Here is a 63,544-nt window from a genome sequence, read left to right on the forward strand (position 1 = left end):
AGAAGGTGTTGGAGACAATGACACTATCTGAATTCAAGAAAGCGGGGGATCTCTTTAAGAGAGATGAAGAGAGAATTTTTACTGTTTAAGGGCAGTAAAGAATGACAGGAGTTCTTTTCTTGTCCCTGCCCCATTCCTGCAAGCTCTGTCCTCATTTGCACAAGTCTCAAACACTTTAAAATCATAAATGTATGTGGCTTGTGCAGTTAAGGCAGAGCTTACAGGGATGGGGACAGGACAGGGAAACTGAATTCTTTTAGGGAAAGGGACAAATTTTGTCTCTGTATCATTTTAATGTGCAGATTTGGTGGGCCATTAGCCCTTTATCTGCCAACATGTTTCTATGCAAGGTTCCCACTCTAGTGTTTTGTAGTGGAGGGACGATGTTGGCCTTACTGAGGTAACATCAAAACTTTAATGCAGTTGGAGTTTGTCGAGACATTTTCTCCTGTGGTTCGTTAAATACTGTTAAATTGTTTTCATAGATTTTTGCCGATGGGTAAGTGGGATGTGTAAGAGAGGAGAGAGGCAGACTGGCTGTACAAGTATGAAGTTTTTCTAGCCGCTTTAATTCCAGAAGCCTACGCAGCCTATACAGATTACCTGCACCGATTCTGCTGCCCTTTCTTTGTGAACTACCAGTCGCTTACACTACAGCCTCGTGCTCTGCCTCCTCATCCATTTTATGGTCCCCCAAACAAACAGCTGAGCCACCAACTGCTTTTGACTTTAATTCTGCGATATTATGCTTTAAAAAAAAAAAAGGAAAGCTTTAGATGACTAAGCACGCTAATGCTGCGTAGCTCACTGAAAATCTTGAAAGCATTTCGTCTGAGTCCCAGGTAGCCCCGCCACGCTTATGGTGCTTAAAGAAGCGGGTACGGGCAGCTGAAGCGTCAGCGGCGCCACCCCTTTCTTCCAACCAGTAGGAGTGCGAGGAGGAGCGGGTCGGGGGCTGTGATTGGTCGGTCGACGGAGGCCACTGTGAGCTGTGCTGAAGGTGAAGTGCTGGGTTCAGCGAGTGCGAGGAGGAGCGGGTCGGGGGTTGTGATTGGTTGGTCGCTGTAAAACTGCGCTGAAGGTGAAGGGCTGGTATCATGGCGCTCTCTGGTCGAGCTCAGCAACTGTTGGTAAGCTGTAATTTGTGTGTAGTTGAAGTTTTTTTCCACTTGTCTGTTCAAGTCTGTGGAAGGGGAAGGCAGGCTCCCGGTTTATGGAGGTCCCGAGCTTGTTCAGTTGCGTGGAAGAGGGTTGAGCTCTTGTCCAGTGGTGCAGCGGAGTTTCCAGATGCTTGCCAGCATGCTGTGCAGAGTTAGTAGCTTGGCCTCGGTGGCTGCTGCTCGGGTGTTCAGACGTTGTATCCGACGACGATCCGGGGCAGAGGCATCTCCTTGAGCTTCCTCAAAAACACATAGGGCCCCTTTTGCAAAGCCGCGGTAGCGGTTCCCCCGCGGCAAATTCGCCGAAGCCATGAGGGGAGGGGAGGGGCTGGGCTTGGGCGCATTTGCCGCGGGAGAATCGCCACCGCGGCTTTGTAAAAGGGACCCATGGTGCGGTATTACCAAGGGGGAGGGGGATATGCGGCTGGCGAAGATATTAGGAACATCTGCTAGATGGTCAAGGGGAATCCTAGCTGGCTTTCGCGCATTGTTTGTTCTAGGCCTAGTCAATAATGAATCGTGTCAAAAATCGTGCTCCTCCCCGGTGTTATCTTTGAGTTGACGTAAAATGCGCGGTTATTGTCTGTTGTGTAAAAAAAACAAAACATTGCAGTGAAAGGAATTTACTGTGTTGAACGTAAGTTAAAAAGTTCCGGGATAACTAGTATCCTGCTTTTTTTTTTTTTTAAACAACCTCTCCGCTTGATTTGAACTAAATTGTATATGGGTTCTTTCTTAATAGTGTATTTTTTTAAGCCGATTCAATAATGAGTGGTGTTCTCCTATCACTTGCTTTTTGCACTCGGTGATTAATGATAGTGCTGAGAAAATGTACTATTTACCATAGATTAGATTTAAAAACACGGGGGGGGGGAGGAGCATAGAGGGAGAGGAGAGATATCGGTGGGGGGCTTCAGAGCGAACACACTTGTAGGTCACAAGAAGAGTTTAAACTATTTGGAAATGGATGAGGAGCCTTATTATGTAGTTCCTGGTGGCTGAGCTGCTAGAATGAAATGGTTAAATAGGCAGTTTAAACTGCACAATACAGGGTGGGCCACAGTATTTATTTATTTTTAAATTTACAGGTTTTGAATAGGTATAATACGGTACTGAATGATAACTAAAAGTGAAACAATATAACTGATACAAAAACTTCACACAAATGTTGTTCATGACACCTGTACAATTAAAAAGAAATAACGAAAAAATGTATACCTACTGTTGGCCCACCCTAGAATTAAAACAAGAGAACTAACAAATTGAAAACAAATTGTATAAAGTTGTTGTTTTATTTTTTTCATTCCATGCATAATTAAGCTATGGAATTTTTCTGGAGGACTGGTCAAGGTGATGAACATAGCAGGATTCAATAAAGGCTTGTACAAGTTCCTGGAGAAGACATTCATAAATTATTAGCCAGGTAGATTTAGACATGCCATAGCTTATACTTACAGATATTAAATATATATAAATAATGTGTGGGATCTGGGTACTTGTGACTCAAGACTGGCTACTCTCTGAGACAGGTGGCTGGCTTTTCTCATGATTTGCATGTATCAAGCTTTAAAATAATGTGAAAAGGTGTTCTGGCAGTAAGTGACAAATTCTGATTCCTCTCTCTTCCTTTCTGGGAAGGTTAGACACTTGCCCAGGATGGGAGTTCACAGTAGCAGGTCAGCACTACTTGTGTTAAACTTCTGCCATGCAGTGAAAGCTGTAAATCTGGCAGGCAGGCCGATGCTGCCAGTAACTTCCCAAGATTATTTGGAGCTGCACAACCTTCACTGAAACTTTTAAGTGTGCAGTGGGTCAGCAGTAACACACTCTGCACTGCAGGCTTTGACATTTTAATACCCAAGGCATTAAAGCTATTGTAATTTTTATTTTTTAAACTTAAATCTTATTTTATCTACCCTTTCTAATATTCCTGTCCTTTATAATTATGGTGTTCCTTTTTTGCCTGTTTTGAATAATTTTATATTTTACTGCTCTATTGTATGTTGTATTAAGAGCGGTATATTAAATGCTAATTAAACCTTAAATCATAGGTTTAATAGGTCTGTATAGAAATCTGGGCATGCTGGCAAAAATCCCTGTGTCTTCAGCACTGACCTGGATATGAAGAAGAGGAGGACTAGGATTCAGCTGCTGGATAATAGCCAAAATGGATGAAATACTACTTGGGCTCTTCTGACAATTGAGATTTTATGTGTTAAGAACGTTTGTATATGGTTATGGTCTCTCTTGATTTCTTTATGCCATATCTTAAGTTTCTGAATGCAAGTGGATGCTTGTAATATTTTTCATAAACGTTAATAAATATATATAAAGTTGGTATCTGATAACTTTTGATAGTTGCTTGAAGAGACTGATCGATGGGACACTGCATTTGTAAATAAACTGAGATTTAAGTTGAAATAACCTGGGATTCAATGTGGAATAACATCTACTTTTTCAAGATAAGTGTGAATCTCTTTCTAATAGATTTTTCAATGTTATACATGGAAGGGCATTTTTATAACTGCCAAGTCAGAATTGGGATGGCCATCTCGCAGCCATTTTTGAACAGGAAATCATTGGTGTTTTCTGTTCAAAATACATGAGAGTGTGCAAAATAAAACATCCAAATTGTGAACGTCAGAAACAGACATCTGTGTCTAACAGCATTTGTATGAAAATGGCCACACAGATGTCCCTGCAGAGCAGAGAGGCAGTTTAGTGGTTAGTGCAGTGGACTTTAATCCAGGTTGATAATAGAGAATTTGCACAGGTACATAAATTTCACCCATGCCTGCCCTTCCCCAATGGCATGTAACCCATACCCACTTAAATTCATTCTATCCCTACAATTAATCTCCTCCATCCTCACTTGTACTTACAGGAGTCAATACTATTATTTACTTGCTTGCAAGCCCTCTGTTTCTTTCCAGACTCCCAACCCCAACTGCCTCCTGTGTGGGTTGTTGTTGTTTGGTTGTTGTTGTTTTTTTTATAATGGTATTCATTATTCAACCAGTGAGGTTCCAACTGCTCTCTGGGCACTTTCAGCCTCTTTCTGATGCTCCAACTGTCTTTCTTTTGGTGTATTCCAAGCCTCATTCTGGAGCACAGAAGATTTTAACTACAGTCCTGTGGGAATCCCACAATAGCTTTTTCTATCCCCTTGGGAATCCCCATTCCTGTGCAGCTCTCTATTCCACTGCAACTCTGTTTTAAACTGTGAGCCCTCCAGAGTCGGGGAAATACCTACTGTACCTAAATGTTCACCACCTTGATAGCTTTCAGATTTGCAGGTGTCTAATATTTAGGCACAATAGATATGTTTCTGGTTCTTGAAGGCTTAAAATTTAAAGGTAAAAATGAGTGAAGTAGGATTTGAACCTTACTTCCCTGGTTTATAGTCCATTGCATTGACCAGTAGGTTGCCTTTTAAACCTGACTGTTGCTGTGTTCAAAATGCCCATAATACCTGATGTCAGGGAGCCTAGTCTCTCTTTGTGGTGTTGCTTTAAGGGGTGAGGGAGGGGGATGTAACCACTGGAGGGGGGGGGGATTAAGGAGGATGTCCTGCCTTAATCAGAACACCTTTTTGTACCCTAGTTGTGACTGAAACAGGTCTAAATAAAAATGTCTTTCTTTTTAGACTTGGATGTTTCTTCCTGTTCAGTTATTGCTGTTGCATGTCTTAATTTTGGGCCTTCCCTAGTCCTACCTACAACATGCCTCCTTGCTGTTTGGAAGCACGGCAGTGTAGGATGTTCAAATTCTGCAGTTCCAAAATTGCGATTTGAACTTTTTGGGCAGGTGGATATTTTTTTCTTTGAAAATGGGTGTTGTAGATTTTTATTTGTAAGAATTTGTGAATTTTTTTCGTACTGGAAGTGCTGACTCCTTTTTTTTTTTTCTGGGTGTATCAGGGAACTTACTGTATATTGTAGTGGTCTTTATTCATTTTTAAGCAGGGGCCACTTTGGAGTCTAATGAGCTGAAGGAGAGCCACCGAATATCTTCTCTTGTGGGGCCAAGACCCTGCTGACTAGTATGTGTCGATGGTTTCTGTCCCAACCAGCCCATCTTCAAATCTCATTACAGGGTATCCTCAAGTTTGAGATAATTTCCAAATGTGTTCTCTTTTGCCTGTTGAAAACTGCCTTGTATTTCAAACCTATGTCTCTCTCTCCCCTAAATCATATTCAATTCCCTTCCCTCTTTCTGTCCTGAGCCTGGGTAGAGAGGCAGCATAGCAGAAAAAAAAGCTAGAAATACAATGGGGGCCACCCCAGAGGTTTTGTTTTTGGGTTGTTTTTTTTTTTTTTTTGGGGGGGGGGTGTAACCATTAGCCCCTGGGCCTTACATTGAAGAACACTGGTATATTCCCTGAGGTCTTTTTCTTGGGGTTGCTTTCCCCCTTCCTATACTAACGCGTATTGTGGGTTTTAGCGCCAGCAGCGGTGGTCACTGCTCCAATGCTCATAGAATTCCTATGAGCAGCGGAGCAGTTGTTGCCAGCGCTAAAACCTACACTATGTGTTAGTAAAGGAGAGGGTTAATTTTGAATTGCTGCTAAAGATTTTAATGGTAATTTGAGTGGTGTTTTTATCTACCATATTCTATTACACAGCTCTGCTTTATCCTACTCATTGCAAAAATTATGCTGAAAAAAATGCAGCTATTTCTAGTGAGCCAAAGTCCCAAGAACTGATGGATTTTTCATTAACCAAATGTATAGCTTGCATAATAGGAGCAAGGTAAATGCTATTCAAATATTTGACTTTATACAGATCAAGATTGCTTCTGATGTTTTTTTGTAGGTCTGTTTTCTACCTTGATTTAAACAGTTGAGTATTTAAAAATAGTCTGCTTGTAAGAAGTTTTTACTTTATCAATCCTATACCTTGCAAGGGGGAGTATCCATTGGCCCCTGGGCCTTGCATTGAAGAACACCGGTATATTCCCTGAGGTCTTTTTCTTGGGGTTGCTTTACCCCTTCCTATACTAACGCGTAGCGTGGGTTTTAGCATCAGCAGTGGTGGTCGCTGCTCCAATGCTCATAGAATTCCTATGAGCGGCAGAGCAGTTGCTACCGCTGCCAGCGCTAAAATCCACACTATGGGCCTGATTCTCTAAAAGTGCGTCCCGATTTTAGGCAGGTGTAGGCGTCCTACAGCTGTCTAATCAGCCAATCAGGATGCACGTTATTTTAAAAAATGCTCCCCAGGCAGGCCGCCTATATTGAAGGCGAGGCCCGCAAGACACCTAGGCCCTGATTCTGAATAGGACGCCCGGGAGAGGCGTCCTATTCAAAATCGGCCTAAACTAAACCCCGATTCTGTAACCGGCGTCCATGTTACAGACGCGGGTTAGAGAATCGGGTTAGATTAGACACGGCCCGCTACACTTATCGCGGCAAGGGATCTCTCTGCCGCTATAAGTATAGCGGGCCGTGGCCCCCTGACCGATCACTGGCAGGAGGGTGCCCAAACCCTCCTGCCCGAAGACGCACCCCCCCCCCGACACTACCGATCGCCCCCCCCCGACAATATCGGTCGCTGGCAGGAGGGTGCCCAATCCCTCCTGCCCGAAGACGCACCCCCCCCCCGGCGCTAACAACCCCCACTCCACCAAACCTGTTCTTACAGATGGGTCTTGCACGTCGAGCAAGCAGGCACGCCTCGTCGAAATGAGGCGGGCCCGCCCCTTCCCGGCCCATCCCGCCGAAGCCTAAGGCCTGATTGGCCCAGGCTCTAGAAGCCTGGACCAATCAGGCCTTAGGCATAGCGGGTCCGCCCATCCCCACTTAATCTAAGGCCTGATTGGCCAATCAGACCTTAGACTTAGTGGGGATGGGCGGACCCGCTATGCCTAAGGCCTGATTGGTCCAGGCTTCTAGAGCCTGGGCCAATCAGGCCTTAGGCTTCGGCGGGATGGGCCGGGAAGGGGCGGGCCCGCCTCATTTCGACGAGGCGTGCCTGCTTGCTCGACGTGCAAGACCCATCTGTAAGAACAGGTTTGGTGGAGTGGGGGTTGTTAGCGCCGGGGGGGGGGGTGCGTCTTCGGGCAGGAGGGATTGGGCACCCTCCTGCCAGCGACCGGTAGTGTCGGGGGGGGCGATCGGTAGTGTCGGGGGGGGGGGGTGCGTCTTCGGGATGGGCCGGGAAGGGGCGGGCCCGCTTCATTTCGACCAGGCGTGCCTGCCGGCTCAAGACGTGCAAGACCCTTCTAAGAACAGGTTTGGTGGAGTGGAAGTTTGGGGGGGGTTAGCGCCGGGGGGGGGTGCGTCTTCGGGCAGGAGGGATTGGGCACCCTCCTGCCAGCTATCGATATTGTCGGAGGGGGAGGGGGGATCGGTAATGTCGGGGGGTGCAGTCGGTAGTGTCGGGGGGGGGGGGCGTCTCCGGGCAGAGGGTTTGGGCACCCTCCTGGTCAGGGGGCCGCGGCCCACTATACTTATAGCGGCAGAGAGATCCCTTGCCGTGATAAGTATAGCGGCTGCGTCTACTTACAATATAGGCCAGCATTTTGCTGGCCTACATTTTAAGCTTCTCCTCTACTAGGGAGACGCGTAGGGCCGCCTAGGTTCAGCCTAAGGCCCGCCTAAGGCCCTTAGACGAGCTTAGGCATCTTGCGGGTCTCCCTAGGCTCCCAGAGGTGCCTTCAGGCTTGCCTGGGGAGCATTTTTTTTTTTAAAAACGTGCATCCCGATTGGCTGATTAGACAGCTGTAGGACGCCTAAAATCGGGATGCACTTTAGAGAATCAGGGCCTATGTGTTTGTAAAGGAGGGAGTTAATTTTGAATTGCTGCTAAAGATGGTAATTTCAGTGGTGTTTTTATGTACCATATTAAATTACACAGCTCTGTTTTATCCTACTCATTGCAAAAATTATGCTGAAAAAATGCAGCTATTTCTAGTGAGCCAAAGTCCCAAGAACTGGTGGATTTTTCATTAACCAAATGTATAGCTTGCATAATAGGAGCAAGGTAAATGCTATTCAAATATTTGACTTTGTACAGATCAAGATTGCTTCTGATGGTTTTTCTAGGTCTGTTTTCTACCTTGATTTAAACAGTTGAGTATTTAAAAAATAGCCTGATTATCTTGTGGTTGTATACCTCGGGTTCTGGAGCAGTGTACCAAATTTATTAATATTTGAATAAAGTTTAGGTATTTTACAAGGAAAAATAAGGATGTGGTTGGCATCCTATGATGTTATAGGAGCATGAATAATACCTTATGATTAAAACTTTGAATTTGGTACACTACTCCATAACCTGAAGTATACAACCATAAGAAGATAATCTCTTCGTGAGTAAGAATAGTCCACATTTGAGAAAAGAACTTTTATTTTAAATAAGTAGCCATACATGAGTTGAGCAGAGTTGTGTCATGTTCTGTGATGTCACCAAAAGGAGCCAGTTTATATAAATGGAGCCACAGCATCAGAATCTGGTGATGTCATCAAAGGGGTTGGGAGGAGTTTGGGCAGCTGATGGAACTGGAAGTGGGTGTGCCCATCTATCAAATATACAAATTAGGCTTGATGAAAGCTATGTAACCTTATTTCTTATAATAGTGGTTCTTAAACCTATCCTGGGGGACCCTTAGCTGGTTGGGTTTTCAAGATATCCCTAATGATTATATATGAGGTAGATTTGCTTATAAGAGAGGTGACAGGCAGGTAGATCTGCCTCATGCATATTCATTAGGGATATCTTAAAACGTGTCCTAAGGGACCCCCATCTAGCTAGGTTTTTAAGAACCACTGACTTAAAAGCTCTTTATTCTTTAGCTTCTCCTTCTCCCATGTCCTGTATGTGTTGAAAGTATGTCTGAATCCTGACTTAAAAGCTGCTCTTCTTTACAGGCCTTGAAATGTGCACGCAGAGGATATGCTGTACAGCGTACTCTGAATGTAAGTGAAAAGATGTGTTGATCGCGTAATAGTTGCGACTTAACCACATTTCTTTGGCGTGAAAAAACACCAATATTTTCTTCCATTTTTATAGTATTGAGGGTAATTTCATAAACCATTTTCATGCATAAAATGTTGGTTCATGCACAAATGAGCTCTTGTAATATTAGGTCATTGTTAACAGAATGTGTTCAGAGGCAGAATTTGGGTTGAGCATGGATGGAGTTGTGATCTATGCCCATATCGTACATGCATAGTTTACACCTGCCCCTGAGCAGGTACTAGTATTTAGCCAACTGACACCTATCTTTTAACCTAGGTTTTTGATTTTAAAACAACCCCGCAAAAGGTTTTCTGCAGCTGTTTTGATAGCAGTTTTTTTGCTTAGTGTAAGGCTTTATAGTGCTAGCTGAGCACTCGGGCCCTGATTCTATGAAGTCCGTCTGAAATTAGGCACTGATATTTGCACCAATTCTAAAAAACTTAGGTACCTATTATAGAATCACACTTAGCGTTGTTTAAGCATGCTGAGGCAGCATTCGGTTATGCCAGGGGTTTCTTTGTCTAAATTTAGGTGCCGATATTGAAGCTTAATAGCACTTCATGCACAAAGAGTCGCCTAACTCAAAAACATTCCCATGATCTGCCCCTAACCACATCCACTTTTAGTGTAGGTGCTTTGGGCTAGGCACCTGCTTATAGAATCGAGTTTTATAAGCTAGGTGGCTAACTTTCAATTAAGTCCAATTAATGCCAGTTGTTTGAAGTGTTGAGTGCCAGTATTGGCACTGATTAAGCCTATTGCTCAATTAAGCGCCAGTATTGGCGCCTAGCTTTAGGTGGACTTTATAGAATTAGGGCTTCAGTGCTATTCTATAAATGATAGATGCAACTTGTTTAGTGTATAAATGTTTGTAAGGGAGGAGCATAGGTGGGACCAACATTTATGCATGTAACTTACAGAATATTGCAGTTATGCTCTAAAGTGCCATGTTTAAGTGCATTTATATTCACCTGTTATTGACCTGGTATAAGTGGATACACCTAACTGAAGTTGCATTGCTGCCAATTTATGCTAGTATTCTATAATGGAATTATGGCACCACGATGCCATTATAGCAATAGTGCTCAGTGTTTTGCATCTAGGTGCCTAAATTGTGGCACCAAGTTATAGAATAGCTTTCTTAATGTGCAGTTAAGCAAGAAACATTTTGTCGGGCGATACCATCTCTTCATTTTCACTTTGAAATTTCTCTGCAACCTTTTAATATGTACACTGGATTCTGGCCATGCATGATCTTTCTGTTCAGGCCCTGTGCTATGAGCACACTTAAATTCTCAGAGCTCCCAGTTTAAATAGTTTTATGGTGCTCTGTTCACTGATTAATAGCATATAAAAAAATTTGCAGGCCTGGCAAAGTGGGAATTATTAGGAAAGGCATAGAAAATTAGACAAAAGATATTTATAATAATAATAACTTTATTTTTGTATACCGCCATACCCAGAAGAGTTCTAGGTGGTTCACATTGGTTAGAACAAATTACAAGAGGTTACATGCCAAATTGATCATAGAGTTACGAACAGCAAGGAGAAAGAAGTTACAAATGGGTACATACCAAATTGATCATAGAGTTGCAAGGAGAAAGAAGTTACAAATGGGTACATACCAAATTGATCATAGAGTTGCGAATAGCAAGGAGAAAGTAGTTACAAGTGGTTAATTCCAAATTGATCATAGAATTATGAACTACAAGGAGGAAGAAGGGGGAGAGGAGGGAGACGGGGGGAGGAGTTTCGGTAGGAGGGAGGAGGAGGATTGAAGGAAGGGGCATTAGGGACTTTAAGGGTCTTGCTCTCGGAATATAATGCCTCTGTATTTCTCCATGGTGCAACCTGGTCGCCGTAGGTAAAAAAAACACTGTGGAGTTAGAAAAGGTTCAAAGAAGGCTGACCAAAATGATTAAAGGGGGTTGAACTCCTCTAATATGAGGTTAGGGCTCTTCAGCTTGGAGAAGGGGCAGCTGAGGGGGGGGGGGGGTATGATCTACAAAATCTAGAATGGGCAAAAGCAAATCAATTGTTTACTCTTTGAAAAAGTACCAAGATTAGGGAATACTCCATGAAGTTACATAGTAATACTTTAAAAATAAATAGAAAATATTTTTCACTCAGTGAATAAATAAGCCTAGAACTTGTTGGAGGAGAATGTGGAGGAGAATTGGCTTTAAAAAAGAAGTTTGGTAAAGTCCCTTATCTACTATTAAGATAGAGACATGGGGAAAGTCACTACTTATCCCTGGATCAGTAGCTACTCTAAGATTTTGCTAGGTACTTATGACACTGTTGGAAACAAAATGCTGGGCTAGATGGACCATTGGTTATTCTTATGTTCTTAAGTAGTAATCATTCAACAAAGTCGTCTTTTTAATTGGTGTTTTATGAATAATTTTAATTCTTAAAATATAAACCATAAGAGACAGGAAAAAGAGGTAACCAATCCAAATTCAGATCATACCAAAAAATAACATTTCTTCAAGCTCGCATTTAGAGAAAATCTTCAATCTTAAGGCATAAGGAAAAGCTTAATCGCATTACAGAGCAAATCACTTAAGTGCAGGCTCTATTAATTAAAAAAAACAAAAACCCTTCTATATACATCTCATCAAGTTTCAAGTTTATTTAAAAATTTGTTATACCACCTAATAGGCTTCTAGGTGGTGTACATTAATCAATAAAAAACATTCAAGTTAACAAACATATTTGGGAGGACAATTAACTAAACAGACAGACTTATACAAAAGGAAAAAAGGGGTCGAACTACAAAGTTTAAAGGAAAGAAACACTGAAGGAGAGAACAGGCTAAAAGAAAGGAACTCAAATTGTCCTTAGAAGGGCAGTTGCTATTAAACAACATCTTTAAAAGAGTAGGGGCTACTGGAAGGCGTCTTTGAAATAAGGAGGTTTTTAATTTGGATTTAAACTGGTTTAAGTTTTTCCCCTCTTATGTGATTGGGTATGGAGTTCCAGAGGGAGGGTGCAGTGACCGAAAAGTTGTTTAAGCGCATGGTATTGATATTGTGTAGCAGAGCGGAGCGACCTGTGGGGGGGTATAGGGTATAAGAAGTCTGTTTATGAATTCCGGTTGGTTACAAGTTCTAGTTTTGAATGTAAGTAAATAATTTTATAAGTGATTCTGTGTTCGATAGGGAGCAAGAAGAAATGGTATCAGTTGTAGGTGGAGACTCCCTGACCAGCTTACCCTTTAGGAAGTTCTCCAACTTTAAAGGGTCCCAAAAAACATAATGATTATTATTGTACTCCTAGACATTTACACTGAAATTTTAAATAAAAAGTAGCTCCAGTAGCCAACACTTTGGGCTCCTTTTACTAAGGTGCGCTAGCGTTTTTAGTGCGTGCGCAAACCACGCGCTAAACAAGAAATACTAATGCAAGCTCTATGGAGGCATTAGCGTTTAGTGCATGAAGCATTGTAGCGCGCGCTAAAACCGCTAGCGCACCTCAGTAAAAGGAGCCCTTTAGCTTTCCCCTTTAACTGGGTTGGTCTAGACGAGATATCTGGAAGGACTCTATCTATCTGACCACAAAATAGGGAATTATTTTTAGGAAAAAAGCTTTCATAATATTCAACTTCTGTTCTTCAGATTTGAAGAACAATCATTAATGTTGCCTTCTTATGACATCCTGTAAAGATTTAAAAAATTTTGAGACATCTAACCTAGGGGTCAGCGCCCAAGAAAAAAGATCTAGTTATCATCATAGATAATACACTGAAACCTTCTGCCCAATGTGCAGCAGCAGTCAAAAAGGAAAATAAGATGTTAGGAATTATTAGAAACTGAATATTAGAAACCGCATCGAGGCGGAGGAAGATATCTTCTTTTTCAAGGGTCCCACGACAACAAGAGGGCATCCGTTGAAAATCAGGGGCGGGAAACTACGAGGTGACACCAGGAAATTCTTTTTCACTGAAAGAGTGGTTGATCGCTGGAATAGTCTTCCACTACAGGTGATTGAGGCCAGCAGCGTGCCTGATTTTAAGGCCAAATGGGATCGGCACATGGGATCTATTTACAGGGCAAAGGTAGGGGAGGGACATTAAGGTGGGCAGACTAGATGGGCCGTGGGCCCTTATCTGCCGTCTATTTCTATGTTTCTATGTTTCTATGAATGATAAAATAAGACTAAGAATGTTATAATACCTTTATCACTCCTTGGTGCGACCACACTTTTAGTATTGCTTTCAATTCTGGTCACCGTATCTCAAAAAAGATATAGTGGAATTAGAAAAGGATCAAAGTGTGAACAAGATGATAATGGGGATGGAACTCCTTTCCTATGAGGAAACACTAAAGAGGTTCAGGCTCTTCAACTTGGAAAAGAGAGGGCCGAGGGGAGACATGTTTCAAGTTTATTAAAATTAGTTTTCTCTCACCTTATCAAAATTCAAGGCGGTTTTACATAAGGTTAAAATAAATCAGGTAAATCAACATCAAGGTAGGACAAACATAAACAAAACAGAAATTGAAGTCTAAAATCCTGAGAGGTGTAGAACGACAAGGGAACAGGAAAAATTGTTGCCGATTTACTGCCCCTTCTATAGTGGTAAAAAGCCTTGTTCCTTCAAGAAAAAAAAATTATGCTGTTTTGTGAAGTCAGAAATTACATCAAGGAGGGACTTGGCAGAAGGCCTTGGAGCACACCTCTGAAGATTCTTCATAGTGGTGTAGTTGGCTCCTTCAGGTAAAACAGGCGCAAGGGGAGCTGGGGAGGAGATACTGACCTTTTGGGGGGTTTACCACTGTACCTGTGGGATGGAATTGTGAGGGGGGTTTCTGCTACATGAGGGGGGTGCTGGCTTCTTGTGTGTTTTTATGTACAGCACTGCATATGACTGATAGTGCTATAGAAATAATAAATTGTTGGTTGGTTCCAGTTAGCTGAGATTCTACTGTAAATATACACTAAGATTGCTGATATGGTTTTAGTGCTAGAGTATTCTTCCCGGGGTGGGGAAAAGACCAGTTTTAGAGTTTGGACCCGATGTATGTTGTTACAGAAATCTTCACATATGTCCTTTTTTGCAGGATGTGGTGATTGTGAGTGCAGTGAGGACACCCATAGGATCATTCCAAGGAAGTCTGTCATCTTTGCCAGCCACTAAACTTGCTTCGGTCACTATTAAAGGAGCAATTGAACAAGCAGGTACCTGTGATTTTACTTCATTTACTAGGTTTTTTTTCAGGCTGGTCCTGGAGTACCTTCTCAGTCTTGCTTTCAGGATATTCACAAGATTTGCATGCACTAATTTTATTGCAAGAAAATTTACCGCATGCATATTCATTGTGGTTTTCCTAAAAAACAGACTAGCAAGACAGAACTCCAGGACCAGCTTCAGAATCACTGGAACTGATACTGAAAAGCACTTATACGGTTAGCAGGTACTGCTTATTTGGAAAGGCCACTGAATATTCCCGCTTGCATGCCATTAATGAGAATGCTCCTGAAACATCCCCTCTGACTGCCAAGGCAGTCTGTGGGCAGAGCTTGGGTGGAGCTGGAGGTTTTCCAGTTAGTGGTTGTATTCAGACTGCTAACTGAATCACTAATTAGATAATGTTTAGGACAACAAATAGGTTGTACTAACTTTGTCCAGTTTGTTAATCCAGTAATTTGTCTGCATATTGCTGCTCACTGGATAACACTTCTGGGTTATTGCTGAAATTGGATATTGGGTGACCAGCTATTGAATATCGGGCCCATCTATCTCTCTTTTTCAAATTATAAATAATAGCTGTTTATTGCTTGCAAACTCCAGACTACCTCCATACTTTGTCTGATGGTGTGTGGTCCCCTACCCTTCCCTATGTCAAGGAACCAGGTGATGGGACTTGATATATTGCTTTTTCCATATGTTTGCAATCAAAGCGGTTTACATATTTTTTTAGATAGGTACTTATTTTGTACCTGGAGCAACGAAGTGTTAAGTGACTTGCCCAGCGTCACATGGAGATACAGTGGGAATTGAACTCATAGTGTTCTGAGGCAGCTGCTCTAACTAATAGGCTACTCCTCCACTCCACGTGAGCAAGTCTCAAAACAGAAAAGAAAAGCTACCCAGAAAGTTTAGTCAGTTGACCCAAGTGCACCATGTTCCTGAAGAGCAATTCGTGGCCTTCTTTATGATTTAGTTTCAGATGAGCATGCCAGTCGTGGTTCTATACTGATCCATCTTAAATAAGAAACTTCTTTAGGAAGGAGTTGGCAGTGAATTCTGTGTAGTTGATTTTCTCTGACCTTTGTGTGCCCCCTGCACATTCAATTGGACTGGGACTGTTAACTTCTTCATTTCGTCATTTATAGGTATACCAGCGGATGAAGTCAAAGAGGTGTACATGGGTAATGTCCTCCAGGCAGGCCAAGGACAAGCCCCAACAAGACAAGCAGTACTGGGTGCAGGTATTCACTAATACTGAATGCTGCTTTGTATTTTCAGGTATTTCAGAAACTTCTAGAAAAGGGAGCTCATGCTGATCTGCTGCATGTTTGCTTTAATTCGTTGTATGCTGTAACATTGCCTTGAGTAGCTTGAATGAAAAGTTTACAAAATTAATCAGTAATTAGAGGATATTATATAGCTTGGTTTGAATGTTTCTGGAACAGCTCAGCCTTTTTGTGGATCTTAGGAAAACAAGGGAATAAGGCCCCTTTGATCCCTGTTTCTTTTCCTCTTAAGCTGCTACCTCCTAGTTTTCCTTGGTTCTTTCCCTGATCCTCTACCTCTGTTGCCATGGACTTTTCACCTCCTTTTCACATTTCAGTGATTCATCTTACTTCCCCTTCACTATTCAGGGTGAGACCTTGTGCTAAAATAGTATGATTTGTGATGACCCTTCATAACAGTAGCCCACATTGATTAACTTCCTCCTAAGAGTGACCCTTTATAAATATGAAAACAAGTCTCTGGGCTGGATGGACCATTGGTCTGATCCAGTAAGGCTTGTTCCTGTATTAAAATCTATTTTACATCAGTAGCATGTTGGGTTTCTAGTAGAGAATGACATGGCCGCGGGTAACCTGTAGGAACAGGGGGAGAAATCGATTGGTTGCCATGAGTATGGGGACAAGGCCCTGTAGAGTGGTGAATGGCCTTATCCCCACAGTAAAGGATCTGTCGTGAATTGCCTCCGAACCCCTTGTGAGTCCAGCAGCCCCCTCTCCCTCCCTCTCTCCTTTCCTCGCGTGGATCCAACAGCCCTCGCACCCTCCCTTCTTGGCTCCCTGAATGCCAGCAGTAAAAAAAAGAAAAAAACAAACACAACAAATCCGTGACTCTTGTGAGTCAGCCCCTTCGCACCTCCTGGGGCGGCCTAACAGACATTTGGAAACTTCCTGCACGCAGTGCTGCTCTGGGAACCTTCTTGTCACCAAGTCCCTCCTTCCGATGTAACTTCAGTTTTTGGGGGTTTTTTTGCTGCTGGCGTTCAGGGAGGGAGGGTGCAAGGGCTGTTGGATCTGCAATAGGGAAGGAGGGAGGCGGGCTGCTGGACTCGTGAGGGGGGCTGCTGCTGCACCCATGAAGGAGGCAGGGGTTTGGGAGGGGTTTGTTTGGGCTGCGGAACAGCTAGAGCTGAAGGGAAGGGAGACAGTTACTGGATTTGGTCTGGGGATTGGGGGGAGATGGAAAACAGGTGCTGGGCCCATGTGGTGAGTAGAGTGGAGTTGGAGGGAAAGGAGAGGTGACAGATGCACACTTGGGCACTGAAGAGAGGGGATAGAGGTGTTGTACCCATGGGAAGGGGGCTATAGGGGAGAAAGGTGCAGCAAGGAAGAGAGAAGGAAAGGGAAGGAGAAAAACTGAACCAAGGGGATGAAGGAAGAGTGAGTGAAATATTGAACTTAGTGGAGGGAGGGAGGAAAGAGAGAGTGTGAGAGACACATTAGTGTAAAGAGTAAGACAGGGGAGAAGCTGGACACAGGGAGGTATATAAAAAGAGGGGAGATGGTGAGCATGGATGGGAGCATAGGAACAGGGACAAAAAGGGGAATGCTGCATGGGGGTGGTATATGGCCACAGAGAAGATGGCTAGACATGGGGGAAAATAAGAATGCAGAAGGAAGATGCTGAACAGGGGGGCTATAGAGGATTGATACTGTACACAGTGGGAGAGGTTCAAAGAATGGAGAGATGATGAAGGCAGAGAGATGGGCACAGGGAAAATACTAGAAAGGGACGTGTAGGAGACATAGAGAAGGGAGACACTGAATATGGGGAGCAATACATACACAGAGAGAGAAGATGGATGGTGAGCATAGAGAAAGAAGAAATATCAAATAAAAATTTTATTTTCTATTTTGTGATTAGAATATATCAGATTTGAAATATGTATCCTGCTAAAGCTGGTGTTAGACATAACTGAGGACTGTTAGTTTGACTTTTCTATGTAGCATTCTGTAGTAATTTGACTTCAGTTTTCTCAATAGTGGAGAAGATATTTGTGAGGGGGAGGAGAGGGGAGACGGGTGTTTTGTTGATCCTTGTTCTGTATTATAAAATGACAATTGTACAGACTATTGTTTCTTTTTATACCTTAATAAAATAAGTTCAGTATAAATTCATAACTATCGGATTGTTGCGCGGATGGGATGGGTTTGGGCACACGGGGACAAATTTTTTTTTCCCCTCGTCATTCTCTAGTTTCTAGTGACATTAAAAATATATTGTCCTGTGATCTCAGACCGATGGCACCTTTCTGCTTCGTTGACAATATTTTCTCATGTCAGATGGTTTTCCATTTATGGCATGAATGCCCTAAGAGGAATGTTGAAGCAACCCTTTTGCTGAATGAGAGTTTGTGCTTTGCAAACGAGATTCCTAATGAACTGAACATTAAAAAGTCTGTAAATGTCAGAGCAGAATTTGGTTTGAATTGTGAATTCCCTCTCATTGTGTAGGTTTACCTATCTCAACACCGACGACAACTGTCAACAAAGTTTGTGCTTCAGGCATGAAATCTATCATGATGGCAGCTCAGAACTTGATGTGTGGTCATCAGGTAAGAGAAGGGGACCTATATTCTGAAATGTTTAATTAATCATTTCTGATTTTGTTCTAGTACTAAATTAGTATTAAAAATTGAAGTTGTGATTGTTGCTATTAGACTGATAGATAGCCATTGTCACTGAGAAATAGAACAGCAGAGAATATTTGGATATGGAGGACGGATGTGAGCCATACTTAGTTGAAATAAGGGCTAGATTACCTACTGTTTTCAGTTGGGTTTCCCTGAAGAGTGAAATGGCTAAATTTCTTTGGTGTGTGTTTTAAAAACCTTTGCTGTTTGTGTATGTTTACATTGGTCCCCGCCTAGACTAGTAGATAGGAGGGCTATAAATAATTTTAAATAAATAAGATAAAAAATAAAATCCAGCTTCAGACTGTCACATGGAAGGTTCAGTTGATTTGGGTTAAAGAATGACACGGAAACAGTCTCTGTGTTCATTCCCACAACAGTACAAAATATCATCCCACAAAAAGTAAGTGATTTGTCTTTTATCAAAAATGATGGCACTAGTGCAGTGGAGTCTTGAGTTTTACAGGAATAAAATGGGGTGAGGACAAATATTGTCCCCGTGCCATTCTCTAATTTGGGTCTTCCACTCTCTAGGTTACATGGGGCTGGGGATGCTTTGGAGCCCACCTGATGGAGGAAGATATGATCATTGTTTAAGAGGGTGTCAGGTCAAAAGCGCGCCGGGACAAAGGCGCGCCCAGTCAATTGAGCGCAGCATGCGTCGCCGCGCCGCTCTAAATTACTGTTTTTAGGGCTCCGACGGGGGGGCGTGTACATTGCGCCGGGGTGTGGGGGGTTGTAACCCCCCACATTTTACTGAAAACTGAACTTTTTGTGGAGGGTTACAACCCCCCAAACCCCCCATAACGCCGGCGCGATGTCTATTAAGTAAACTGGGGGGTTCCCCAACAAAACCCCCCATCGGAGCCCCTAAAAACTGTAATTTAGAGCGGCGCGGCGGCACGCGCTGCGCTCAGTTGTTGGCACGCGCTTTTGTCTTTCGTGCCGTTGTCTATGAACCGTTTAAGAGTGAGTCCTAGTGGCTGGATTCAGTGTTCATGCAGAGTTCTGGTGTATGATCCAGACTAGATACACTGGGAGGAAATAGGGAATAAAATCTACAGATATTGAACGAAGGCTCTAGTTTTCATTTAGCTGGAAGCAGGAGCAGAAGTAAATTGCCAGGTCAAAAGAAATGTTAGCTTTCAAAATATTGGAACTGTGGTCAGGCACACTTACCTCTGAAATCATATCTGTGCTGGAGAGACATTGTGGTGAACCAGACATGTTTGCCATGCAAGGTCATGGAACGTTTTTTATTTAAGTGGGCAAGAGAGGGGTTCAGCAAATAGTTTACTGATAATTATTCTGATTAGGCAGGATATGTTTCCTTAAACTGACATATAGTTTGAAAAACTGAAAATAAAAACAAGCGTTAACTCTTTCTTTCTTTTTATCATTCTAAGATATATGTGAGGCTTTCTTTTTTTGACATATTTGTATTTTGAGTAGCAGGTTATGGTGGCTGGAGGCATGGAGAGCATGTCAAATGTCCCATACGTGATGAACAGAGGTGCAACACCATATGGAGGAGTGAAACTGGAAGACTTGATTGTAAAGGATGGGCTGACTGATGTCTACAACAAAATTCACATGGTAAAGTATGCTAGAAGTCTTCAGATAGTACTGCCTAGCATCGTATTCCTCAGCACAAATTCCCAGCAGGGAGTAATACCTAATCAAGACACCAGAAAATGCCAGCATACCCTTTGCACGTTCTGTGCTCCAAGAATTCTAATATTGCTGCAGTCTCCATTGGACAAATCTTCTTTCTTTTCCGTAGTCTCAGAATGCTTTGTTCATTTTTCTGTGTTTTGCTGGGCTATGATTTTCAGCTGCTGCTTATGAGCCTCCAGGTCACAGAGATGATTCTGTGAAAGACAGAGCTGAGATGCGAGTACCTCCAGGTCCTTCTGAATACCTTTAGATCTTTCAGGGTTTGACTTTCTTTAAACATTGTGTCTGAAGTTGCATTAGTCTCTCAAGACATCATTTAGTCCAATGTAGGAAGGTCTGATTTATGGTGATTTTACCATGTGGTATTGTAAATTGATCTTACTGGTTTTTGAAGCAGACATGTTTAACTAGCAGTGTGTGTAATTTCAGTTCTGGGATAACAAATGTTCTCAGATTAGCCTCTAATTCACTGAGAGAGATCATACCACGCGTTCATTGAGGTTGAGAGCTAGCTCCATCCCTAAACTCTATCCTCTTCAACATTTTCTTAGCTCCTCTTGATCTCTTGATTTGTCTCTTGGCTTTACAATTTTCATCTATGCCGATGACGTTCAAATTCTCATTCTCTTTGATGTCACATGCCCCATGCTTTGGCCGGAGGAACAGACAGTGGAAATGACAAAAAAGGCCGCTTTGGCCATCATGGGAGTAATTTTTATAAGTGGACATCTTCTGTAGGTGCCCCAATACGTGAGAAGAATCTATTTTGAAATGTACCTGAGCTTCCAGGTTCTTTCATTGAATACTAGCATAACTTGGTATCAACACACCTAATGTTTATATGCCCGCAATTAAATCAGCCTTAGAGGTAACAAGTTCCAAAGCTTAATTACTTGTTGAGTAAAAACATATTTACTCGTATTTGTTTTAAAAGTATTACCATTACTTCAGTGTCTCCTTAGTCTTTGTACTTTTTGAAAGAGTAAAAAATTAAATTTTACTTTTTTACCTGTTCTATACCACTCGGGATTTTGTAGACCTCGATCATATCTTTCCTCAGCAGTCTCTTTTCCAAGCTGCAGAGCCCTAACCTCTTTAGCTTTTCTTCATACCTTTAATCATTTTGGGTGCTCTTTGAATCTTTCTAATTCTGCTATGACTTTTTTGAGCTACGGTAACCAAAATTGCACACATTACTCAAGGTGAGGTCGCATCATGGAGTGACAGAGGCATTATAGTATTCTTTGTCTTATTTTCTATCCCTTTCCTAATAATTCCTAGAAATTCTGTTTGCTTTCTGGGCTGCTGCAGCACAGAAGATTTCAGTATTTATTGTCCATGATAAAATCTTTTTTCATGGAAGCTGACTTTTTTTTTTAAACTTTATTAATTTTTCAAAACTAATACAAAGTGCTAGGAATTATACAGACATTAATAATCAAAATAAGCACTTATATTCAGTCAATAACAATACAGATGAAAAATATCCCTCCCCTCCCATCCAACATATTTAATCAAAGAATAAACCAAAAATCCCCCCCACCCACCCACCCTGTCCTGGATATTTATAAAAATAAACAAAAATTAAAACAAAAGACATCTATAATGAATTAACAAAGGAAGTCAACGGGCCCCAAACCAGTTTAAATAAATTGCTATGCCCTACCATATCAGCATTCATTTTATCATATCTGTAGCCTAAACAAACTTGCCCACCAAAAAGGAAAATTAAGGTGGTATGGAAACTGACTTTTAGGGCTCCTTTTACAAAGCCGCGCTAGGGCCTTAACACGCGGAATAGTGCGCGCTAAATTGCTGCACGTGCTAGCCGCTACTGCCTCCTTTTGAGCAGGCGGTAGATTTCTGGCTAGCGCTCGCCAATCCGGTGCGTGCGTTAAAACCGCTAGCGCGGCTTTGTAAAAGGAGCCCTTAAAGTGGAATCTAACATCAGGTAACTATGATTTAAATTATTTTTCACAATGTGCATCACATTGCATTTGCCCACATTAAATTTCTGCCATTTGGACATTCAGCTTTCCAGTTTCTTAAGGTCTTACAATTTTTCAGTGTTTGCATGCTGTTTATCAACTTTGAATAGTTTTGTGTCATCTGTAAATTTAATCACCTCATCTCATCTTCCATTTTCTAGATAATGTGTAAATGTTGTAGCAACAATCCCAGTACAGATCCCTAGGGCACTCCACTATTTACTCTCCTCCAATGAGAGAAATAGCCATTAAACCTACCCTATGTTTTCTATCTATTAACCAGTTCCTAATACACAACAGAATATTGCTTTCTAACCCATGTTTTAAAAAATTTCCTCAGGAAAATCTAGATACACTATATCAACTGATTCAACTTTATCCACATGTTTTATTCATGCCTTCAAATAATGAAGCAAATTGGTAAGACATAACTTCCTTTGGCTGAATCCATGCTGACTTTATCCCATTAAATCATGTTTTTCTGACTATTCAGTTATAGTGGAAAAATGGTTATAAAGATTAAAATTTTTTCTGGCTCTGACATCAGGTTTACTGGTCTGTAATTTCCCAGGTCACCCTTGAACTTTAAAAAAAATGTTACAGATCACCAACAGCAGATTAGCAATTTCATGTTTGCATCCTTAAAGTACTCTAGCGTGTATACCATCTTGACAAGATGATTTACTACTATTTAATTTGCCGATTTGGCTCGGTACATCTTCCCGGTTTACCAAGATCTTTCAGTTCCTCTGCATAGTCACCCTTGAAGACCATTTCAGGTATAGGTAAATCTCTTACTACTACTGTTACTACTGCTGCTCTGCAGCAGCAAAGAATTAAGTCTCTCTATTATGGCCTTGTTCTCCTTGAGTAAGTCTTTGTGATCCAATAGTCCCATGGATTCCCTAAAGGCTTTCTGCTTCTGATATTCCTGAGAGAATGGCAAGTTCCTCTTCAGATTCTTTTAACCTTCTTTATCAGTGCTTTGCATCTAACTTGCCAGTGCTTATGTTGCTTCTTGTTTTCTTCATTTGAATCCTTTTTTTCAATTTTTGAAGGATATTCTTTTGACTTTAATAGCCTCTTTCACATCACATCACAAAGAACACCAGAAAGAGTGTCACCGAGTGATTAGAAAAGCAAAAAGAGAATACGAAGAGAGACTGGCAAAGGAAGCAACAAACTTCAAGTCGTTCTTCAGATACGTCAAGGGGAAGCAACCGGCGAGAGAAGAAGTGGGACCATTGGACGATGGAGACAGAAAGGGAGTTGTAAAAGAAGAGAAAGAGATAGCTGACAGGTTAAATGAGTTCTTCACGTCAGTCTTCATGATGGAGAATATAACCACCATTCCAGAACCCGAGGAGATCGTAATAGGAGACCAAGACGATAAGCTGGTCGATTTAGAGGTAAGCCAAGAGGATGTACTCAAGCAGATTGACAGACTAAAGAGCGACAAATCGCCGGGTCCGGATGGCATTCACCCAAGGGTACTCAAGGAACTAAAAGACGTAATAGCGGAGCCACTTCGACAGATATGCAACCTATCCTTAAAAACCGGAGAGATCCCGGAGGATTGGAAAATAGCAAATGTCACGCCCATCTTCAAGAAGGGCGCAAGGGGGGACCCGGGAAACTACAGGCCGGTGAGCCTGACCTCAGTCCCGGGAAAGATGATGGAGGCACTGATTAAAGACAGCATCTGTGAACACATCGAAAAAAATGGGCAGCTAAAACCGAGTCAACATGGCTTCTGTAAGGGTAGGTCATGCCTCACAAACTTATTGTACTTCTTTGAGGGAGTGAACAGCCAGGTGGATAAAGGGGAATCTATAGACATCATTTACCTTGACTTCCAAAAAGCCTTCGACAAGGTGCCACACGAGAGACTGCTTAAAAAGATATGGAACCATGGGGTACAAGGGGAGGTCCACCGATGGATCAAAAACTGGCTGGCAAACAGGAAGCAGAGGGTTGGCGTAAAGGGACACTACTCAGACTGGAAAGGGGTCACGAGCGGAGTTCCGCAAGGGTCGGTGCTGGGTCCGCTCTTGTTCAATATCTACATAAATGATCTAGAGGCGGGAACTAAGTGTGAAGTCATTAAATTTGCAGATGACACCAAACTATACAGCAGGGCTCAAACCAAGGAAGACTGCGAGGATCTCCAAAAGGATCTAACGCAGCTGGAAAAGTGGGCCGAAAAGTGGCAGATGAGCTTCAACGTGGGGAAATGCAAGGTCATGCACGTGGGGAAAAAGAACCCGATGTTCACATACAAAATGGGGGGAACACCACTAGGGGTTAGTAACCTGGAGAGAGACCTGGGAGTGATGGTAGACGCAACACTGAAGGCATCAGCGCAATGCGCCACAGCCTCTAGGAAAGCAAACAGAATGCTGGGTATCATTAAGAAGGGTATTACGACCAGGACGAAGGAAGTCATCATGCCGCTGTATCGTGCAATGGTACGGCCGCATCTGGAGTACTGTGTCCAGTACTGGTCGCCGTACCTCAAGAAAGACATGGCGGTACTTGAGGGAGTACAAAGAAGAGCAACCAAACTGATAGAGGGAATGGAAAATCTCCCATATACCGACAGATTGAAGCAGTTGGGACTTTTCTCCCTGGAAAAGCGAAGACTTAGAGGAGACATGATAGAAACCTTCAAGATCCTGAAGGGCATAGAAAAAATAGACAGGGGCAGATTTTACAAATTAAGGGGCGCCACAAGTACAAGGGGGCACTCAGAGAAATTGAAAGGGGACAGGTTTAGAACAAACGCTAGGAAGTTCTTTTTCACTCAGAGGGTGGTGGATACATGGAACGCGCTTCCAGAGGCTGTTGTAGACAAGAAAACATTAAATGGTTTCAAAGAAGGTTTGGATAGATTCCTAGAAGAAAAAGGGATTGGGGGGTATAGATAGGTATAGACCATTGCTCAGGCAATGGGCCTGATGGGCCGCCGCGGGTGCGGACCGCTGAGCAGGATGGACCTATGGTCTGCCTCAGCGGAGGCAACTTCTTATGTTCTTATGTTCTTTAACAATTTTGGCTGTCATTTGCTTTTCATTCCATCTTTATTACTACATGGAATAGATATGGTCTGGGCTTCCAAGATGTTATTTTTAAATAATGTCCATGTTTGATTTAAAGTCCTAACTTTAGTGGCTGATCCTTTTTTAGCTTTTTTTTTTTTAAACTATTTTCCTCATTTTATCAACGTTTACCTTTTGAAAATTAAATGATGCTACAGTAGATTTCCTTAATGATGTCACTCAAGTTATTAAATCAGATTTGATCATGCTCTACCCATGTATACTCTCCCTTGCAAATATTAGGTATACCACTTGAGTGTGCTCTTAACAGAGTAGCACTTAAGTGGAATATTAACATTTACGTGTGTGTGTTTGTGTACACATGTGCCTGTTATTGTCAGAATTTTGTAGATTAATGCATGTGTAAATCTAAACACTATATTGTAGAATTTCAGTTCACATCCTCCAGCTACGTGTTGTACATGAATGAAATAAAATTCAACCATCTTTTCTAGTTGTCTGCCATCTCTTACCCAGCCTACAATTTGCATTAAAAGAATCAAAGTCTACTTTAGAAATTCAGTGAAGATTTGGGGGGTTATTTTTCATAAGGGGGCTTACGTTTAAGATCCAGATCATCAATAAGGTCTCTACAATATACTACTTGCTTAGACAGATCCAATTGATAGGATCTTTTTTTGAACCCTTTCCTTTTCATATCCTTCCCCTTGCCTTAGTAGCCACCTACAGGTGGTATGGAAAGAGACTCGGGCAAACCAAGAAAACATGCTAGAAATAAGAGGAGGAGGAAAAAAAATGTGGAGATGACTCTTTCAGTAGTTTGTGGAATTCCACACACTGCAAGCTGACGTCTGACTTGTATTTGTTGTGGGGGAGAGCGTGGTGCAGTGGTTAAAGCTACAGCCTCAGCATCCTGAGGTTGTGGGTTCAAACTCATGCTGCTCCTTGTGACCCTGGGCAAGTCACTTAATCCCTCCATTGCTCCAGGTACAATAGATAGATTGTGAGCCCACCGGGACAGACAGGAAAAAATGCTTGAGTACCTGAATAAATTCATGTAAACTGCTCTGAGCTCCCCCGGGAGAACGGTATAGAAAATTGAATAAATAAATATATTTTGTGGGGAAGCTGCAATATAATATATTCTTGTTCACTTAGGGCAATTGTGCTGAGAATACGGCTAAGAAATTTAACATCCCACGAGAGGAACAAGATAGTTTTGCTATAAACTCTTATACTAAGAGCAGGACTGCTTGGAAATCTGGCATTCTAGCAAAAGAGATTGTACCTGTCACCATTTCCCAAAAAGGTATTTATTTATTTATTTATTTATTTATTTATTTAATCACTTTATTTCTTCAGTCACTGCTTTTTAACCACTCATGGAGGAGAGTGTAGTGTAGTGGTTAGAGCTACAGCCTTGGCACCCTGAGGGTTGTGGGTTCAAACCCACACTGTTCCTTGTGACTCTGGGCAAGTCACTTAATCCTCCACTGCCCCAGGTATATTAGATAGATTGTGAGTCCACTGGGACAGGTAGGGAAAAAGCTTGAAGTACCTGTATGTAAACCGTTTTGAGTGTGGTTGTAAAAGTAAAAGATGATATAAAAGTTCCAATCCCTCTCCCTTTCCCTTAAAAAACTTCTGTAAAAAGAGATGTCTTTTAAATAATTTTTCATTCTCAATTGTCCAACCAAATTATTCCAAGGCTTCACCCCTGCCACCGAATAGCCATAGCTCTGATACTAGCATACCTCACATGCTATAACTCATCAACAGATAAATGCATCTGTGACTTACACACAGTATTTTAACCAGTATTTTTGGCATTCATGACACAGAGCAACTCTGGTCTTTGTATATTTGGCAAGTATTGCACAGATAACAGCTACAAGAGCTCCTTGCCAGTCTGCCTCATGTTATGTTTTCTTTCCTTGGCCCAGCAGTTTTGTAATCCTTGTTTCAGGCTTTCAGTTCAATTGGAATCAGCCTCCATTGAAACCATAACATTGGATGCTTTCATTTACAACTGCTGATTTCGACCACAGACTACAAAACCTTCAAAAAAAGAAACAAAAACCCTACTCTTCAAAAAATACATAAAACCAATATAACACAACCAGACATGTCCCAAGCTTCACCTGCAATACTATCTACTTCTTAGCAAATTAGAAAATGTTCATACTATTCCTTATGTACTTAATATCATAACAATTTTTATGTAATCTGCCTTGAACCGCAAAGTAATGGCGGAATGGAAATCACTAATCATTAATGTATTTAATGGTTTCCATCTATATTTTTATTTTTAAAATACAGTCAAACCTCGGTTTGCAAGTAACCTGGTTTGTGAGTTTGTGATTTGACTCAATCTTGTGATTTAGTAGATATATGGCGTATTCTTCATTTTAATGATCAAGAATTTTCTTTTTGTTCTCAGGTCCACAAATCCTTTTCACGAATTGATTATATATTTGTTTCCAATAACTTAGCGCAGCGTGTATTAAAAGCAGTAATAGATCCTATTATAATTTCGGATCATGCTGGTGTGTGGATTAATCTTCAAAATAATGATATTGAACATTTCAATTCAATTTGGAGATTTGATAATAAATTTTTAGCAGATTCAAATTTTCTGGAAGAATTTAAATTAAAAATACAAGAATTTTTTCAAATTAATGATTCGGATAATATTAATGCTGAAATCTTATGGGATGCTTTTAAAGCAACAATGAGAGGGAATATTATTTCATATTCAGCATATATTAACAAACAACATAAAAAACAGTTTCTTGAATTAGGAAAACAAATTAAAGTACAGTGGTGCCTCGCATAACGGACGCCTCGCACAGCGAACGCTGCGCACAACGAACTTTATGTCTTGATTCGTACAACGAACTTCGTTTCACACAACGAAGTCGCCCGAGCTGCATCCTTCCGCGCAGGCACTGCGCTTAACTGCCCTCTCTCCGCCTGGCTCCCTCTTGCCCCCCCCGACTCCCCGACACGATCGGGGCAAGAGGGAGCCCAAGCCCTCTTGCCCCCCCGACTCCCCGACACGATCGGGGCAAGAGGGAGCCCAAGCCCTCTTGCCCCCCCGACTCCCCGACACGATCGGGGCAAGAGGGAGCTCAAGCCCTCTTGCCCCCCCGACTCCCCGACACGATCGGGGCAAGAGGGAGCCCAAGCCCTCTTGCCCCCCCGACTCCCCGCCACGATCGGGGCAAGAGGGAGCTCAAGCCCTCTTGCCCCCCCGACTCCCCGACACGATCGGGGCAAGAGGGAGCCCAAGCCCTCTTGCCCCCCCGACTCCCCGACACGATCGGGGCAAGAGGGAGCTCAAGCCCTCTTGCCCCCCCGACTCCCCGACACGATCGGGGCAAGAGGGAGCCCAAGCCCTCTTGCCCCCCCGACTCCCCGACACGATCGGGCCAGGAGGGAGCCCAAGTCCTCCTGGCCACGGCGACCCCCCTAACCCCACCCTGCACTACATTACGGGCAGGAGGGATCCCAGGCCCTCCTGCCCTCGACGCAAACCCCCCCTCCCCCCAACGACCGCCCCCCCCCAAGAACCTCCGACCGCCCCCCAGCCGACCCGCGACCCCCCTGGCCGACCCCCACGACACCCCCAACCCCCTTCCCCGTACCTTTCTGTAGTTGGCCGGACAGACGGGAGCCAAACCCGCCTGTCCGGCAGGCAGCCAACGACGGAATGAGGCCGGATTGGCCCATCCGTCCCAAAGCTCCGCCTACTGGTGGGGCCTAAGGCGCCTGGGCCAATCAGAATAGGCCCGGGAGCCTTAGGTCCCTCCTGGGGGCGGGGCCTGAGGCACATGGGCCCAACCCGACCATGTGCCTCAGGCCCTGCCCCCAGGAGGGACCTAAGGCTCCCGGGCCTATTCTGATTGGCCCAGGCGCCTTAGGCCCCACCAGTAGGCGGAGCTTTGGGACGGATGGGCCAATCCGGCCTCATTCCGTCGTTGGCTGCCTGCCGGACAGGCGGGTTTGGCTCCCGTCTGTCCGGCAAACTACAGAAAGGTACGGGGAAGGGGGTTGGGGGTGTCGTGGGGGGCGGCCAGGGGGGTCGCGGGTCGGCTGGGGGGGCGGTCGGAGGTTCTTGGGGGGGGCGGTCGTTGGGGGGAGGGGGGGTTTGCGTCGAGGGCAGGAGGGCCTGGGATCCCTCCTGCCCGTAATGTAGTGCAGGGTGGGGTTAGGGGGTCGCCGTGGCCAGGAGGACTTGGGCTCCCTCCTGGCCCGATATTGTCGGGGAGTTGGGGAATCGGCGGGGCAAGAGGGCTTGGGCTCCCTCTTGCCCCGATCGTGTCGGGGAGTCGGGGGGGCAAGAGGGCTTGGGCTCCCTCTTGCCCCGATCGTGTCGGGGAGTCGGGGGGGCAAGAGGGCTTGGGCTCCCTCTTGCCCCGATCGTGTCGGGGAGTCGGGGGGCAAGAGGGCTTGGGCTCCCTCTTGCCCCGATCGTGTCGGGGAGTCGGGGGGGGGCAAGAGGGCTTGGGCTCCCTCTTGCCCCGATCGTGTTGGGGAGTCGGGGGGGCAAGAGGGCTTGGGCTCCCTCTTGCCCCGATCGTGTCGGGGAGTCGGGGGGCAAGAGGGCTTGGGCTCCCTCTTGCCCCGATCGTGTCGGGGAGTCGGGGGGGCAAGAGGGCTTGAGCTCCCTCTTGCCCCGATCGTGTCGGGGGTGCCAGGGACCACACAGAGTCACCCACCGTACCACCCGATTCGGGTAAGCGCAGGTATCGGTGGGTGGCTTATTTGCGGGGGGGTGCCTTATTTTACATTTTTTTCTAAAAAGGGGGGGCTGTCTTATTTGATGGCCCTGCCTTATCATCGGGGAAACACGGTAGAAAAAAAAAAAATGAACAGTTAAGTCCCAGTTTTTGCCGCTGAGACTCTGCCCTCTCTCACTGTAAAATTAGACTCTACTTAGTCTGTCTTTAAATTTAAAAAATGTGTGTTGTTTTAAAAAACAATTATGTTTTTAGATGTATCTAAATAAAAATAATAACCAAAAATTTATCTTTTTTTATGTCATCTTAGCATATTTTATGCTGCAGAACGAATTATTTTTTTTTACATGTATTCTTATGGGAAAACGCGTTTCACATAACGAACGTTTCGCATAACAAACTTGCTCCTGGAACCAATTAAGTTCGTTGTGTGAGGCACCACTGTATTAGAAAATAAATTAATTGAAAAATGGGAAAATAATACATTACAAGATTTATTAAAACTAAAAGTTAAATATAATGAGATTTCTTCTCAATTTGTGAGGAAAGATTTATTTAATAGACAAGTTCAATTTTACGGAAATTCAAATAAAGCTGGGAAATTATTGGCAAATTTTCTTAAAGCAAAAAAAAGAAAATCCAAGATTATTGCAATAAAAGATATACAAGGTAATACACACACTAATAATAAAGACATTTTAATACAATTTCTTGATTTTTATAAAGATTTATATTCTTCTGAATCTTATGAAAATAAAGAAAGAGATGGACTAAGTTTTTTAAATTCATTTATTGGACCAAATGTTCCAGATCATATAAAAAGAAGTTTAGAAGAACCTATATCTTTAAAAGAAATAGAATCAGCATTGAAGTCTCTTAGAGCTGGATCCGCTCCGGGTGGTGATGGTTATACGGTTGAATTTTATAAATCATTTCAAAACATTATTTTACCATATCTATTAAAGTTATATCAGTATCAAATGAATAATGGGAATATATCAGGTACAATGGCTGATTCACTAATTATTGTCTTACCAAAACCAAACAAAGATCCTACTTTGGTTTCAAACTACAGGCCTATTTCCTTACTAAATGTAGATGGTAAATTAATTTCTAAAGTACTAGCAATAAGATTGGCTAAAGCTCTTCCTTTCATTATTGATGTACATCAAACAGGATTTATTGCAAAAAGACATTCATCACACAACACTAGATTAGCATTTCATTCTTTAAACCTAGCAAAAACTATGAATGATCCAACTTTTATGCTATCTTTAGATGCAGAAAAAGCATTTGATAGAGTAGAATGGAAATTTATGTATCAAGCTCTAGAATGGTTTGGAATAGGATCCGATTTTATTAAAATGATTCAGACTTTGTATAGCTCTCCTGGTGCAAGATTATATATAAATAACAATTTATCAGATAGATTTAACTTGCAAAGGGAAGTTAGACAAGGATGTCCTTTGTCCCCATTACTGTTTGATATTGTTTTAGAACCCTTGTTAATTGCAATTAATCAAACTAAGGAGATAAAAGGAATCCCATTTTCTTACTGGGAATATAAACTTTCTGCATATGCAGATGATATCTTATTATATTTAAGAGAACCGGGGAATACTATTCCAAATTTACTTAATCTTCTAGAGGAATTTGGAAAATTTTCTGGATATAAAATTAATTGGAGTAAATCAGAAATTCTTCCTATTAATGTTCATTGCACCAAAGGATTATTTGATTCATATTCATTTATTTGGAAAGAGGAAGGAATAAAATATTTAGGAATTATGATCAAAAATACAATAGATGATACAGTCAAAGAAAATGAAAAACTTTTATTGAAAAAAATTACAGAAATGTGTGAACAATGGAATCCTTTACATCTTTCATGGTGGGGAAGAGTTCAAACAATTAAAATGATGATATTGCCTGTGGTTTGTTATCAAATGAGTATGATACCAATATTTTTTCAGGGGTCCTTTTATAAAAAATTAAATAATATTATTACAAAATTTGTTTGGTTTGGGAAAAGACCCAGAATAGCTTTAGTATCTTTACAAAGACCAATTGTGGAGGGAGGGGTAAATTTTCCAAATTTTTATAGGTACCATCAAGCCTATATTCTAAGACAGGGTATGTATTGGATCCTCCCAGATCTCATGGAGAATGTACCAGATTGGCTATATTTAGAATGGCGGCTCCTGTTCCCATTACATTTAGATCATTTAATTAGTATAACAATGCCTAGAAGATATAAAGATAACAGAATTTTATTAGATACTTGGAAAACATTAAGATATATAAATAACCTATCAACAAATCCAATTTCTAAATCACTAAATCAGTCTATTTGGGTAAACTCCAGGATCAAGATTGGCGGATTTAAAATCGTCTGGAAACAATGGATAAGTGCAGGTATACGAACATTAAATGATGTCATTTCAGAAGGTTCACTGCTTAGTTTTTCACAATTGCAAAATAAATTTGGCTTAAATAAATCACAATATTTTAAATGGATGCAATTGAAGCAGGCCATTCAGGCAGGGTTCCCTGAATGGAAAAATCTTAATACTCAATATAGTCTACAAGTTCTATGTTTCCAGGCGGATTTCTTGGGACACCAAGCCGCAAAATGGTACAAATTAATATATGGATTTTTAAGTAAAAAAAAGAAAAATGGACTTAGGGATATTTGGAGTATTGAGATTGGACAGACAATTTCTGTTTCTCAATGGCCACGATTTTGGTCCTGGAGATTAAGATCTACAAAGTCAGCATCTATGAATCAAACATGGATGTTTTTATTACATAGAGTGTTATGGACCCCTACGCGCCTGCAAAAGATAGATAGCACTAGATCCAATAGATGCTGGCATTGTAAAACAGAAATAGGGACGTTAGATCACTTAATTTTTTTTTGTCCCTGTGTAAATGCCTTTTGGAATTTAATTTGGCCCCAAATTAATAAGTTATTAGAAAATCATGTAGGACTCTCATATGACACCATACTATTTGGCACTGCAATGAGAACTCAGAGTCCGATCTCAGCAAATAATAATAAGCTGCTATTAATATTGACAGGAGTCGCCATGCAACAAATAACTCAAAACTGGAAGGACTACACCAAATTAAATTATACATTCTGGTGGAACTCTGTCTGTCATATCTATAAAATGGAAAAAGTAATAGCATTACAACATGGGAATCTTCATAATTTCATGAAAATTTGGCAACCATTGACAAATTATTCTACTGATTAGATTTCTTAGCACATTTATAATAGGTATATAGGAATGGGGAGGGACTTATATAATTTTTGGATTTACTATTTATGATATGATATATAGAATGTAATTACAAATGTTATGAAATAATTAATTATATTATATGTGAATTAATTGATGTAAGAATATAAAATTAATAAATAAATTATCACAATAATGATTATATTAGAATGGGGAGGGGAAGGGAATGTATATTATATGGTTTTAAGTATTGAAAAAATGGGAGGGATATATGTTATCTGATAATTGAATTATTTGTAATCACAATTTTTCATGCATTATTTGAAGTTTATATGTACAATTAAAATATTGTAAGAATGAAAAATTTATAAATAAAATATTAAAAAAAAAAAAAAAAAAATACAGTCAAACCTCGGTTTGCAAGTAACCTGGTTTGTGAGTGTTTTGCAAGACGAGCAAAACATTCTTGCAAAACTTGTCTCGCAAACCGAGTGCTGACTCGATTTTGCGAGCACTCACCCCGAGAACCGGCATTGCAGCCCACAGGACGTGCCGGTGCCGCTTGAAGATCATCTTCCTGCCTCTGCCAGCTTTAAGCATGCATCTGCGCATGCTCAAGCCCTTCTAATTCTCCCTCTCGCCGAGATTCTCGGAGATCTCCGAGAATCTTTACAAGAGGGAGAATTAGAAGGGCTTGAGCATGCGCAGATGCAAGCTCAAAGCTGGCAGAGGCAGGAAGATGATCTTCAAGCGGCACCGGCACGTCCTGTGGGCTGCGTGCCGGTGCCAGACGGGAGTGTGTGAATTAAAGTTGGTTGGACAGGGGGGTGCCTGTTCTCGCGGGAGGGGGGAGCGATGCCGGTTCTCGTGCCGGTGCCAGACGGGGGGTGAGTTAAAGTTGGTCAGGCGGAGAGTGCTGATTCGAGTGGGGGGGGGGGGGGGGAGAAAACAGCACCGCTTGCCTCGGGGGGGGGGGGGGGGAACATATCAAAGTGAGTTTCCATTATTTCCTGTGGGGAAACTCGCTTTGATATACAAGTATTTTGGTTTACGAGCATGCTTCTGGAACAAATTATGTTCGTAAACCAAGGTTCCACTGTACTTCTCTTCCCAGCCATTGCAGAGAACACCCTCATCTAGAGGCCAAAAAACCTGGCAGCTCCTAGAATCCTGTAAGTTGCCAAATGAAGACTGACCACTAAGGGCTCCTTTTATGAAGCCGCGTTAGCTGCTTTAGCGCACGCACCTTTTTAGCGTGCACTAACCCCTGCTGTAGCCGAAAAACTACCACCTGCTCAAGAGGAGGCAGTAGCAGCTAGCACGACTGGCAAATTAGCACGCGCTATTACGCGTGTTAAACTACTAACGCAGCTTTGTAAAAGAAGCCCTAAGTGTTTACTGTCGTGTGATAATTAGCATGCCCCACCCCTGCCTATATGGCTGAGAGTGCTGCCTTAAGCAACAAAAGCCAGGCTCAGGTATGTGCTCTCTTCATCTTGAGAGATTCCCTTTAGCACCGGAGGGTTGAATCGGGATCTTTGCTGCAGTTAATAGTTGGCCTCTTTGTTACAGACGCCCAAGCTGATGTTTATAATGATTGAGTCTCATGTTTGGGGGGAAAGGTGGTAATTTCATAAGATTTTAATATAAATAATTGTTTGCTAAATGATAAAAGTGGGGATTCAAAATATTGACTTATCAATCAAGCCCCAAAACTCTGAGGCATCATACGACACAAAGGCCACACAATACACGAAGTGCAGTGCCTACTATTATCAGCTACTAACAAACCAGGAAAAAAGGAAGGGTATAAAAAAGAATCCACACTAGTGAAGAAAAATCAACTGGTCAAAACCCAGTAACATATAACAATATTCAATTAGAAAAATTCCAACAGTTTCAAATTCCAATCGCAACTGGAGCTCCATATATACAAAAATATAAAATAGAAGGTCACTTAGTTAAACAGAACAGCGATGATATCTCAATGTAAATGCCTATGCCAGCTATCAGGAATGAGGCTTGATTTATAAGTCAATATATTATTTAGCAAACATTCTTATTATCTTGAAAGTCTTTGACATTTGCGCTCTCTTGTGATTTTTCCTTGATAAAATTTTAGTAGCCATAGGGATCCCAAGTGGTATATGTTGGACCAACACAAGATCTAGCTGAACAGCAGCTGTTGGGACCTTAAAATGTACCCAGTAGAATCCTCCATTTCATTTTGGCTGCATTTTTTTGTTGTGCAAGCTCTTAATTTCCTGGACATTAGTTTATGCCCCTTGGTGTCTGGCTACTTGATGCTATATACAAAGATGAATAAAAAATGAAAGGTAATTGTTAAATAACATGATAATCGGATCAGAACTAGCGAAATGCAGCATATGTAGACGTACATTGCCAGTTACATCCACACACAGTGCAGCGCTTGGCCTGTAGTCTTGTGGCAGTCACTAGGTCAGAAACATGGACACTCCATTGCACAGTTGAGGAACAAAATGCAGTCCTGCGCTTTCTTTGGGCAGAGGGAGTGAAATCTGTGGAAATTCACCATCAGATATTAACTCAGTATGGACAAAGCACCTTGAATCAACTAAAGGTTTATGAGTGGATAAAAAAAAGTTTAAAGTGGGAAGGACAGGTGTAACCGATGAAGGTTATTCTTGTCACCCATCAACATCGCACTCACAAGAGCACATCGACAGGGCGGATGCCTTAATTAGAGAAGACTGATGAACTATGGTGGCTCAGTTGGCTGCAAATTTGGATATCAGCTATGGATCTGCATTTGCCATAATGAAAAATGACTTGGGTTACAGGAAAGTCTACGCATGATGCGTTCCCAAACAGCTTACTGATCTACACAAGCAACAGCATGTGGAGGTAGTGACCCAGTTCCTGAGACAGTATGAAGAAGATCCAAGTATTCTGGAGATAGTTGTCACCTGCGACATGACATGGGTGCATCACTGCGACTTGAAGAGCAAAAGACGAAACATGATGAAGTAAAAGAAGTGGTGCTCACCTGGCTTCAGGAGCAGCCAAAAAACTTATTCTCTGCAGGAATGCAGAAGCTAGTTGAAAAATACAACAAATGCTTCATCTAGCATGGGGACTATGTGGAAAAGTGATATGTTCAGTTGCTCACAGTTACTTCTATTAAAGCCGTTAAATGTATTTTGCCTTTACTTTTTGATTTACCCTCGTATAATGCTATCTTTCAGCTGCTAATAAGCAAGAGTTTGAGCCTGGAGTCATAGCCAGGTCTGCTGCTTGGCTTTGTAAGATGCTACCCCAGCTACTGTTGGGCCTAGTTTTGATTTAAATTCAACACCAGTTCCTGGCACTCTTCACTTCCATCCAAGTCTTATTTAATTTGGTAACAATTGGCATCCTTATATTTGAAATAAACATAGCTAATGAATTTTTACCTTCTATTTTGTAGGCAAACCTGATGTGGTGGTAGCAGAGGATGAAGAATACAAACGTGTTGACTTCAACAAAATTCCAACTCTAAAGACAGTTTTCCAAAAGGAGCATGGTAAGATAATGGCAGAAAATGTTTCAGGTTCAACTTGAAAAGTCTATATAGTGAGAGCTCTGAGAATGACACATGATTTCTAGGCCTCGGATTGATTGTCACAGCAGAAGACTTCTGACTTCTACCTTCTATATGTTTGCAATTTAGGGCTCTTTTTACAAAGCTGCAATAGCGATTCCCCTGCAGCAAATGCACCAAAACTCATTCAATTCCTTTGGGCTTCAGTGCAAATGCCGTGGGAGAATCACTATTGCGGCTTTGTAAAAGGGGCCCTTAATTTGATAAAATGAACTATTTTCAATATAATCTATACATATATAATCTATAATCTGGACAGTCCCTTGGCTAGCACTGAAAACAACCTCTGTCATAGGAGACAGCTGCAATGTCTGGTTCCTGGAGAAGGTAGGAAGAAAACATTTTTGGTTGAAACTAGAAAGCTGGTGCATTTAAAAATTCAGGTCAAGAAACAAAATACACTGTCCTTTTAAATGGGTGCTGGTTATCTGAAATACTAGTATGCTAGAAAACAATGGAGTTGGCACACCTAAATGGATGGATGGATACAGAAATTCAGTGTGATGTTCTCTTTGCAAGAACCTCTTGTAAAAAAAGATTTTCATAATAGCTTCTTCTTCATCTTGCAAGTGAAAGATTGGTAACAGCACTTCCCCTGATTAAGCCCTGATAATTTGGGCTTTCAATAACTTGTGCTGGCTTGTGAACAAGGCGTTTTCAAAAGATAATTGCTTTTCTAAAATTTAGCACTTTCTTTTTTGTTTTCACAACAATTTAAAGTGTAGTTGTGTGACATTGAATATTTGCTTTAAAAGTACTGAATGCATATTGAATTTATATTTATACGTAAGCATTTGGGGTCTGACCTATGATTGAGACTTGACCTGCTTTTTAGCCTGGTTTAATCATCATTATGGCTTAAAAATGGTCTCTGAGGTCCTTTCCCCTCAAGCTATAATATATTGGTTTGAGCTATTACCAATAGTGTACTTTGGTTCTCACTTGCTGTGATTACACTGGTTCTTGCACTTTTGATACATTACTGGAAGCCACTGCTTGCCCAGGGTCGGTACCATGGAATATTGCTGCTCCTTGGGTTTTGGTCAGGTACTAGTGACCTGGATTGGCCACCTTGAGAACTGGCTACTGGGCTTGGTGGACCATTGTTACTCTCATAGTTACCGTAGAGTCGGATGACACGCACGCTCTCGGGAGACCCTTGATACAGCACTTCGGGGCGAAACATGTCATGTCGGGTCAGACTCCCAGGCGTTGGCTGAAGGAAGAGCTAAGTACACAAAGAAAAAAATTTTGTAGAGCACTTATTTATTAAGAAAAAATAATAATAGAAAATACATAATATGAAAAATGATAAAAATATAAAGGTACAGCCAATGATGAAGTGCCACATAATTCTTCCCGCAAACAAGAATTAACATAGCAGTGGAGTGGTGGGGCTGAGGCGTCCCTTATAGCTAAGAGAAACTTGTGATATTACAAGTCCTATAATAGTGATTGTGTTGAATAGATTGGCAGCATTGATAAGAAAATGGCAAATAAGGTTCAGCAGAGACAAATATAATTTGATGTACCTTGAAAATAGAAACAATTATTCTAGATAGTAAGGTAAGCAGAAGCACACAGAATGCCACTTAAAAACCCTGCTGATGATTCACATCAAACGTTGGTTTGTAGTGAACTTAAGATGCCTACTTTTTAAGAAATTGGACTCCCTAGGTGGTGGAAAGTAAGTGCCTATCTTTGGTCTGTTTAACCCATTGAGTCTAACGGTTCTTGTACCAACTGCAAATTCTAATGAAAGATGCTAAACTTGATGCTGTTCTCTCTTCAGTCTATAGCCTATTTTAAGCATGACATTCAACGAGAGTCTTGGGGACTTTATAACAACCACATATCCTTGTTTCCTAGACATTTGTGACTGATATGGAAATATTTGCAGAAGTTGAGATATATCTTGCTATGAAGCACACCTTGCTTATGCTTTCAGGGACTGTGACTGCCGCCAATGCGAGCACGCTGAATGATGGGGCTGCTGCTGTGGTTATGATGACCTCAGATGCTGCCGGAAAGTTGAAGGTTAAACCTTTGGCAAGAATTGCAGGTGAGGCTCTTATCTTAAAATGGATTATATTTGGGGGCAGTCTGGTGGTTGAGTGGCATTGCTGGCCCAGCAGAGGACCTGGCCTTGATTCCCAGGTCAGGCCTTTTATTCCTCTGTGATGGGTGTTGGGCAAGGGCAGTATTTACAACTACTTGGGGGTATAGTCATTGTGCTACTGTGACAACCATTGTCCAGATTTAGGTGGCAGGGTTCTAGGAACCCTGGTGCATTCATCTGGTCAAGCTCTGTTGCTACGATGACTGGTCTAAGTGAGTATAAGATAAAGAAAACCCCATCTCCCTACCCCTGAATCATTGCAAATGAAAGCTCATGGCACCAGATCCCAGTCCCGATTGAGCTGGAATTCCAAAGGAGCAGGAGGAAACTGACCATCCCAGTGTTCTCTCCAAAATCTTTTCAACGGACACACCACTGAGCTGATTTTACGTACCATCTGGTTTATTTTACTTGTTTAGTTTCTTGTAGTATCTCTTGGTCCTGGTATAGTTTTTTTTTTTTTTTTTTTTTTTTTTTTTTTATTTAAATCTTTATTCATTTTTTTGTGTTACAACAAGTGTTACAAATAAACTCAATAGAAACTTAAATACACACTTGACTAACTCATATATTAATATCAAGTTTAACATTAATATAATAATCCCCTGTCCCACCCTCCTTCCCAACCAATAATACATAAATCAATTTTATTGTACATTCTTTAAATATTAATTTAGTATGTAATACTCAAAATTGAAAAGCCCACCCTATTCCCCTCTTTACAATTATCTTATCATGGGAAAAGTTCATTAGAGAAATTATGTTAACGGTCTTCAGATATTTCCAAGTTTTATTTATAGGAAAAATTATCCTTCTTTACAAAAATCGGTTAATGGTCCCCATATTTTTTAAAATTTATTCATGTATCCTTTGTGTGTTGCAATAGCGAGTTCCATTTTATATATGTGGCATACCGAATTCCACCAGAACATATAATTCAATCTATCATGTTGTTTCCAATTGAATGTAATTTGTTGTATTGCAATTCCAGTTAAAATAAATAAAAGTTTGTTATTACTGGATGAAATTTGGCTTTTTGCTCTCATAGTTGTTCCAAATAATATAGTATCATATGTCAAGGCTACTGGATTTTCTAACATTCTGTTAATTTGGGGCCAAATTGATTTCCAGAATGATAGGATAAATGGACAAAAGAATAAAAGATGATCTAATGTCCCAATTTCAATATGACAGTGCCAGCATCTATTAGATCTTGAACTATCTATTTTTTGTAAACGAGTAGGGGTCCAAAAAGCTCTATGAAGAAGAAAAAACCAAGTTTGTCTCATAGATGCTGACACCGTACATTTTAGCCTCCAAGACCAAAGTCGTGGCCATTGAGATGCACTAATTTGGTGTTTTATCTCAATGCTCCAAATGTCTCTAAGACCATTTTTTGGTTTTTTATTTATATATCCGGATATTAATTTATACCACTGTGCGGCTTTGTGACCTATAGAGTCCATCTGGAAACATAAGAATTCCAAACTGTGATATTTAGCGAGATCTTTCCATTCAGGGAACCCTTTCTGAATAGATTGCTTCAATTGCAACCATTTAAAATATTGTGTTTTATTGAGACCAAATTTTTGTTGCAATTGTGAAAACTCCAGCAATTTATCATTTTTAATTACATCATCCAAAGTGCGAATGCCTGCTATCATCCAATGTTTCCAGATGACTTTAAAACCGCCAATTTTGATCTTGGGGTTTAGCCATATAGTTTGGTTGGTTGATTTACTAATTGGAATTTGAGTAAGATTACTTATGTATTTTAGAGTTTTCCAGGTATCCATAAAGATTTTATGATCTTTGTATAACCTTGGCATTTTGATACTAATTACATGATTAAGACGTAATGGAAACATAAGCCTCCATTCTAGCCAAAACCAGTCTGGAATATTATCTGTGGGTTCTGGGAGGATCCAATACATACCATGACGTAAGATATAGGCTTGATGATACCTATAAAAGTTGGGAAAATTTACCCCTCCCTCCTTAATTGATCTTTGTAATGACGCTAGAGCAATTCTTGGTTTTTTATTAAGCCATATAAATTTTGTCAAAGTCCTATTTATTTTTGTATAAAACGAATCTTGAAAAAAAACTGGTATCATCCCCATTTGGTAACATACTACCGGTAAAATCATCATTTTTACAGTTTGTACTCTTCCCCACCAAGATAAATGCAAAGGATTCCATTGCTCACACATTTCTATTATTTTTTGTAATAAGCATTTTTCATTAATTTTCATTGTTTCATCTACTGTTTTTGTTATCAAAATTCCAAGGTATTTAATATATTCTTCCTTCCAAACAAAAGGGAATGTATCAAATAAACCTTTTGTACAATGTATATTTAGTGGAAGAATCTCTGATTTATTCCAATTAATTTTATATCCTGAAAAATTTCCAAATTTCTCAATCAATTCAAGTAGATGTGGAATGGTGGATTCTGGATTCTTCAGATATAGTAATAAATCATCTGCATAAGCAGATATCTTATATTCTTTATCTGAATAAGGTATACCCTGTATCTCCTTAGCTTGTTGGATGGCTAATATTAAGGGTTCTAAAACAATATCAAACAGCAAAGGGGATAAGGGACATCCTTGTCTAACTCCTCTCTGTAGATTAAATTTTTCTGAAAACGTGTTATTAATATATAATCTAGCAGAAGGGGAGCTATACATTGTTTGTATCATTTGTATAAATCCAGGACCTATACCAAACCATTCCATTGCTTGATACATAAAAGGCCATTCTACTCTATCAAAGGCCTTTTCTGCGTCTAATGAAATTGCAAAAGTAGGTTCATTCATTTTCTTTGTTAAATATAACATATGGAATGTTAATCTGGTATTGTGAGATGAATGTCTTTGAGCAACGAATCCTGTTTGATGCATACCTATTATATGGGGGAGAGCTTTAGCTAATCTTAGCGCAAGTATTTTTGCTAATAATTTTCCATCTACATTAATTAAAGATATTGGTCTATAGTTTGAGACCAAAGTGGGATCTTTATTGGACTTTGGCAAAACAATAGTCAGAGATTCTGCTATAGTGCCTTTAATACAACCTTTATTGAGCTGATATTGATAGAGATTTAATAAATAGGGTAATAAAAAATTTTGAAATGTTTTATAAAATTCCACTGTATATCCATCACCACCTGGAGCGGATCCAACTCTAAGGGACTTCAAAGCTATTCCTAATTCTTTTAGTGATATTGGTTCTTCCAAACTTCGTTTTATATGTTCAGGAATTTTTGGACCCTCTAACATTTTTAAAAATTCAAAACCATCTTTTTCTTTATTTAGATAATTTTCGGAAGAATAAAGAGATTTATAAAATTTCAAGAATTGTTTTAAAATAGGTTCAATTTGTGTATATGTATTTCCATTTTCATCTTTTATTGCTATTAATTTTGTTTTTCTTTTTTTCTTTTTAAGATAGTTTGCCAATATTCTTCCTGATTTGTTAGAATTACCATAGTACAATGTTTGTTGAGAAAATAAATCTTTCCTAATCATCTTAGATGAGATCTCATTATATTTACCTTTTAATTTTAATAATTCTTGTTGAATTGAATATTCCCATTTTTCTATAAGTTTTGATTCTAAATTTTTTATCTCTTTTTCTAAGATTAAAAATTGTTTTTTTATTTGTTTTTTTAGAAATGCCGAATAAGAAATTATTTGTCCTCTAATTGATGCCTTAAAAGCATCCCATAAAGTTTCTCTGTTAATATCATCATTATCATTTATTTGAAAAAATTCTTTCATTTTTGTTAGAAGATTTTCACAAAAGTTTTGGTCAACCAACAGTGTATTATCCATTTTCCAAATTGGTCTGTTATTATTTTGATCTGTAGTTTTAATTTTAATCCACACTCCACCATGGTCAGATAGAATAATTGGATCAATGGCAGCTTGTGTCACTTGATGTGCAAGATGATTTGAAGTAAAGATATAATCTATTCTTGAAAAGGAATTGTGAACATGAGAACAGAAAGAAAATTCCCGACCATCAAAATGAAGTATTCTCCATATATCTATTAAATCACAAGATTGAATCAAATTATCTAGTCCCATAGATTTCATAACTCTACTTGGGTTTTTATCTAATAAAGGATCCATTACAGCATTGAAGTCCCCTGCTACTATAAGATTTGAAGTAGCCAGTGGTATGATCAGTTGTTGAAGAGTTTTAAAGAATTCATTTTGGTTCGAATTAGGGGCGTATATATTGATTAACGTCATGGTAGTATTTCCCATATTCATTTCCACCATTATCCATCTTCCATGAATATCTGAAGCTTTTAGTTTAAATGAAGCAGAGCATTTTTTATTAATTAAAATAGCAACACCTGCTTTTTTCCCTATAGCTGGTGAGAAAAAACATTTTTTGACCCAACCTCCTTCTAGCTTTTTAGATTCTATATGTGAGAGGTGGGTCTCTTGTATAAGGCATATATCTGCATCTTGCCTTTTTAAAAATGATAGTGCTTTTTTCCTTTTTATCATATGATTTAGACCGTTAACATTTAAAGACATAATTTTAATATCCATTTATTTTCAGATATTAAAGTATGTATATTTTCCCAATGTTTTAAGTATTTCATTTCTCTTTTTTCCTTTACACCCATGATTACCTTATATATTTCCCTTTTATTCCCTCCCATCCCTTTTATCCCTCCCTTCCCCCCCTCATTAATTACGAAAACTTGGATACGCAGGTTGAGGTTAGATTTAGATAACTCCCACAAGCTATTAATAATTATCTAAAGTACTACCATTTTTTCTCTATTTCTGTATATTTCTCTTATTTTATTATTAATTATATGAATAAGTAAAAAATTTTCATTCTTATACATTGAAAGATTATTTTCTATATTTGTATATCTTTAAATCCATAAGAATGATTATATTACATTACTTATGTCTAAGAACATTTCAATTACAATTCATTTCTTTTCAGGTGGTATATTATTTTTACTTTAAAAAGCTTTCATACCTGCTTTTCAGGCAATTTTTGCGTTTCAGATATATTCTTTTCATATATATCGTATTTGAAACGCATTTTAATGTATCTGGAACGCAAAATTAAACCCGAATTACCGCCTTCAACAGGAATTATAACAAACCAATCAATTCGTCTTTTTTTTTTATAATCTTCTTTGTGATTACTCCACCTTCAAAATTTCTCAACCAATCAGTACATCTTTAAGTTTGTTGAAAAAACTTTCTTCGTCATCATTTGAGTTCGGAGATGTGTTTCAATTCATTTTCGTTCCTGCCAGTAAGTTTATTCTATTTATTCTGAGTAGAATTCTAGAATTTTTGTATTTTTTCAGTTTTCTTGTTTTCCATGGAGAATGTTGCAAGTTGTTAAGTCTTTAATTCGATCCTTGTGTGTTCTTTTTCCATTGCTTTCTGTTCCAATCTATCTTTAACCAATGTTCTTTTATTGAAGTTCATTATCATATAAGTCAAAGTTTTCTCAAATTGGTCAATAGTCTTTAGTATGAACCCATTAAATGTTCTTTAGATTGTCATAGGTTGCTCCAGTTGATTCATAAATTCTTGTAGTTTTTTTGGATCCGTAAAGTTTTGCGTTTTGTTAGCAATGGTTACCTTCATAATCGCCGGGTAGAGGAGACCAAATCTAGCTCCTAGAGATCTTAGTTGTGGTCTCATGTCTAAGAATTGTTTTCTTCTTGTTGCTGTTTCTTTTGCAAAGTCCGGGACTATGTATATTTTTGAATCTTGGCATTTAAGATTTTTGATTTCCTTAGCTATTTGGCATATTTCAATTGCTTGTTGATGTCTTAGAAGTTTGAAAATTAAAGTTCTTGGACCTGTTTGAGTGTTATTTCTTTGTGTTGGAATCCTATGAGCTCTTTCAATTTCCAGTTCCGTTTTAAATTTCAATGGTAGTATTTTAGGTAGAAATTTTTCAAGAAATGCAATCGGATCATTCTTTTCCACTCCTTCAGGTAATCCGATTATTCTTAAATTATTCCGTCTTTCACGATTCCGGCTGTCTTCAAGATTTTTTTTTATCTCTGTTATTTCTTTCCATATGATTTTGCTGTGATTCATATCTGTATTTAATTGTTCTGTAATATCTTCTAATGTTGAAATTCTATTTTCTGTGATGTCCACTCTTTTAGTTAGGATTGCAGCATCTTCCATTGCTTTTTGTAGTTTTTTGTTACTATCTAAGACAATTTCTTTTATTTGTCTTAGTTCTTCCATAACATCCAGATTTTTTTCTGTTGGTAATGGGATTTTAGAGGGTGTACCTGGCTCTGGTTTCGACCTCTTATTGCTTCCCGATGTTCCAGCTCCCAAGTCAGCTTTATTTTGTTTAGTTGAAGTCATATTTCAATATATATTTTAGTTTCTTTAAGAATATTTGGTAGTAATTCTTTTAATATATTTGCATATATGGAGCTGTTTGTTTATCCAACCATCCGTCTAAGCCAACCTCCTTTTTTTACAGTATTCTTAAAGCAACTGTAAGTTATTTGTCTTAGGTTCTATTGCTGTGAAAAAAAAAAAAATATCGGTAGTCTTTCTTTTTCTTCTCTTTCAAGCCCAATCTCAGTCTCTATGAAGGCAAAAACATTCAAATTAGTAGCCTTTCTTTTCCTTAGATCTTTTTTAGATATGGCTGTTTATTCTTTTATAGATTTAATTTATCAAACTCGTTGTTGACATCTAGCTTCAGCGCTGAGAAAAAAAAAAAAAAAAAAAAAATTGTAGTCTTCTTTTCTGGCTCTCCTCTTATAAGCCCAATCGCAGCCTCTACAGAGGAGAGCAATATTCCATCCAGTATATTTACTTTAGTCTTTCAATATATGTATTTTCAGCGTCTCTCAATTGCCTCAATGTCACTTTTCTTCAGGTTAAAGAAATCATTAATCCTTTTATTTGTCTTTTTCTCACAGCCCAAACGCTGAAAAAACCTACAATCTCCTATATCTACTCTTTTCAATTATAGCAGCAGAGATTGATATTTATATTGATATTTATCCTTCACAATTTCTTTTTTCCCGAAGTTAGCAGCCAGGAAATGGTTAAAAACCGTTGCCAAGTAGATTTTACTGCAGACCTTGCTTCATCTCCAGCAGAGGACAGATATTTCAAAACAGCTTATTTCCCTAATATGACAGGCATCAGGTATTTCAAAAAGCTTTTATCCCTGTCGCTAGGCAGCTCACCGGCAGTCTCAGACTTTGTCAATTTTTTTTTTCGATCCAAGATGGCCGCGGTCGTGGTGCACTGAGCAACCGCCTTCAAACCCCCACCTTCGGGAAACTTTTTCTCTGGCGCTTTTCGCTGCTGAAATTTGACCATGCCAAAGAGGGGAAAGGGAGCCTCTTCGGGGCTACGGCGTCCCGGATTAGCCTCTTTGGCAATACTAAAGAGCCACTGAGACGGATTCAGCCCTCCACACCTCGCCTCCCAGGAAACAAAAACGGCACCTTTATCTCCGATTCTCACCTTTTAAAACATCTCTCCGACTCAATTAAGGAGGTAGACTTTAATTTATTTTACCATCAAGAACGAAAAAAAAATTTTTTTTTGTAGTTTTATCTGAAATATCTGCTTGTTTATACGGAGCTTTTTCTTCACCCAACCGTCATCATTCGCGTCCAAGCCACGCCCCCCCGTCCTGGTATAGTTTTGAAGGCATAAATAACGGTTCTCTTTTATTCATATTCATTCCACATCATTAATGATTTTGCAAATCTCTACCATATCCCCTCTTTTCTCCAAGCTGAAGAGCCCTAATCTGTTCCGCATTTCTTCATAAGATTCATTGTATCTCCTATATTCCATGTATCATTTTTGTTTCCCTTATTTGTGTTTTTTCCAGTTTCACTGTATCTTTTATTTATTTATTTTTGAGATGCAGTTGCACCATGGATTTCAAATTACTTCTGCATTTTAAAATGGTGACTGTCAAATTCTGCTATACCTCAATCAGAAAAGAGTCCCATAATAAGTATTCTATAGACCTGGCCTTAGCCAGGATGACTTCTTTCAATTTAAAATCAGAAAAACAAGCTATAATGTCCTTAGCCAAGTTGACTCTCAATCTGCCCAATGTCTGATGTACTCTATCAATCTTAATAAGCTGAGGAGCCATTGGCGCTCAGTCCTTAGATAGAATATAGCCAGCCAGCTTTTTCACCAATGTTATTATATGCAAGTGTTTCTGGAATTCCACGGAATCTCAAATTCGCCCTTCTTCATTTTTTTCTTCCATCTTATCTGCCAGCTCCTGTTGGGCAGGATCAGCTGTCCTCAGTTTCGCTTCCAATGTCAGTAACATTGATTGTTGTTCTTCTAGGCCCATTTCTTTTTTTTTATTTATAATTTTCCAGGTTTACAGTTCAAAACAGAACAGCAAAAGAATAAAGATAACAAAGTCATAATCATTACAAATAAAAACATCTCTCATTACATATCTTTCTAGCCCACTAATATTGGAGGAGTCATTGAAAATTCACCATAATATTACAAAGAAAAATATAGCCTGCATCGGGCCAAAACTTATTACTGTGCTATATTTACTCCCAACAAAGGTCAGCAATCAGTATCAACCCCCTTTTCCTCAGATAATTCTTGTTTACTCAGAAATTGTTGTAATTGCAAAGGATCCCAAAATATAAATTCTTTTCGTTGAAACTTAATAATACATTTACATGGAAACTTTAAAAAGAAAACCGCTTTCAAAGCTACTGCTTGAGATTTTAATTTGAGGAATTCTTTTCTATGATATTGTGTTGCTTTAGTTACATCAGGAAAAATTGATATGAGATCTCCACAAAATTTTACAGATCTGTTCTTAAAATATGATCTCATTATCAGATTTTTATCAAACTCACTTAAAAAAGGTGATCAACAGAGTAGATTTATCTAGTATAGTATCCTGGGAATCCTCCAGGAAGTCTGTGAAATCAATCTCTGTAGAAACTAATAGGTCTGTCCCTTGATCAGATGTTGTTTTCTTTTTCTGAGGGATGTAATAACAATTCATTATTTGCAAGGACTCTGGGGTCCTTTTATCAAGCTGCGGTAGGGGTTTAACGTGCGTAATACCGTGCGTTAAACTGCCTGCCGCGCTAGCCGCTAACGCCTGCATTGAGCAGGCGTTAGTTTTTTTTAAACTGGCTGTAGGGATTAGCGTGTGATGAAATATCCGACGCGCTAAACCCGCTAGTGCGGCTTGATAAAAGGACCCCTCTGCATTTGTGAATCCCAATATCTCCTTAAAATATTTTCTAAGTAAGTCTCTAGACAAACTCAGTTCAAGAGGAAACAGTTCCTTCAGCTAAAGCCTAAGGTTTTGGCAGTTGGAGCTACTTTCTTTTTGAAATTTCCATGTAAATGCCTGATTTCGTATGGAAGTGATAAATATGTGTTTTGATCCAGCCCAGGTGGAAGATTTTATTAAAGAGAAACCTTTGCTGAAAGTTTAATTTCTAATATCGAGTTTAATTTTGGAGGATAATGTATAATACATATAAAAGCCATTTGCCTATTCCTAGATAGTAGACAGATAGATTTGATTTGATGATGTTTTATTTTAAAACACTGGCGATCAGCAATAATGTGGACTAGGATATGGTTGATTAGTTTCCTTATATATTTTGTTGTTCCTTATATGGAATTTACATTTGCATTTTTTGTGTTCATTCGTGAATGTTTGTTACTAAGGTATTGTAATGAATAATCAAATAAATAAAGATTAAAAAAAAATATATATATATTTTCTAAGTAAAATTTCAGCAGATATCAGATGAGTTTTTGGAAAATTAACAAAGCGGAGATTCTTTGATTGTGCCATATTTTCCATTTGTTCAAACTTGGAATGGATAATACATGAGTCTTTTACTGCAGATGTAGAGACCTGCTGCATTGTAGAAACCTGTGATTCAATTACATTTATCTTATTTATATTATCCAATAAAAGCAAATTAGAATCAACTTCAGGCACTCCTCCCTCTAGGCCCATTTCTATGTCCTCAACTCAGGCCCCCAGTTTTTTTAATCTCGCTTTGGAGGTCTGTTTTCAGAGCTGTCGGTTCAGTCTGAATTGCTCCCATCCAAAGATGCATTTCATCAAGCGGCTCCAAAACCAGTGCTTCAGGCTGATTTCCAGCCTTCCCATGAATGACACTTCGGGGGCTGCGTGTTGCTCTATTTCAGCCGATGTCATTTTGGACTCTGGGGGAAGGGAAGCGCAAAATCTTGCAAAGAATTCCATGAGCCATGCTGTGCATGTTTTCTCCACTTGCTTAGTCCCAGTTAGATCAGTTAGAAACAGCCCATTTGTGCAATGGTGTCTAAAGCTGTATGAGCTTTGTCTTTTCATTTTATATCCCTTTCCTACCTAGCTTAGTTATTTCAGTGGTAGTGCTCAGCCAGAGACTACATACTGCAGCTCCCTTTGAAACCTGGACAAAGGGGACTTGATTCTGACTAATAGATGTCACAGTTGGGTAATGACTGGGGTTCTCTGCTGACAGAGACTATGAATGCCAAACATGCTGATTCTTAGGAGCAAATGAAACTGCCACCAGCCTGACCTGAACTGTATTATAAAATTGTCATTTTTCTAAAAGAAAATATTTTTCAATCCAGTATTCTGCTTCTTGTCCTGCAGCATTTGCAGATGCTGCTGTTGATCCCATTGATTTTCCAATTGCACCTGCTTATGCCATACCTAAGGTAAGGACACAGATCAAAGGTATGTATTAACACTGGCTGTAAAAATTGGTTGTGTGGGGCATATGTTGGGTCATGCAGTTGGGTAACTCAAACTTTCCTTATATATTGAGGCTTCTATGTACCACTGGACCTTCTGTTCTTCAATTTTGTTTTGATTAGTCTGAAGAAGTTGAAGGCTCTTGAGATCTCTTCGCTTCTGCCATCATTTTAGGTTTTCATCCATAATCAGATTTGTTTTGTTTCACTTTGACAATTAGAAAATATTTTTCTAGGTGATATTAGTTGATCTGAAATTTATGAAAAATAATTATCTAATGTTTGGGGTTTTGTTTCCCTACCTCATTGTTGAATTATACATATTCTGTGCATTGTGGCTTTCATTATTCTCTCTTTTTCTTCATTCAGAAAATGATTTTCAGTTTTATGCTGCATTAATTATATTTTTGACAATGGCTGATAAGGGCACCTCTTTGTAAGTTTCTGATTCTGTGGGTCTCTTCTATCAAACTGCGCTAGCAGTTTGTAGCGTGGTGAGCTGCGCTGAATGGCCCATGCTGCTCCTGACGCTCATAGAGTTTCTATGAGAGCCAGGACCAGCATGGGCCATTCAGTGCAGCACTCTGCTCTAAAAACTGCTAGTGCACTTTGATAGAAGAGGCCCTGTGTGATCCTAGAAGACTTCCTTGTGTAGTCTTTTATTATAAAAAGTACACTTTAAATATTTGGATTTTATCCATGACATCTCCATATGGTCCTCAGCTGTTTTAACTGCTTGGTTTGCAAGACCAGCCTTTTCTCCCATATCAAGGTACCACTGCTCAAAGAACTTTGAATTGAGAGTTGGTAAATGTTGAACAATAAGCAGAGTTGTCAATTGGTGCATGATTTTGAAGACTTGGTTGTAGTTGTCTCACACTTAAATATATTTATTTATTTGGTTCTTATATCCCGTCCTCCCCAATGAGCTTAGAATGGGTTACATAGACAATTGGATTATAATTTACATATATACAGTATAGATTTAACTTCTTGGGTTGATATACATGGAAAGTCAAGTTTAGCATACAATTTGGCCATCTTAGGTTATTATCTAAGTTTATATAGAGTTAGCATATAGAGATAGCCTACAAGGATCAAGGTGGCCTACAAGGATCAGTTTCAACACAATGGCTAAAATGGGTGGGTTAAGGAAAAATACTGGGAGAAGTTTTAAAGGATAGTAAGCGAAGGGAGTTTATGGGAAAAGGTAGGTCTTTATTGAATATGAGGAGGCAGTTGATTCCAGTAGCTTGGCAGGAAATGCGAGTAAGAACGGCATCTGGCACACAGGAGTTGGAGGGCATGTGCAGGGGGTATCTGAAGACTTGTTTCCCCCTGAGAATAGAGTGGTCTGTCTAGGACATATGGAGGAAGCTTGTCTGTTATGTAGCTGGGCGCTATGTTGTGTAAGGACTTGTAAGCTATTACTAGACCCTTAAAGATACAATATTTGGTGATGGGTAACTAGTGGGCTGCTAATAGTGCTTGTGAGTGTGGAGATTCTTTAGGAGTCTAATCATAGCATTTTGTATTTGTAAGCGCTGGAGATTTTTTGCTGTTAAACTGTTAAATAATGTGTCGCACTAGTCAAGGACGAAGGCATAGAGGAGTTGGGCTATGTCATATTTGGAGAAGTAGCTCCTTATTTTCTTGAGCTACCAGAGATAGTAGAACGATGATGAGACTACTTGGGAAATATGTCTGAAGAGTGAAAGGTTTGCATCTAGAAGTATACCTAAGTTATGTGCTTGGTCTCTTGCAGTTATGGTTGTGTGGTTGTGACTTCCCAGAGGAGAGAGGGATGAGTGTAGGTGCATTGTTCTTTGCAGGTCCAAAGGAGCTCTATTTTGAAACATTAAATTGCAGTTTATTTGTAGACATCTGGTTTTATTTCCGTGAGACAGCTGTGAAGTTTTGTGATCTAGGAGTTATGCCTCTTTCCAAGAGGAAGGTATAGTTGAGATGTTGTCGGCGAAGGAGTGGATATGTATGTGGTATCTAGTGGCTATATCTAGGACAGGTTTGATGTAGAGGTTGAATTGGCGAGGGGACAAGAGAGCTCTGTGTGGTACTCCATATGTGGTTTTGGTTGTGATAGGGTGGAGTCCAGCAGTACAATTTGGATTCTGTTACTCTGTGCAACATCTCGGATGCCAGTTTTGATAAGTCAAGTAATGAGGAGGGAATGGTACTTGAGCTTGAAGGGCCATCTAAGTACCAGTCTCAGAAGGAGCCTTGGGCTTTGAGAAGCACTCTCATGGCCCTGAGGGACTTATAGTTCTCTACATGGTTTGCAGTTGTTGCTTACCACATAATGATTGCAATTGAGTAGTTTAGTCACCTTTTAATATTAACTAGTTACAAAGGATGTGGTCAAGGCATCTAGCACAGATGGGTTTAAGAAAAATTTGGACAAACTCCTAAAGGGGAAGTTGATAAACAATTATGACTGAAAGAGATCTCAGAATGCTACAATTCATCCCCTGGGAACAAAATGCAAGAAATGGATCTAATAAGAACATAAGACTAGCCTTACTTGATCAGACTAATGGTCCATCAAGCCCAGTAGACCATTCTCATGGTGGCCGATCCAGGTGAATAAGCATCAGAAAATAAAAAAGTTTTGAGATCTTTCTTGAAAGTAACGAGAGAGGTCTCTGATGCCTGAGATAATTTTGAAGAGTGTTCCATAGTCCTGGCAAATAAGTTGTCTTTGCTAGAATGGTTTTGGAAAACTTTGTTCCTTTAAATAAATGTTAATAATTTAAAAGCGGTGTTGTGTTTAATTAGTGTTTCCTTTTACTAATTTTAAATAAAATCAGAAACATGTGGTAATTGGGTAAATCAGGAAGTGGGGAAACCTTTTTTCAAATCTTTGTGTGAGATTTCCTTTATATTGGGGGTTTTCAACCTTGTCCTTATAACTCCTCGAGTCCTGACTCTTACCTGACCTGCCCAAAGGTATAAACTATCCTTCCCCTCTCTACACGGTGTTCGCTATGCAGGGAAACTGGGAAAATCCTTTCTCTTCAGAATCACAGGTCTTTGGAATGACCTTACTACCCTGCTGCGGAACCTGGGCTCCCTTCAATTATTCCGCAAGCAACTGGCTTTTCATTAAAATGTAATTCTATCTCCCCTTACTCTTCTCTTCTATATATAAGTTCATGTAAACCTTTTTTTTCCTTCTCTTCCTATATTTTAAGTTCTTGTAAACCGTGCCGAGCTCCACATCTGTGGAGATGATGCGGTATATAAACTTAAGGTTTAGTTTAGTCCTGAGTTAGCAAGTCAGGTTTTCAGGATGCCCTCAACAAATATGCATGGGACAGAATTGCATACAATGGAGGTCCATTAACCTCGTATATTGTGGGTATCTGAAAAACCTATCTGGTTGAGTGTGTCCAAGGATAGTTGAGAAACCCTGTTCTAAAATATCTACTGTGTGGCTTCAAGCCAGACCTCTTCTACAAGTTGTTTCATTAAAAATTTTATTGAATTTTTTTTTTTGCCAAAAGAGCTAGAACATACAGCTCTGATTAACTGGTAACATGGTTCAAGGCTGTCTAAGTCTATCAAGGCTACCCGAAGTTTTCACCTATTTGCCCATTCAAATCCAAAAGCTTGTCAATATAAGACGTTCCTTGAAAGGACACTTGCGTTTCAGGCTGGCAAATTGCAAACTGGGTTAGGTGAAATTATCTCCCAAGCCTTACCTTATTGTTCCTTTAGGAAATTAGTTAAGACCTATTTGTTTGATAAATTTTTAGCTTGATTTGATTGGTTTTAATGCAGTATCATTTTGTACCTTTTATCCAATTGTATTTACTCACAAAACTGTATTCTTTCACTGATTGTCCAGTTTTATGTGAACCGCCTAGAACTGATGGTGTTGGCGGTATACAAGAATAAAGTTGTTATTATTACTCAATTATACAAAAAGCATCTACCCATTTCTCTGTGTAAGTCTCCTCTGCCCCCTCAATCACGCGTCACCCATAGTAGTATATAGCATGTACTTATATATCCTCTTAGGGTTTAAATCTGTTCCGTTCAATTGAGAAAAGCTAAGGTTCAAAGTGCAATCCAAGTTTAATTGAATTGGGGTTTATGGCACATATTAATAAATATACTAATGCAGATCTGATATGCTGTTTTCTCATAGTCGTTCTTATGGTAATGTGGCAAAAGTGAACCAGAAGCATTGCCCAATGGGTACCATTCTAGTGCATTATCTGATTGACCATTTCCTGGGTACATTGCTCTCTCTGTCTTCCCTAATGGCAAGGAAATCAATAATAAAGAGACTGCCATATAGTGATCAAAATATCAAAAATACTGAAACCTAGGACAAACTGTACATGTCACAGAGAGTACACTGAATATATATTCACCACTGAATTACTGTGTATATGAAATTTAATATATATATATAAAATTTAATATACACAGTAATTATATATATATATATATTTTTGTATAATGTGCCCTCGGTGTGTAATCTTAAGCTTTGAGGATCAAATGCCTTAATGGCTGCACCCAGTAACTTAGAATGCTTAGATCATCTATGACAGGGGTCTCAAAGTCCCTCCTTGAGGGCCGCAATCCAGTTGGGTTTTCAGGATTTCCCCAATGAATATGCATGAGATCTATGTGCATGCACTGCTTTCAATGCATATTCATTGGGGAAATCCTGAAAACCCGACTGGATTGCGGCCCTCAAGGAGGGACTTTGAGATCCCTGATCTATGGGTTAACAATAAGTTTCCCGTTTACACACCATTATAGGTGCACGTTTGTGTGCATCAAGTAAAAATCAAATGTGAAAAATCACAAACAAATTTTAGTGATGTGTAGTCCCTGTGAAATAACACAAGTAGTAATAAGAGCAATTGAATTCAGCACTTTTCGTTCAGATGATTCCAATTCATAAGGGAGCTGAAACGCTATAAGTAGCAGCATCAGCGAAAAGATGAAGTTTCTTGTTTCCATAAAATTTCGTTAGTAATAGGGTTCAATCAAGCTCAGGATAACACAAAAGCAGAGCAGTACAGCATTCTCTTTGATTTTTTTTTTTTTTTTTTTAACAAATGTGCTAGGAATATTTCCTTATTTTTATTTTAGGAAAGTGGGAAACCAATTATTCTAATAAGTTAATTCCAAGTAAGAATAGTTTTTATTTCAACTAGCAACTTTCACTATAAAGATTAAAGTTTTAGATTGGTATTTCAGCATCAGGAGTCAGTTTAAAAATAGTTTTTCTAGTGGCTAACCCCCTACATAGAGTAGTATGCTGCATAATATCAAGTAAGTGAACCTGAGATTTCATTCTTATGGTAGACGTGCACTAAGAAATGGCAACCTGGTTGTAAGTTGGAATGGAGCTCTTCTCATTGTCATGTTTTTCGTTGTATGCAGGTTCTTGCTGATGCAGGTCTGAAAAAGGAAGATGTAGCTATGTGGGAAATAAATGAAGCCTTTAGTGTTGTTGTTCTAGCTAACATCAAAATGCTGGAGCTTGATCCTAAGAAAGTAAATATACATGGAGGAGCAGTATCCTTGGGACATCCAATAGGGTAGGTACAGGTTTGGCTCATTCAAGGAATTCTGATCTTGGGCATATTCAGCATTTTCCTTGGTCCAGATACTAGATGCTTTTAGTTTTATGGCATCTTAGACTATTCATTTATTTTATTTTAATATCTCCAAAGACAGGCAGAATATTGCCTTCTCAAATGTGAGAGATGTCATCTGATGGAACCCTGAGCAGAAACAGCTCTCCATCTTTCTAAAGGGGGGGGGGGTACGGATGATTTGGATGGAGGATTTTAGGAGACACCAGTTTGTGAGGATGCGATGGTTGTGTACATTTTTCACCAGGAAGAGCTGCAGTTGCTTATTCTCCAGGTGTCTTCAGTTTTGTGCTTTGAGGAGGAATCTAAGGACCCCTCTCAAGATGTGGACCCTCTGCTTCAGGAGATCTGTTCATCATTCCGCTCTTTTCCTATGCATCAGGATATTCGTGATGTGGTGCATGCTCAGTGGAAGATGCAGGACACGCCTTTTTCCTTGGCGTGGTCCATGGCCAGACTTTATCTCATTCCTGATGGGGATAGGGATACCTTTTAAGTCTCCTGTGGTTGAAGCGGTGGTCTTGACTATTGCATGTCAACATACTGTGCCAGTTGAGGGCAGTTTGGCCCTGAGAGACCCTCAGGACCGTAAGATGGAGGTTCTCGTTAATCAGAGTTTTTTATGTGGCTGCCTTGGCTGTCCAGGCAGTGATTTGTGGCAGTCTGGTGGCCTGGACTTGTTTCTGGTGGTCTGAGCGGGTCCTTGACTGGGAGTTGGCTGACTATTCCTTAGTGGATCAGGAGGTGGCGAATATTGAGCTTGGTGCTTCTTATCTCTCTGATCCCATGTATGATCTGTTGAGGGCATTGGCCAAGTCCATGGCCCTTGGAGTAGTGACTCGCCATACCCTGTGGCTTTGGGGTTGGTTGGCAGATGCGGCCTCTAAGTCTAAGCTCCATAAATTTCTCTTTCGAGGCTCTGTCCTCTTTGGGGAGGAATTGGACATGTTGGTTCAGGCTTTGAATGACTGTAAGGTGCCTTGGCTTCTGTAGGACCACCCTCGCCAAGTGCCGTGGGGTGGTGCCACCCATGGGCATTTGCAGGACTTTTGTAGGTACCACCCTGGCCGGGGCTCGGCTCCTTTTCCTTCCAGAAATTGCTTCTTTCAATTGATGCAGTCCTTTTGGGGAGCTTGCTGGGGTTGTCGGGACTCTACTGGTGGCTCGTCCTCTGCCCTTCTGGCCCAATGATTTGCTGCGGGTCCTTTCCCCCGGTTCTGGTGAGAGCCCAGTTGCAAGAGTTTTACTGGGGGTGGGCCGAGATCACCACAGATCAGTGAGTCCTAGAAGTGATTCGGGACAGCTATGCTCTGAAGTTTTCCCGACCTTTTCCCACATATCAGTTGTAGTAGATATGCGTGAGATTTGGAAGGTGGTAGATGTTGAAGATACTATCACATGGTCTCTGCAGTGCATGTAACTCCCATGGCTTGCCTCAGTTTGAGGCAGGTGCAGTGTACACTTTCCACCCGGTGGTCACAACTTACATGGAGCCTTCGGACATCATATCCATCACCTTCTACTTGGGTACTTGCTATCCTAGTGAATAGTTCATTTCAGTCTGATAAAAGGAATCCACTTCCAAATTCAAAAGGTGCTAATAACAGATGCATCTAAACCTGGATTGGGAGCTCATGTAGATGGGTTTCTTATTCAAGGTCTGTGGTTGCTTTATCAAATCAAATTTATTCTAATTCGGTGTATTATATCAACAAGGAGGGAGGGCCAGGTTCACACCACCTGTGTTAAGGAAACAGTCAGAATTTTGAAGTGGGCTATCTCACAAGGGACGTCCCTCAGAGCCACATATTTGGCAGGGACTTAGGAGGACGGCTACTCCAACTGCTTTCCCTTCAAGAAGCAGCTTTAGGAAGATATTTTGATAAGCAGATGAAATGCATCCTTCCAGTGCAATAGGGATGGTATGCTGAACCAAGTGTCTTGCATCTGCTCCAGTGAGTCCATTGCAGGAGATATCACTGTTTTCAGTACCTCCACTTTCTCCCTGCTACCCCCAGTCAGTTATTTGTTATGCAAGAGTGCCTGCAAGAGCAACTTTGACCTGTTTGGTCTTTAAGTGTGTTCTTGCAGCTCCAGTGACCGCCTAGCGTGTGTGAGAGGAACAGACTTTGTTCTGGAGCTGACAGGTAGATTCTGCAGGGACCTGCTCAACCAGCCTACTTGAACTGTGGAGTGCAGGTGTATTCCCTTCTGTTTGAGCATGATGTCACAAACATCTGCGCATGCTTGAGGCCCTCTAGATGTGGCTGGAGCTTGTCGGGGAAGAAGATGGAATTTTGAGGAGGTGGGGGGTGGGGCTGGAGGCAGAACAAGGCAGGATTGGGGAAGAACAAGGTGGGGGCTATGTGTCCAGGTTTAAGAGGTTCCAAATATGGTAACCCTTATGTAGATTTTTTTTTATGGAGCACATCTTTCTAAATATTCTCTGATAGAATAAAAAATGTCAGAAAAAAGTTATTCTTTTTGCAGGAAATGTTTTTAATTATTAACGTATGTTTACTAATATTTTATTTTTCTTTCTTCTAGAATGTCTGGAGCAAGACTCATTGTTCACCTGGCTCATGCCCTAGAAAAGGGCCACTATGGGCTTGCAGCAATTTGCAATGGAGGAGGTGGTGCTTCTGCAGTACTGATTGAAAAGCTTTAGAGATCCTGGCAGAAAAACTGAAGCCTTGTAGCAACTAGATGATGATGTCCAGAGTCTCTTCTGTGAAGCTTTGTTACTATCTGAAATGCATTTGTATGGGAATGAGGTGGTAGTTGTAACAGAACTTATTAAAGTACTTAGTATATATGTTCCTTTTTTAAGGAATTTAAAACTATTAAAAATTTTATCACACTAGATAATCATCATATCTTCAGATAAAGACCTGAATTTTTTTGACATTAGTAGTTTGAGTGTATTGTTGAATTGCTACAACTTATATTGACTTGTACTCTCATCAAAACTGTTAAAAGTTGCTCAGTTAGCACAATACGACATAGAGGCTGCAAAGTAATTCTCAATTCTGGAAAAGCTAGCAGACATTCTTAAGTGAAGCCCAATAAATCTAAACAGATGAAGGAAGCCATTAAAGAATGTTCCCATCCATACAGTTGATGATTTCAGTACAAAGAGCAGGAGTTGTGTGAGGATAGGAGCTTCATTTAAAAAAAAAAAAAAAAATCTAGTGTAGTCTGAATTTTTCTACTAAATTAATTAGAACATCCAAAATATAATTTACTGCATTAAAATTTGGATTGCTTTTGAAAAATACTTGCTATTTAAAATTTTAACTACTGTATTTTTCTTTCCATAAGATGCACTTTTTTCCCAAAAAAATGTGGGTGGAAATAAGGGTGCATCTTATGAAGCGAATTTACCACCCCCACCGGTACCTTTAAATTGAGGTCGGTGGACGGCTGCCTGCTGCTTGTCGGGGCCCGCGGCGCACAAGCTTGCTAATGCCTAGGCCATGACCCTTCTTAATTGTGCTGGTTGCTGGTGCTTCGCTGGACAGCTGCCTGCTGTTTAGCGGCATGTCGGGGCCAGCGGTGCACAAGCGTGCTGCTGCGTGGGCGCGTGCCACTTCTGAATGGCTGCCTCAGTTCTCGCTAGCTGGCCCCCGATATGCCGGTAATCAGCAGGCAAGTGAAGCACCAGCAACCGGCACAATCAGGAAGTGTTGCGGGCCCAGGCATTAGCACGCTTGTGCACCGCGGGCCCTGACAAGCAGCAGGCATCATCCACCAACCTCCACAATTTAAAGGTACTGTCGGGGGAGAGGGGGGGGGGGGGCTGGGACGGAATTTAAAGGTGCTGGGGGTATGCAAGAGTGATGATTGATTGTTTGGGGGCTGGGATGGAATGTAAAGGTGTCGAGTATATATCAGTATACAATTTGGTTCAGAATGGGTGTTTTTTTTTTTTTCTTGTTTTCCTTCTCTAAATCTGGGGTGCATCTTGTGGAGCGAAAAATACGGTATATTCAAAGGCCTCCACCTCCCACAGGCTTCACCCTGTGATGTATCTGCAAGATTTGAAATTCTTACATGTGAAAAGAAAAATGGCAAGGGATAATAATGGTGTACAAGAGCCAAACAAGCTTTTAAAATTGTTTGGAACACTAGTTCAAGCATTTCATGTCCTTCAATCTTAGTCTTTAGTCCCTTGCAAAAACTGGATAACAGCGGATGTCATAACAAACTTACAGGTTTGAAACAACAGGCTAAGTTCATCTGATATCAATGATGGAAAAGCTGATGAAAAAAAATTGCTAAAAGAGAAGCTAGTAAAGTATCTATATCCAAAAAAGTTGCTACAGGACAAAAACCGGTCTGCTTGAATCTTTGAGTGGTGACCGGATAATTAGATTAAGGGTGTAAGATTTAGTTGGACTTCAGTACATCTTGGACACTACCTACTGTATATTGGGGGCTAATAAATAAACTTAGCAGACCAGGGTTGGGTCCCAAGATGGTGGATTGAATTAGGAGCTGGTCAAGTAATAAATTAACAAGAGGTGAGTAGCATGGGAAGGTGCATATATTAAGAAACTAATATGTAGTTACATGAGTACAAATCATGTGCTTTGTCACACAAAAATGCCCTATGGAAGAGTGGGCTAATTTAGTAGTTCTTGAAACTGAAATAGGACTAACTGAAGGGTTTGTGCAGCAACTGTTCACCTTTATTTGATACACTGCCCATCAAATTAATATCTAGTAAAGAGCAAAATAACCTATACAATCTATCCAGTATTCATCTTCCTAGCAGTTAAATGTTTATAAAATTTCTAGTGAAGGGCAATATTGGTTTGCATAGAAAGATTGAAAATTTGGAAAATCTTTTGAGAGATAACTTTATGGCTTATTAATTTTGCAATTTTATCAGTTCTCTTTTCATAACAACATTCCACATTTAAATGCTAAAGATTTTGAGGATTCTTGCTTTCTAATTTTTAAAGGTTTTATTATTTGCCTCCATTTGTGAAGAGAAACACTGCTCAGACTCTTGCTGTGGAAGAGATTTCCTTGGCATCTGAATTGATCAGTGGTGTTTGTTGTTGTTTTTTTTTGTTTTACAAAGTTGAAATAGCTTCTTCAGCTACATTTATTGTTAACTAGCTGATCACCCGGCATTGCCCGGGTTAATCTTGAGGATTAACATCACACAAATTTTCAGTTTTCACTTTCTGTTTAGGCTGCACCACAGCGGCACTTCCTTATCTACTGTTAAATGACTGTGTGGCATGAATCCTGAAGCTGGCACCTCTCCTCCTTTCTGCCCCCCCCCCCCATACTTCTAGTTGAAGTTGTTCCCTTGGGTTTTGATTAACATCACACAAATTTTCAGTTTCTGTTTAGGCTTCATCACACCACAACACCACAGCTGCAGTTCCTTATAGTCAAAACTCGGTTGGCGAGTAACCTGGTTTGCGAGTGTTTTGCAAGACGAGCAAAACATTCTTGCAAAACTTGTCTCGCAAACTGAGTGTTGATTCGATTTGTGAGCATCCCCGCTCGAACCGGCACCCCTCACCTGAATAACTTGAACTTACCCCCCGTCTGGCACCGGCATGCAGCCCACATGACGTGCCGGTGCCACTAGAAGATCTTCCTGCATCTGCGCATGCTCAAGGCCTTCTAATTCTCCCTCTCGCCGAGAGAATCTGTATTTTTCAATGATTCTTTACATGTCACCCCCTTCCAACCCCCACAGTCTTTTTTCCGATAGTAATTGATATGTATACCAAGTTTGGTTGAAATCTGTCCATACGTTTTGGAATTATGCTGGAACATACATACAATTTTATATATATAGATATATAGATATTGTGTTGGAACCAGTGCTGCCTGGTTATTTTTTTGGTGTAACCAGGAGACTCATTTCCTCGGCTGCGTAGTTTGTCCTTTTTCTAATATGCCTAGGACCACATAAAAAGTAGTAGTCTTTTTTTTGTTGAGACTTTGAATGCAGCAATTTGGAAGGTTATGTTAGTGTAATTTATACATGAATTAATCTTTGTGCCTTTTTTATGCTAGATGGAAAGGGGGTGGGAGAAAGAGGGAAGCTGCTGGATGGGAATGGGAGGAGACAAGGATAGAGTAAGTGAAACTAGAGAATGAAAGGAGAGTTGAGCTGCGGGAAAGATAGAAAACTGTATCTAGACAAAGTAAAAGGAAGGAAATTGAAGGCTTGGACAGTAGGAATGAATTAAATTTTGACAGAAAAGTAAATTGAAGAAAGCTAAATGAGAAAAGAGAGAGAAAAATGACAAATTCCTGGCTAGTTAAGGGAAACAGAGAAAAATTAAGGCAGATACTAACCATATGGTGTAGTTCAAATTCTGAGGGAGAGGATAGGAAATGTACCTTTCCTAGGCTTTTTTGAATTCAGATACATTTTTTTGTTTCCACTGGCAGGCCATTCACCACCCTTTCTGTGAAAAAACAGTTACTTACCAGAACAGGTGTTATCCAGGGATAGCAGGTAGATATTCTCATGTATGGATGACATCATCCACAGAGGTATGGACAGCTGCAAAAGTGCATTGGCATTTTAAGAACTTTAGAAAGTTTGTGACTGACCACACCACACATGCATGAGTGCTTTCCTGCCCAATATAGGCACATGGCTCCTCTGTTTAGTAAGCTAGCTAAGAAGCTAACCAAAGGAGGTGGGAGGGTTGTGAGAATAACTGCCTGCTGTCCCTGGATAACACCTGTTACGGTAAGTAACTGTGTTTTATCCCAGGGCAAGCAGGTAGCATATTCTCACATATGGGTAGCCTCCAAGCTAACCAGGATAGGATGGCCTTTAGGAAAACAATTTTGCAATACTGCTAGGCTGAAGTGCCCATCCCATCTGGAAAAAGATTCCAGACAGCAATTAGAGATGAAAGTATGAACCGAGGACCAAGTGGCAGCTTTACATATCTCATCAATAGGGATAGAGCGGAGACAAGCTATTCAAGTTGCCAGAGCTGACTGAATAGGCTGTGACCAGACTCTAGTTGCAGCCCAGCCTGAGTATAACAAGAACAAGATGCAAGCAGTCAACCAAATGGAAATCATTTCTCTTGGAAACAGGATGTCCCAACTTAGAAACAAAGGACACAAACAGTTGAGGGGATGTAGTATGTGGCCGTGTACTGTGGAGAGAATAGGCCAATGCCCGTTTACAAGCCAGACTGTGGAGAGCCGGTTCATAAGATGAGAATAAGGCTCAGGGAAGAATACTGGAAGAACAACAGATGGATTGAGAGTAAATCTGTGGGAGGAACTTATAAAGAGTGCGAAGCACAATCAGGTAATGGAGGAACACCCAAAAAGGTAGGGCCACCACAAACACGTGAAGTTCCCTTACTTGAGCAGAAGTCAGGGAAATGAGAGACTACTTTCCAAGTAAGGCATTGCAAATGAGCTGAAGAATTTGATACAAAGGGAGACTACATCAATTTAGCAAGAACCACCAGAAGTTCACAACCACTGGACAAGGGTTGCGAGGTGACTGAACTGTAAAAAGACCCTGGGAAGCATCTGGAAAGCAAAGGATGAACAGAAAGAAATGTGTCATCCATGGGTTATCACATCACTGACATAGCCTTGACTAGTCACAAGCCCACCCAGTCTAATAACCCATGAGGCCCCTAGAATGCCTCACTTCCCCCTATTCTTGTTCACCCACTGCACATTGCTTTCTGAGTCCCTTCCCCACCCAAGTCTACTTCAACATGAATCACCAATGGTAACCTCTAAGCAACCTGCACTGGCCCTGCAGGCTTCCCTCTACCATATCCCATTCTCTTCATTGGCAGAGATGCAATAGAGGTAAGTTTGCAGGACTGGCAGTAGACTGCCTACAGATATCACTACTAGTGGCAGCTCAGAAAAAGATGGAGGAGCAGATGGGAGTTTGAAGCAGAAGAAAGAAGGAAGGGAGAGGTGGATGCAGGGGCAGAGGGGAAGGTTAAAAACCCCTATATATGTATGGGGTAGAAAGAGTCCACTAGGTTAAATCTGGGTCTACCCAAAAACAGTTACCATAACAGGTGTTATCCAGGGACAGTATGAAGAGTGAACTGTCACTAAGTTTTAAGAAACTTCATGACTGCCCGTTCAATGTAGGCTTGTGGTACCTTAGTTTGGTAAACAAGCTAAGAAGCCAACTAGGGGAGGTGGAAGGGATGTGAGAATATCTGCTTGCAGTCCCCATCTAACACTTGTTATAGTAAGTGCTTTATCCAAGGACAAGCATATTCTCACATGTGGGACTCCCTAGCTGAACATAATGGGATAGAGGGAGAGTTGGCCATTAAGAAGAAAATTAATTCTGTAATACCACTTGGCTGAAATGACCATCTCATCTGGAATAGGATTCTATACAGTAGTAAGATGTAAATTGAAGACCAAGTAGCTGCTTTGCAAATTTCATCAATAGG

General features: G+C 40.4%; 1 protein-coding gene and 1 long non-coding RNA gene across 4 annotated transcripts; both read left to right on the forward strand.

Moving 5' to 3' along the window:
- The first annotated feature begins 919 nt into the window (after positions 1–919).
- Positions 920–58,007, forward strand: ACAT1 (acetyl-CoA acetyltransferase 1). 2 transcript variants are annotated; one of them, XM_033948838.1, is made up of 12 exons: positions 920–1,000; positions 9,028–9,075; positions 14,182–14,299; positions 15,458–15,553; positions 18,050–18,150; positions 19,681–19,824; positions 26,111–26,261; positions 36,388–36,483; positions 38,510–38,623; positions 49,364–49,428; positions 54,886–55,043; positions 57,648–58,007. In XM_033948838.1, exons 4-12 carry the CDS (start codon positions 15,490–15,492, stop codon positions 57,766–57,768), a joined length of 1,014 nt encoding a protein of 337 aa, XP_033804729.1. In that variant the 5' UTR covers positions 920–1,000; positions 9,028–9,075; positions 14,182–14,299; positions 15,458–15,489; the 3' UTR covers positions 57,769–58,007. The 2 variants fall into 2 exon arrangements, with proteins under 2 accessions (XP_033804729.1, XP_033804728.1); XM_033948837.1 differs by having other exon boundaries at positions 993–1,130.
- Positions 1,161–6,179, forward strand: LOC117362455. 2 transcript variants are annotated; one of them, XR_004539891.1, is made up of 3 exons: positions 1,161–1,311; positions 2,481–2,583; positions 5,785–6,179. It is a non-coding gene; the product is annotated as an uncharacterized LOC117362455 (long non-coding RNA). The 2 variants fall into 2 exon arrangements; XR_004539890.1 differs by lacking the exon at positions 5,785–6,179 and adding an exon at positions 3,212–4,622.
- Positions 58,008–63,544: the final 5,537 nt, after the last annotated feature.

Source organism: Geotrypetes seraphini, chromosome 6 (genome assembly GCF_902459505.1).
Source record: "Geotrypetes seraphini chromosome 6, aGeoSer1.1, whole genome shotgun sequence".
NCBI lineage: Eukaryota > Metazoa > Chordata > Amphibia > Gymnophiona > Dermophiidae > Geotrypetes > Geotrypetes seraphini.

Bases quoted from the DNA above. Each gene is read 5' to 3' on its own strand.
- ACAT1 (XM_033948837.1), top strand. From the start codon at position 1,098: ATGGCGCTCTCTGGTCGAGCTCAGCAACTGTTG. The intron at 14,300-15,457 runs GTACCTGTGATT...CGTCATTTATAG, and splicing joins AGGAGCAATTGAACAAGCAG to GTATACCAGCGGATGAAGTC. The intron at 49,429-54,885 runs GTAAGGACACAG...CGTTGTATGCAG, and splicing joins CTGCTTATGCCATACCTAAG to GTTCTTGCTGATGCAGGTCT.